The sequence below is a fragment of the Euleptes europaea genome, chromosome 11, assembly GCF_029931775.1.
Source record: "Euleptes europaea isolate rEulEur1 chromosome 11, rEulEur1.hap1, whole genome shotgun sequence".
Lineage (NCBI taxonomy): Eukaryota > Metazoa > Chordata > Lepidosauria > Squamata > Sphaerodactylidae > Euleptes > Euleptes europaea.
Window position 1 is genome coordinate 74,184,902 of NC_079322.1, and position 71,213 is coordinate 74,256,114.

Consider the following 71,213-nt stretch of genomic DNA (forward strand, 5'->3'; position numbering starts at 1 on the left):
CATTAACCTCATGTTTGCATATTGCCTAACTAACAAAGTAAACTTACTAGCAACCAATAAATCACAACACAATCATTAACAAACTTATTAACACCCAATAAGTCACAACCTGTAAGTGTTAACAATACAAGTAGTGAAAGTGTGTACTGTTACTTGTATTGTTCACTATTTGTATTGTTACCACTTACAGGTTGTGACTTATTGGGTGTTAATAAGTTTACTTTGTTAATGATTGTATGGATGTGATTCATTGGTTGCTAGTAAGGTTACTTTGTTAGTTAGGCAATATGCAAACATGAGGTTAATGTCTTGCTATGATTAAGACGTGAGGTTAACGTCTTTCCATTAAAAGGATTTTCTTGCTAATTTCGCATTATATATTGTGAGTCTACATGCTGCCAATTTCTTTAGAATACTCCTATATCTGGCACAGGTTATTACATTTGTTGTTTAACCTCCAGGTACTAGCTGGAGATCTCCTGCTATTACAACTGATCTCCAGCCAATAGAGACCAGTTCACCTGGAGAAAATGGCCGCTTTGGCCATTGGGCTCTATGGAATCGAAGTCCCTTCTTTCCCTAAACCCTGCCCTTCTCAGGCTCCACCCCAAAAATTGCCTTTCTGGTAGCGAAGAGGGACCTGGCAACCCTATGTCTGTGTAAGGCCAGGGTCCCTAACCTTTTTGAGCCTGTGGTAGGATGGCCAACCTCCAGGTAGTAGCTGGAGATCTCCTGCTATTACAACTTATGTCCAGCTGACAGAGATCAGTTCTCCTGGAGAAAATGGCTGCTTTGACAATTGGACTCTATGGCACTGAAGTCCATCCCCAAACCCCACCCTCCTCAGGCCCCGCCCCCAAAATTTCCCACCAGTGGCGAAGAGGGACCTGGCAACCCTACGCAGGAGGCAGAGCCAGCCACCAAAAGATTGCTACAGCTTAGCTTCAGTCACACCGTGCAGATCCTTGTGCTGTGGTGGCAAATCTGCAGAGCCAATCAAATCTCCAATAGTCAATCAGAAGCCTTGCTGGGCAAAAGCCCTACTTGACCCCACCCTCTTCCTAAAAACACTTGGCAGGTGCCGGAGAAGGTGTCAGTGGGTGCCATGGCTCCCGTGGGCACCACACTGGGGACCCCTGGTGTAAGGGAACATGCAGCTAGGGCGCTACCTGCTATTTACTTACTGCTACTCTTACAAGGAATTATTAATGTTGTGGAATTCTGCAACATTCTGTAAGCTGAAGCGTTCTGGCCCATTCAACCACTTCAGCTAGGGTTGCCAACCTCCAGGTTCTAGCTGGAGATCTCCTGCTATTACAACTGATCTCCAGGTGACAGAGATCAGTTCACCTGGAGAAAATAGCCGCTTTGGCAAAAACCTCCCACTGGTGGCAAAGAGGGACCTGGCAACCTTAACCTCAGCCATTCACCTGCTCATTACTACCTCATACTGGTAGATGTCTATACCAGGCATTCGTTGCAGCAAATGTAACTGAGGCGCAAATTGTCTCTTGCAGTCCAAACCTACACGTTTTCTCCAAAGTAAGCACTGCTATGTACCGCGGGCCTTAGTTTCTGGTCCGCATGCAGAGAACAATTGCCTTAGGATACCATCATGTGTGGTTGGTAGGGTTGCCAGGTCCCTCTTCGCAATTGGCGGGAGGTTTTTGGGGCGGAGCCTGAGGAGGGCGGGGTTTGGGGAAGGACTTCAATGCCATAGAGACCAATTGCCAAAGCGGCTGTTTTCTCCGGGCGAACTGATCTCTATCGGCTGGAGATCAGTTGTAATAGTGAAATGCCTGTAATATTGTATCAATACCCAATGACAATAAAACAGCAGGAGGTTGAAGGTTCAAAGCAGTTTGTTTATTGGCCCAATACACAAAACGCCTGGTGAAAATTGCCCAAAGCGCCGGACAATTCACACACACATAAAAGGATTGCAAGCACGAATATAGTCTTTGGTAATGGGTGGTACAAAGACGTAATGCATAATGTAGAGACCCAAATACCCAATACTAGGGACCCCCGGATTAGCATACCCGATTAGAGAATCGGAGGCGTTGTATAGAAAGTGGTGATCTAATGCTCACTAATGAGCAGAGAAGACCCACCATTGTCAGGTGCTTTTTCGTTTGATCCTAAGTTACTGCCATCCTTATCTTGGACCTTGGTTCCTGCCAAGGCTAACTAAGGAGGTTCCTAGCTGGTCCTTTATCTCTGGAAAACCAGCTTATGAAAGCATACTAAGACCATCTATGGATTCTTTAATTAGCTTCTAACTAAGGAGCAAAACTGGGCCTCATACTTGAGGCATGTAACATACACAAGTGCTTGGTGTGACTATAGTAATAGATGCCAACTCTTATATACTGAGTGTGGCACGTTTATAAGTGCAGATATACTTTATTGAGTACAAAGAATATAATTCAAATCAAAGAATACATTTCCCATAGCATATAATGATTTCAGGCATTACAATAGCAGATCTCCAACGAGTACCTGGAGGTTGGCAACCCTCGTGGTTGGTGTATACGCCACGTAGCCCTGATAAAAGATTCCTTTGCAGCAGGTCCCTTGAACCAAACCTATAAACGCAAGAGAAAAAATAATATTATATTGTGCTTTGCCAAAGAGCCTATTTTTAAAGTGGCGACTGTCATATCAAAAAGGTTGTCATGCAAATCAGCTCAAGAGTAACGCTGGGTGAAGTGGAACAGAATGCTTGACAGGTACGTGGATATATACTAAAGCCTCTATGCTCCCCCATTTCCCTCCTCTTTCAGTCCCCTGTTTCTCAGAGCTACGCTTCCCCCTCCTCTTTTGAAAAGCCTTCTGTATTCTCAGCCCTGCCCTTAGCAAGAAAAATATATATATTTCAATCTCACCCGAAAGAAAGGCAGGTGTAGAACTTATGGATGATTACACTTGGGTGGAAATAACTGGAGGAAGAGAAAAAACGCAGACAGAAAGCAAGAGGGATGTTAATTTATAGGCACAGAGAAGATACTCGGTTGAGGCACTGAAACGGCTTCTGACACCTCTGGTTAGGATTGCCAACCTCCAGGTAGTACCTGGAGAGCTCCCTCTATTACAACGGATCTCCAGATGATCAAGATCAATTCCCCTGGAAAAAATGGCTGCTTTGGAGAGTTGATTCTATGGCACTGTACCCTACTGAGGTCCCTTTCTTCCTCAAACCCCACCATCTCCAGGCTCCACCCCCCAAAATCTCCAGGTATTTCCCAACCCAGAGCTGGCAACCCTATCTCTGATTCTTACATTGCTTGAAAGTTCCCACAGAAAAAAGTTATTCAAAGGTTAAAACTGGCACCCACATTCTGTAAGTATACCTCTATCCATGGGAGAAAAAACTCCTCCCCAATAGGGATGCTTTTGACAAAGTCCCCCACCAAAGACTGCTAAGCAAACTTCATAGTCATGGGATAAGAGGACAAGTCCTCTTATGGATTGAGAGCTGGCTGAAAAATAGGAAGCAGGGAGTAGGAATCAATGGTCAGTTCTCCCAATGGCGGGATGTGAGCAGTGGGGTCCCTCAGGGATCTGTGTTGGGACTGGTGCTTTTCAACCTGTTCATCAATGACCTGGAGTTGGGGTTAAACAGTGAAGTAGCCAAGTTTGCAGATGACACCAAATTATTTAGGGTGGTTAAAACAAAATCGGACTGTGAAGAGCTCCAGAAGGATCTCTACAAACTGGAAGAATGGGCATTAAAATGGCAAATGAGATTCAATGTGAGCAAGTGTAAAGTGATGCATATTGGGACAAAAAATCCCAACTTCACATATACACTGATGGGATCTGAGCTGGCAGCGACAGACCAAGTAAGGGATCTCGGGGTGGTAGTGGATAGCTCGATGAAGATGTCAACCCAGTGTACGGCTGCTGTAAAAAAGGCAAATTCCATCCTGGCCATAATTAGACGAGGAATAGAGAATAAAACTGCTGATATCATACTGCCCTTGTAAAAATCTATGGTGAGACCACACTTGGAATACTGCATACAGTTCTGGTCACTGTACCTAAAAAAGGATATTGCAGAGCTTGAGAAGGTGCAGAAAAGAGCAACCAAAATGATCAGGGGACTAGAGCAACTGCCCTATGGGAAGCGGTTAAGACACTTAGGGCTGTTTAGCTTGGAAAGAAGGTGGTTGAGGGGAGACATGAAAGAGGTCTATAAAATTATGCATGGTTTGGAGAGAACTCGGGGTCATCTGCTGAAGCTGGAGGGTGAGAGATTCAAAACAGATAAAAGGAAGTATTTTTTCACACAACGCATAGTTAAATTATGGAACTCCCTGCCCCAGGATGTGGTGATGGCTGCCAACTTGGAAGGCTTTAAGAGGGGAGTGGACATATTCATGGAGGAAAGGGGTATTCATGGCTATTAGTTAGAATGGATACTAGTCATGCTGCATACTTATTCTCTCTAGTATCAGAGGAGCATGCCTATTATTTTGGGTGCGGTGGAGCACAGGCAGGATGGTGCTGCTGCAGCCGTCTTGTTTGGGGGCTTCCTAGAGGCACCTGGTTGGCCACTGTGTGAACAGACTGCTGGACTTGATGGACCTTGGTCTGATCCAGCAGGGCTTTTCTTATGTTCTTATGATGGCAACCTCCAGGTACTAGCTGGATATATCCTCCTATTACAACTGATCTCCAGCCAATAGAGATCAGTTCGCCTGGAGAAAATGGCTGCTTTGGCGATTGGACTCTGTCGCATTGAAGTTCCTTTCCCCACCCTCTTCTTTCTTTCTGTACCCTAAAACTTTATAATAAAAAAAAATTGGAGGGAGAGTAAAAGGAAGAAAGGCTGAGATCTGGTTGTAATTTTGAGAAAAATTAGTGTTTCCAAGGGGACGAATTAATCATTCTATCCTACTTGATTTAAAAAAACCTGATGGTCAGGGAGAGAAGAATGAGTGAACTGATAAAATCAATACAATTACAGTACAATCGTAAATAGAGTCACACCCTCCTAAACCCATTGACGTGAGTGGTCCTAGAAGGGTGTAACTGTTTAGGATTGCACGGATAATTTTGTTCATAGAGAGAAATCCTGGCAGTTGACAAGAAAAGGGATGCTGGGTAAGAAAGCTTCTGCCCATGAAACACCAGTGTGAAATTTTTGGCTTTGGACAAGGGCTCCCCGCAGATTTCCCCTAACTCTCAAATCCCCATCTTTTCACAATATTGTACTGCTGACACCAGAATGTGCAGTAATGAATTCTGCGTGGGGAGGGTGTTAATTTGCAGAGGGTGGGAAACATTAATTCAGGCACAGTCACTCAAGGTTCAAGCCGCAAGCTGTCCTTCCATTAGTGCGATAAATTTCCTCCGTCCTGATTACCCATGGGGTCGGCCTCAAAAATGGCCATAAGCTTACTTTTTAGAAAATTGACTCAAACCCATATGTTACAGCTGACTGTCAAACCTGAACCCTTTCAAAGATGGCTGGAGCCAAAAGTCATCCATGCTGGAATTTGCAAAGTTTGAAATCAGTTTTAGTATGTATTATAAGACCACCATTAAAGAAAAGAAAAGAATCCAAATCAATTAGCGTTGCTATTTCTCGCAGCTGAGCGTTTAGAGAGGTTACATTCGTTATACTGTGAATGGCTTGGAGATCTGCCAGGGATCCCGTTAGACAGCTTCTGCATCTAAAAAATGCCATGGGGTGGGGGTAGGAATGTGGATTCTGCACACAGGCAAAAAAGAGAAAGAATCAAATGCATATACCTAGCTTAGCAGTTGTAAATGTGAAAAGGATCTCCACCTTGACTTTATTGTTAAGGGTAGGGTTGCCAACTCTGGATTGGGAAATACCTGGAGATTTTAGGGGTGGAGCCTGAGGAGGGGAGGGGAGGGACTTCAATGGGGGTATAATGCCATAGAGTCCACCTTCCAAAGCAGCCATTTTCTCCAGGTGAACTGATCTGTCGCCTGTAAATCAATTGTAATAGCGGGAGATCTCCAGCCACTACCTGGAGGTTGGCAACCCTAGTTAAGGGGAGCGCTGTTGCCTTTTGCACAGGGGCTCGAACCAGACAGCTTTTGGTATGGCTATCAACATCCTGGTTGGTCCTGGAGTTCTCCCAGAATTAAAGCGCATCTCCAGACTACAAAAACCAGTTCCCCCCGGAGGAAACGGGAGCTTCTGGAGGGCAAGGTCTGTAGCTTCATAACTCCGTAGGACTGGCGACTTCCAGGGGGTACCTGCAGAGCTCCCGCTATTACAATTGATCTCCAGACGATCAAGAACAGTTCCCCCTGGAGAAAATGGCTGCTTTATTGGGTGGACTGCATGGCATTATACCCTGCTGAGGTCTGGGGTTGCCAACCTCCAGATGGTGGCTGGATATCTCCTGCTATTACATCTGATCTCCAAGCAACCAAGATCAGTTCCCTTGCAGAAAATGGCCGCTTTGGCAACTGGACGCTGTGGCATTGACGTGCTTCCCCCTCCAAACTCCGCCCTCCTCAGGCCCCTCCCCCCAAAATCTCCAGATGTTTCCCAACCCTGAGCTGGCAACCCTACAACTTGGAAGGCTTTAAGAGGGGAGTGGACATGTTCATGGAGGACAGGGCTATTCATGGCTACTAGTAAAAATGGCTACTACCATTACGTATTCTCTGCAGGATCAGAGGAGCATGGCTATTATATTAGGTGCACTGGAACCCAGGCAGGATGGTGCTGCTGCAGTCGTCTTGTTTGGGGGCTTCCTAGAGGCCCCTGGTTGGCCACTGTGTGAGCAGACTGCTGGACTTGATGGACCTTGGTCTGATCCAGCAGGGCTCTTCTTACGTTCTTATGGATATTGGTCATGATGCACACCTATTCTCTCCGGGATCAGAGGAGCATGCCTATTATCTTAGGTTCTGTGAAACACAGGCAGGACAATGCTGCTGCAGTCATCTTGTTTGTGGGCTTCCTAGAGGCACCTGGTTGGCCACTGTGTGAGCAGACTGCTGGACTTGATGGACCTTGGTCTGATCCAGCAGGGCCTTTCCTTACGTTCTTATGTTCTCTGCAAAGTTCCCTCCCATTCCTCAAACTCCACCCTTCCCAGGAACGTCTCCCAAATCTCCAAGCATTTCCCAAGCCAGAGTTGGCAACCCTATGTGGTGCTGCTTTCCAGTTCTGGCGCGTCGATTCCATCTCCCTAAGCTCCAAGTGGTGGGAGGCTGGGTGTGTTTGGAAGACCCGCCTTGAAATTCAATGTCGCTTAAAGTGTGCCAGTTGCCCATTCTACAAAGGGGAGGCGGGGGAATAGCTGTGCTTCTGGGGAAGGCCCCAGAAGGGGAAACAAACCTCTCCATGGCGTGTTGAACATGCTTCGACTGTAAAAGCACTTTTTTTTCTTTTTGGTTTTGCAAGCGCCGCTCCTCCTGTGAGGTACCCCAGCATGGAAAGTTTGGCACATGGTGTCCATTCGGGGAGGGCCGGGGAACCCAGCCGAGTGGAATGTTAAAATCTGAAGAGGCCTCTTTGCAGGGCGGTGGGCTATGAGTGCGTGTGGGTGGGAAAAAAAGGGGGGAAACTATAACATGCAAAGGAATGAAAGCATCCTGCCATCTAGCGGGATCTGCGGGCTGCTTCATGCTGGCGGTTGCATAAGCTCCTCAGGAAGGGGCTGTTTAAATGCAAATGGAGGCTTTTCATGCAAATTGAGCCAGGCTGAAAAACACAGAGGAATTTTCCTACATTGTGCAGAACATCTGGGGTGGTGGGGGGTGGCGAGCTTTATAACATGTAGGAAGCAACATGTGCTCCAAATCAGGTATCACTCCCGTCCTTCAAACCGTTGTAGCGCAGTGCTGTGGTTAGAGCCTTAGGTTAGGACAGGGTCCCCAATGTGATTTCCGTGGGCAGCGTGGTTAGGGTTGCCAACCTCCAGGTAGTTATGGCATTGAAGTCCCTCCCCTCTCCAAACTTAGGGTTGCCAAGTCCCTCTTCGCCACCGGTGGGAGGTTTCGGGGGCGGAGTCTGAGGAGGGCGGGGTTTGGGGAGGGACTTCAATGCAATAGAGTCCAATTACCAAAGCAGTCATTTGCTCCAGGTGAACTGATCATTATCGGCTGGAGATCAGTTGTAATAGCAGGAGATCTCCAGCTATTACCTGGAGGAAACAATAGTACAAGGCTCAATCAATCATTTGCAAAAACATATATTGGACAATTACAATAGTGAAAGTGCAGAAGGTGCTAAAAAGGAAACTTATCTATAAATCTAACAACGATGATCTTAAAAGTTAATAAATATCATTCATTGAAAGGTCAGTTAGACTCTACAAAAGTTCATAATAAATATATTCTTTGCTTGTTTAGGAAGAACAGAAGTCGGGAGGAGACGGAACGCGGTCCGGATGCCTTGCGTTTTCGCCGCCCCCACGGGCGGCTTCTTCAGCTCTCCGTTCAAAACTGAAACAGTTCTCCTTCAATATATATTCAGAAATTTTTTACAAGCATGCTACTCAAGCAGACTCTCCTTGCTCCCAGCAGGGTTGCTCAGTGAAAGTGCATATTTCCCTCAGCATTACCTGGAGGTTGGCAACCCTACACAGGTAGGGTTGTGCCTCCTCAGGCTCCTTGAAAACCCTGTGGGTAGGGTTGCCAACCTCCAGGTAGTAGTAGGAGATCTCCTTTTACAACTGATCTCCAGCCGATAGAGATCAGTTCACCTGGAGACAATGGCAACTGGACTCTATGGCATTGAAGTCCCTCCCCTCTCCACACCCCACCCTCCTCAGGCTCCACCGCCAAAATCTCCAGGTATTTCTCGACCTAAGGGCTGCTTTCACTGTTACCTGGAGAGGTGTGTCTAAATAACCGTGGCGGTAGGGTTGCCAACCTCCAGGTAGGGCCTGCAACTCTCCTGAAACCACAATTGATCTCCAGATGACAGGGATTAGTTCCCCTGTAGCTCCACAATGTTCTGTTAACATGTCAAGATTCTACCCATGCGCTTCAGGCACATTGGTATATACATACGCAATCTCCACACCTTCCAGAGGTGCATTGTTACCACGTTATGCAAGCAGGCAATGAAGTTTTTCACACGGAGATTTTCCTGTGGTTCATGGTGCCAAACGGCAACATTTTTTTCTCTGAGCTGCCTCACAGCATCATTGACTGTTTTGTTATCTTGCTGCGGTTTCCTCGTCAGTTCTCTGTGCTTTCTCAAAATCGGATGAAAGGTGGTTTGGCGGAACGAGGAAACAGGGGAACCAGGAAACCCCTGAGAGACAAGAAACACACAACAGTATCGTGAGGGGATTCGGAGAAAAAAAAACACCCCTGCAGTTCGGCACCAAAACCTCCACAGGAAAGACCGCAACAAGCCCATGCAACATGGACAGAAAACGTACAAGTCACTGATCAGATCAAGTTTCTTGTATAAGGGCAATAGGCCGTTACAATCTAAAACAATATAACAACAAGTTAAAATATACAAAACCAGAATCATTAAAAGAATACGGAAATTAAGAAATTAAAATATGCCCATTCGGCTCTATCCAGCTTTACCACCTTTTGTCGTTTGCTTCGCCCTGGGCCATTTTTGCATGGTAATAAGCAGCACGTTCCAGGCTGAATTGCCCCACATATTTTTTTTTTTGAATTTTGCACGCAGAACCGTCATTCCGGAAGTGACTGCGAAGCCGGCACATTCCTGCTTTGCATTACTAAAGAGCCCATTTAATGCGATCTTTGGTGTTTGCCGGAAGAATCCCTCTCAAGGAACAATGCCAAAACAATAGAGGCACGTTAGCTATGCATATGCTATGCAATCAGGAACAAAGGAGAAGGCGAGTGGGGGTGTGTGGAACTTCTCCTTTTGCGGCGGGACCGTGAAAAGGCATTTTTAAAGTCGCATTTTAAAAAAGGGCTTTGAGCAAGCATTAAAATTGACCATGCAAAAATGGCCCCTGATTTTCTTGGCCACCTGGCCAAACAGTGCCATTTTCCAGGAAAGATAAGGGTCCATTATCGGATAACAAATAGATTAATCTGTCAACATCAGATGATAATTGTGACGCTGAAAGAATGTTTGCCAAAAACTTGTTCCGGGGCTCAGTATTTAAAGGACAGGCTACAAATCACTGAGATCACCTCTTCAGGTAGTTTTTTTTCATCCCTAGTGTGGCTTAAAGTAGTCAGAGAGCCATTTCCAAGTGGGAAACAGATGTGCATGTTGTGTGTGGTTGTGGGGGGAAGAGAGATTTAACTGTCCCTTCCCAGCCCTGTGGCCTGGATCTGTATCAAGGGTCCCAAACAGGGATGTCAGGCTGTGGCCTGGAACTCCCAGGAGGATTTAGGAGCAGGGACAGGTGTGCCAGCATCATGCCGATGCACAACATCACTTCCTGCAAAAACCAGAAGTGACATCATGGTACTGGAGGGGGCGCCCCAGGATTGGCCAAAACTCTACGGTTTAAACCGAAGAGTATTTGGCAAATTCTAGAGTGATGCTGCTGTCATCATGACATCATTGCTGGCTTTCACCAGAAGTGATGTCATGTACTGGCACAATGCCAGCATGCCTGCCCCATTTCCCCCAATTTTTCTCCCACGAAACTTGGCATCCACAGACCGACAGATGGCTTTTAGCACGAAACCACACACCTGGAGTTCCACGAATGTAGTTTATTCTATACATTTTCATTCAGTCCTTCTTCCAACCCCCTCATTTTGTCCTGACAACAGCCTTGTGAGGTAGGTTAGTCTGCGAGAGGGAGACTGGCCAAACGTCACCTAGGGAGCATCATGGCTGAAAGGGGATTCAAACCTTGGACTTCCAGGGCCTAGCCCGATGCTCTGACCACTGTAACACACTGCCTTTCAGCCACTTTGGCCCTCATGCCCAAGGAGCACATGAAAAAATTGTAGCCATAACTTCTAGACACCCACGGGAGGGAAATAACACCTGAAAAATGACAAATCTATCAATTCACGCTAAAGTGTCTCCAAAATAGGGACAATAATTTGCCTGGGAGTAGAAACAGGAAGATGTCTCGAAAACAGGAACTGTTGGGCGTATATAAAACAGTAGCAGAGCCGGGAATTTCTGCAGCACAAACAAGCGAGTAGAACTAGAAGGAAGGTTAGGGAGAAATTCAGTCCTTTTTAAAAAATCACCATTCCCTAGAAAGATAATTAAAGCTGGCAGGAACCTCTTCCTTTTTCAGTATGATCATAATATGAATTCCTCCCCTGCCACTTAAGGTTTACGGGGTTAGGCGGGGAATGATTTATCGGCGTAACAGAAAGAGGTGACTGGTTTTGCTATGATAGATAGGACAGCTAGAATCTGCTCTCTGTGATGGCACTAAAGACCAGGGAGGGAGAAAGAAATCCGTCGGTAGCACCTGGACGGAGTGGAGAGGTTAGTTTAATGTCACCCTCTCTCCTGAGCGTCTCCCAAAAGGCAGGAGGAGCGGACAGAGAGGATGACGCACCATCCGTTTTCTTACAAGACCCAACCCTGTCGCTCAGAGATTGAAGCATGACAAATTCTCCCCATGGACAGCAACAACGACATTAGGATGTCAGCCTAATGTCTCCGGGACCGCCTCTCCCCGAAGATTGTTACGGTCATCTGATAACTTACTGGCGGTCCCTGGCCCTAAGAGTGTGCAGCTGTCCTCGACGAGAGCCAGCCTGCAAGACAGAGCTATTCCGCCAAGCCTATGGTTGAGGACAGCCGCGATTATCATCATCTGCTGGCCTCTCTATCCCCCTCCCTTTGGGTATACTGAAGGATAACCTGATGTCAACGGAGGGGTAACCTACTGCATATATTAACCTTAGGGTGGCTTTCACCTCCCTAAGATTTCAGACCATGCCTTCAGCCTTTCTGACAGGGCGGTATAATAAAATCCCAAAGGAACATCGCACACGTATCTGTGGATCTTTATTACCGGAGGACATTTTTCATTATGTGCTATCATGTCCGTTGTAGTATAGTGAGCCTAGAGCCAAATTCTTGGATGGAATTTTGAAGGGAGTAAATTTTTGTTCTGAAATTGACAAATTGTTGTTGTTTTTTACTCTCTGACTCTGATTCACATGTCACCTTCATAATGTCTCAATTTGCTATTGCGGCCAGGAAGATTAGAGCGCTTGAAGCTATTAAGAAAATTTTTGTACAGGAAAGCAAATGAGTGTGATCTTTGTTTTAATAGAGATTTTGTATGAAATAGTTTTTATCCAGGCAATGTATATTGATGCAATTTTATCCCTTTTTTTTGACTTTTTGTACATATGTAAGGATATTTTGTTACGGCCTATGGCTAAACAAATAAATGAATTCTTCTTCTTCTACTACTGCATATATTTGGCAACATGAGCAGTGGTTAGATGCCATCTGTGCTTTGCATGTTGTAGGTTTAAGTTTTTTATTTGGATTTCATTTTTTTAAAGTCAGTTTTTGGCTAATTTTATTGTTGATTATATTATTGTATTGTATGATGTTACCTGCCCTGAGCCGGCTTCAGCTGGGGAGAGTGGGCGATAAATCACAAAACAAACAAACAAATAAAGCCCTATAGGAAAATTCACTTGCATGTTCTGTTGTGCTGACCTAACCACATTCAGACACGCAAGCTACATGCATACCCACAGAAGCCGCTTGTCAGTGGCCCCACCCCCCCTTTCCATCAGCAAGTAGGCACACACACACATGCCAAAGGCTGGAATCTAGCCTCTTACATAAGGGAACAGCCTTCCTCCCACCTATTCCTCCTTTAAGTTTCGCTTCACCATGCAAGAATAGAATGAATAGAACAATAGAGTTCTATTTATTAATATAGCAATGCTCACGCAGGCGCTGATGTTGCATTGACAACTAATGACGTTGCATTGACAAGCTAACATCGAATGTTATTGGAATGTCAAATGTCTATGAAAACTCTTGCATTGCCCCTCCCTCTGTATGACAGGATCGCAAAGCTCTTTGTCTGGATCCTGGATCACCCGGTTATGACTTCTTGGCCAATAAAGCAAGCCATAAGCTCACACCAGCCTCCTTGCCCTCATTACTCCATTGGACTCTATGTTAATGGGGGGGGCACTTCAGTTCCATTATGGACAAGTTTTATACAAAAGATTTTGCACTTTGAGAGTGGAGTTCCAGTGTAAATTTTACACCCCACTTCCCCTAAATAAAGCTTGCACCAAACACTGCCTTGGCCCCAAGGTCTGCAAACACTAAACTGGAAGGACTCCGTGTTAGCTTGAGCAGGCCGGACGGGAGGCCGCCTTTAGACAAAGTCTATATGAGACCTGTCCCTTTAAGAAAAGAAAGGATATTCTTTATTGGTAAGAAATCCATACAGTGATAGGAAAGAGGAGACAGGCATTCTAACCAGCTGTCTAGCCAGGAGAGACAAAGAAGGCATGTTACCCTCATGGAGCTCGGGGGGGTGGGGGGGGAGAGAGAGAAGGATAGGATTGCCAGCCTCCAGCTGGAACCTGGAGATCTTCTGGAATTACAATTGATCTCCCGACCACAGAGATCAGTTCCCAGTAATATAATAGGCATGCTCCTCTGATATTGGAGAGAATAGGGATGCATCATGACTAGTATCCATTTTGACTGGTAGCCATGGATAGCCCACTCCTTCATGAACATGTCCACTCCCGTCTTCAAGCCTTCCAAGTTGGCAGCCATCACCACATCCTGGGGCAGGGAGTTCCACAATTTCATTATGCCTTGTGTGAAGGAATACCTCCTTTTATCTGTTTCGAATCTGTCACCCTCCGGCTTCAGCAGATGACCCCACTTTCTGGTATTATGAGGGAGAAAAGCTTCTCCCTGTCCACCCTCTCCATACCATTTTATAGACCTCAATCATGTCTCCCCTTCTTTCGCGCTATACCCCCCTGAAGGTCTTCCCTTCGTTGCACCCCCAAATATCCTGGAATTTTCCAGTTCAGAGTTAGCAACTCTGTCTAAGACTCCTAAGTTTCTAAAAGTAAGGTAAAGGTCCCCTGTGCAAGCACCAGGTCATTCCAGACCCATGGGGTGACGTCACATTCCGACGTTTTCTAGGCAGACTTTCTTTTGCAGGGTGGTTTGCCAGTGCCTTCCCCAGTCATCTTCCCTTTACTCCCAGCAAACTGGGTACTCATTTTACCGACCTCGGAAGGATGGAAGGCTGAGTCAACCTTGAGCCGGCTACCTGAAACCGACTTCTGTCGGGATCGAACTCAGGTCGTGAACAGAGTTTGGACTGCAGTACTGCAGCTTTCCACTCTGCGCCACGGGGCTCTTAAGTTTCTAAAAAGAGGGGACAAAAACGGATTCCAGGGAGACAATGGATCTGGAAGCATTAAGGGATCATGCATTCCCTATGGGCAATCGCTGTCCTTAGTTTTCGGATTCTTTGTTGATGTGCTCCCCCATTATCGTACAGTCCAATGAACAATGAGGGCAAGGAGGCTGGTGTGAGCTTACGGCTTGCTTTATTGACCATGTAGTCATAAACTGCGTGATCCAGGATCCAGACAAACAGCTCTGCAATCCCGAGGGAGGGGCAATGCAAGAGGTTTTATAGACATTTGACATTCCAATAACATCCGATGTTAGCTTGTCAATGCAACGTCATTAGTTTCTACAGCGCCTGCGTGAGCAATGCTACATTAATGAATGGTCAGAGTGTTCCTTTGCAGGCTGAAGCGAAAGTATCAGAAAGGAGGAATAGGTGGGAGGGAGGCTGTTCCCTTATGTGAGAGGAAAGATTCCAGCCTTTGGCATGTGTGTGTGTGTGTGTGTGCCTACTTGCTTGATGCTAAAGGAAAGGGGGGGGCACTGGGTAGTGGCCTCTGTGAGTTCTGTTTGTAAGCAGTTTATGCGTGTAGCTTGCGTGTCTGAATGTGATTACTCAGGCACAACACTACTGGCAAGCGCACTTTCCCTGTTTCTCTATGGGCAAGCGCGATCTCCTGTATTCTCAACTGGCAAACATGGTTTCCCTAATTCTGTATTGGCAAGAGTGTTTTTAGGGTTGCCAGCCTCCAGGTACTGTGAGAAAAAATAGTATTCGGCTCACACTAATAATGCAAAAGTGTGATATTATTATATACAAATACAAGAAGCCAACAATAATGGAGATACATGCAACGAACTATATACAAGGATAAAGTGTAGCTAACAAGCTACTCATACAGATGGTTAGTTTCAATTTAGAAAGTCCTTTGAAGGTAAGTACAATGACTTTTTCTATTTATTTCTTCTAGAAGGATAACGAAACTGAAGCATAGACGAGCTGGACAACGCCAAACCTGGGGAGCGCCCTCCGGATGACCTCCATGCCCCCCCCACTGCCTAGAAGACAGCTTCTTCAGCCAACAGCCTCAACAAAGTAGTTTTTCCTTCAATGAACAATAAATATTCCTAGCTTGTATGTCTCTCTCTTCTCTGCGCCCAGTTGGCTGCTTGAATGATGCTGCTTGATATGAGTAGCTTGTTAGCTAGACTTTATCCTTGTATATAGTTCGTTGCATGTATCTCCATTATTGTTGGCTTCTTGTATTTGTATATAATAATATCACACTTTTGCATTATTAGTGTGAGCCGACTACTATTTTTTTCTCACAGCTAGTCTATGTAGTATTAGGTGCTTCTTTTTGCAAAGCCTCCAGGTACTAGCTGGAGACCTCCTGCTGTTACAACCGATCTCCAGCTGATAGAGAGCAGTTCCCCTGGAGAAAAATGGCCGCTCTGGCCATTGGAATCTATGGCATTGAAGCCCCTCCCCAAACCCCGCCCTCCTCTGGCTCCATCCCCAAAACCTCCAGGTATTTCCCAACCTGGAGCTGGCAACCGTTAGTGTTTTGCCTGATTCTCTATTGGCCATCGTGCATTCCCTATGGGCCAATCGCTGTCCTTAGTTTTAGGGACGTCCCGCATTAAGGCAGGAGAGGGGGAGAGAGCCACAGTCAACGGTCACAGTCTGCCACAGGCCTGCAGCGCCACTCGGTGGGCGCTGGGGAAGCGAGTAGGCCGCGTTGCCGTGGCAACCGGCGCGGCCTAGCAGGCCGGGCGGGCAAGGCGAGGCCCGCGTCGCGGTCCAAGGTTTGGCCTTGGATTGGCCGCTCTTGAGATGCGCGTTTTCCCCGTCCGCATTCTCAAAACTCAACAATAAGCCCCCCCTGCAGAGTTGTGAGAATTCGGATGGGGGAAACCCGCGGCCAACCCCAGGCCGAACCTCCCGCGCGTCAACGGCCACAGTCTGCCACGGGCCTGCAGCGCCTCTCAGTGGGCGCCGGGGCGGTGCGAGGCGGGGGAAGCGAGTAGGCCGCGTTGCCGTGGCAACCGGCGCGGCCTAGCAGGCCGGGCGGGCAAGGCGAGGCCCGCGTCGCGGTCCCCTTCGCCCCGCCTCGCGGGGGACGGCTTCTCCTCGGGCGGGGCGGGGCGAGGAGGCCGCGCCGGCCGAGGATTTCATCATGCTGGGGGCCGGGCCTCGTCCGCTCCATGCCGCGGCCCTTTAGCCTCCTCCGCGCCGCCTCGCTCGGCCGCCTCAGCCTCCCGAGCCGCAGCCGGCCTCTCGCCCGCCGCCTCCCGCCGCGGCCCGGCCTCGCCGCCTCGCTCCACACCCGCCGCCCGCCCGCAGCAGCAGCGCCGGCCCCGCCGAAGCCCCGCGCCGCCGCCGCCGCCGCTTCGCCGTCGCCGCAGCCCGGCATCGCCGCCACCATGGACGGGCCCGCCGCCGAGGCGCTGCTGGCTCCGCTCAGGCAGGCGGTCCGGCAGCAGGTGAGGACGGGGACGGGGTCGCGGGGGAGAGGGTCTCGCTCATTAACTCGCTGCATTTGGGCCCGCGGAGTGGTTCCCCCCCCCCCCCAGGCGGCTTCTGGGTGCGACGGGGATTCGAACCCAGGACCTGGCCGGCCCGGTGTTCTGACCGCCCCGCTCTTCGTGGGCGCCCCGGAGGCGCCCTGGTCACCCGCTGAAGCTGGAGGGCGAGAGATCAAAAACAGATCAATGGAAGTCTTTTTTTTTTTTCCTTCACTCACCGCGCAGTTTAGTTGTGGAACTCCCTGCCTCAGGATGTGGTGATGGCGGCCAACTTGGAAGGCTTGAAGAGGGGAGTGGACATGTTCATGGAGGAGAGGGCTATCCATGGCTACTAGTCATGATGCATCCCTATTCTCTCTAGTATCAGAGGAGCATGCCTATAATTTTGGGTGTGGTGGAACACAGGCAGGACAATGCTGCTGCTGTGGTCTTGTTTGTGGGCTTCCTGGAGGCACCTGGTTGGCCACTGTGTGGACAGATTGCTGGACTTGATGGGCCTTGGTAGGATCTAGCAGGCTTTTCTTATGTTCACAGAGGGATACCAAGAGCAAAGAGACTCAGGGGAAACAACCAAATCATGGTTTGGTTCATGGAGGAGAGGGGTATTCATGGCTATTAGTTAGAATGGATACTAGTCATACTGCATACCTATTCTCTCCAGGATCAGAGGAGCATGCCTATTATATTAGGTGCTGTGGAACACAGGCAGGATGGTGCTGCTGCACTCGTCTTGTTTGTGGCTTCCTAAAGGCACCTGGTTGGCCACTGTGTGAACAGACTGCTGGACTTGATGGGCCTGGGTCTGATCCAGCAGGGCCTTTCTTATGTTCTTACGGGCTCTTCTTTCCCTCCCCTGCCCCAGTTTGTGTACCAGTGTAAGGGCGGAGATGCTTTAGGGTGCTCGGATGCCTTTGGGGAGTCCTTAGGGGGAAGGGTTTAGCAGTATCTTTTGCCTCGGATGATCAAAATTGCCCCCTGAAAAGATGCAGATGATTTTGGATGTCCCATTTGAGAGATTTGATCTGTTTGTGATCTTTCGCTTTTGCATTCTGGATCCTGTCAGGGCCCCTCTCATAGCTGCCTGATCCCCATCTCAACTCTTTTTTGATTTCACTTCCTCTTTGTCTGTGTCTCTTTTGTAAGGCTGCTGTTTTTGTTTTTTGGCAGTTTGGGGCAGAGTGAAATACTGCTCTTTTATATGGCCTTTTAAAGATAGACGCAGAGAACCTAGTTTTAGAATGGCAGGAAATAGAAGATCCAAAGGTGATCCCAAAATGATTGCTTTGAGGACATTCATGTGGAGTTTCTGAAGGACTTCCGGGTGTTTGCAAGGCAAAGGTCATTACGTTTAATTCATGATTAGTGTGTATGCCACTTTATCAGAACGCCAGATTCCTGTTGCAATATATAGGTCCTGTCTCACTAACCTATTATATTAGGTGCTGTGGAACGCAGGCAGGACAGTGCTGCTGCAGTCGTCTTGCTTGTGGGCTGTTGTGTGAACAGACTGCAGGACTTGATGGACCTGGGTCTGATCCAGCAGGGCTTTTCTTATATTCTTATATTTCTCAATCCTATAAATCCGTTCCTACGTGAGTATTTTGCCTTTAAGCTTTAGTTATCCTAAAAGACTAAATAAGCACACAAGGATCCATTTCCCCTAGAATGAGGTCCCTGATTGATTACTCACTTTCATCCTTATGGGAGAACTCTTGTAGTTTTGTTCTGCCGTAGTTTTGTTCTGCCGTGCTCTCTTCTATCAGGGTTTGTATTCTCTATCATGAAAATCTGCTGTGAATTCTCCTGCTTTAGTTCTGGAAGCCCCGCTTTTCTCTGTTGAACTCTTTTCATATAGCTTTGTGAAGCCCTTCCGCCTCCCAATAAGCTGTTTAATACATAGAATCATAGAGTTGGAAGGGACCACCAAGGTCATCTAGTCCAACCCCCTGCACAATGCAGGAAATTCACAACTACCTCCCCATAACACCCCCAGTGACCCCTACTCCATGCCCAGAAGATGGCCAAGATACAGTTTTCTCTCTAGTGTTCATACCATGTGATACCTCCCCCAAATACTGCGGGTGGGCTTCCCTCTTTTTTAGCAATGTCTCTCCTCCACTTAATAGCAGGGTGTATATATGATTCCTCCCCCCCCACCCGTACAATGAAATGAAGCAGAGCCCAAATGGATCATCATGTTTCACTGGGCACACCTTTTTAGAACCCAGTTCTGTGCATGCTAACCCAGAAATACATTCGTAGGATTGCATCCTCGGCAGCCTCTAGAGCAACTTTACTTTGGGTATCCTGTTCCCCTAACTTTAATTTCTCTTTTTATAAAGGCCCCAGAGAAAGATTGATAAGAGGTTTTCTAGCACAGAGTTTGGGTCATTGCACTTTCTCATTCATTGACTTGCATCTTTTATGGCCATTCCTCTTCCTATAGGTTTGGGCCTTTGTGAGATATATTTAGACTCCACAGGGCTCTGTATCACTTGAAGAAGAGGAGGTTGAAGGGGGGGACATGATTTCTCTCTTTAAATATTTGAAGGGCTGTCACTTAGAGGAGGGCAGGGAGCTATTCCTGTTGGCAGCAGAGGGTAGGACTCACAATAATGGGTTTAAATTGTGGGTGGAGAGGTACCGGCTGGATATGAGGAAAATTTTTTTTACAGTAAAAGTTGTTTGACAGTGGAATCAGCTACCTAGGGAGGTGGAGGTGGTGAGCTCCCCCTCACTGGCAGTCTTTAAGCAGAGGCTGGATAGACACTTGTCAGGGATGCTCTAACCTGATCCTACATTAAGCAGGGGGTTGGACTAGATGGCCTGTATGGCCCCTTCCACCTCTATGATTCTATGTCCTACTTCCAAAAGCACTTAGCATGCAAGCTTCTCAAAAGTAAATTTTGGGCGGGAGGCGGGGGTAGCGACTTCCCTCTGTATAGACGAGTGTTTCTCCCCACACCTGACGTTTGCATCTGTTTGATTCCCGGTTCTCTGGGGAAGGGTGGGATATTATTCCAATTTATTATTATTGTGACTCTTTTAATTTTGCCTCTTGTATATGTACCTTTTCCCTTTGGGTCTGTTTGTCTGGATTCCACTTGATAGCTGAGCAAACACCTTGCATGCAGGGATTGATTGATTTACTGGATACTGAAACAGGTTATTCCTGGGAAATCCCTGGGATATCTAAGTGTTCACATGGCATTCTTGTTTGGCTGCATGTATGGAGAATGCAATGTCTTACCTAACAGGATGGGTAGCGTCAAAGCCTTTTGTAATTTAACTGTGAATCATTGTACTGCTTCTTGAATTATTTTGTTGTGGGGAGCTCTTAATAAAATTAGAGCAGCTTGCCATGGTGTCAGGGGGTTACTGGTGCTTTCAAAGGCAAAAAATGAAAAATGTAGTATCTTTAGATGCGCCTAGGTGAAGCACCTTAATTGCAGTATTCCTGCTGTCCCATTTATGGGGGTGAAATGCAGAAAAGTGGGGTTTGGCATCAGAAGCAGCGTGGGCAAGTGAAAGGACCCGGAGAGATGCCAGAATCTGGGAGACCCAAGTCGAGCTTCTTTGGTTGGGTGGCAATGAGTCCTCTTTCATTAAGCAAGGCCTTTAATTCCATCTCTTGGGTGATCTCCTTGACACAGAGGGAGGGAGAGATCCGTCAGGCTGGGCGGGTTAATGTTTTCCTCCTGCAACATTGCCTGATGCAATAAGCCATGCAGGGATCGAGGGGTGGCTCTCTTCTCCACTTAAGCTGCAGAGAAATCTGCCACATCAGGGCTGCTCTGTAGTATTTTCCTTCAGCAGCGGTCAAGGGGAATTTTTTTAACCTCTCCCTGGTAGGGAATTTCTCTTTCTTGTCATTGGAACAAGCGCAGGCTGCTGGTGTCTTGTGATTATTATTTATGATTGCATTGCCGCCTTCTGACATCAGGCAGTTTGCTGGGTTTCCTTCCCTCAGTTATTTTTCTCCCGACGGATTCCTTGCTTTCCTTACGTTTCTCTGTGTGTTTAAAGACCGCTAGTTCCCTCCCCTCTGCCACGTTAGCCTGCAACTGTAGTGACTTAAAGTAAAACTTTTCACATTGAAACTAGAGTCATAGTGGCCCAGCCTTGCAGGTTTTTCTTTGTCTGTCGAGCAGGTGCTTGGTTTCGGTTCTGATTTTAATCTCGTAAAGTGAGCAGTTCCTTATGGAGCGCATGCCCCTTCCCTTTTCTTTCTCACCCGTTTTGGACAGGTTGGGGTCTCTCCCTGTGCCTTGTTCTCTGAAGCAAGTAGATAGCGATGAACGAATTGTGTAGAAATAACTTTTTAAAAGTGCATCGGGGTTCAAATCCAGCAGATTGCTGGGTAGAAACAAGGCGTGAGGTGTAAAAACAGGAAGGCATGAGCACCGGCTATCCCTTCAGATTGGTGTAATCCTTTGGATATATTAAGAGCTTGCTGTACATTAGGTCAGACCTTTGGTTCTTTCTGTCCAGCAGCATGTCTCGTGAGCGGCAGTGACTCTCCCCTGGTCTGAGGCAGAGGACTTTCTCAACTCTGCAACCTCGCAATGTTCCTCAGTCTTTACACACAGATCTTTAATTGGAGTACCATTGTGGTGTAGTGGTTAGAGTGTCTGACTAAGTTCTGGGAGACCCAGGTTCATATCCTCAACTCTGCCGTGGATGCTTGCTAGGTGATCTTGGGCCAGTCACACACTCTTAGAGAGCCAGCATGGTGTAGTGGTTAAGAGCGGTGGTTTGGAGCGGTGGCCTCTGATCTGGAGAACCGGGTTTAATTCCCCACTCCTCCACATGAGCTGCGGAGGCTAATCTGGTGAGCTGATTTGTTTCTCCACACCTACACACGAAGCCAGCTGGGTGATTTTGGGCTAGTCACACTCTCTCAGCTCCACCTACCTCACAGGGTGTCTGTTGTGGGGAGCGGAAGGTGATTGTAAGTCGGTTTGAGTCTCCCTTAATTGGTAGAGAAAGTCAGCATATAAAAACCAACTCTTCTTCTCCAGCCTAACCTGCCCTCACAGGGTTCTTTGGGAGAATAAAATGTTGGAGAGGAGCGTGACATAAGCTGCTTTGGGTCCCCATTGGGGAGAAAAGTGGGGTATAAATAGGGTTGCCAGCCTCCAGGTTGGTTTTTATATGCTGACTTTCTCTACCACTTAAGGAAGAATCAAACCGGCTTACAATCACCTTCCCTTCCCCTCCCCACAACAGACACCCTGTGAGGTAGGTGGGGCTGAGAGAGTGTGTCTAGCCCAAGGTCACTTCATGCATAGGAGTGGGGAAACATATCCAGTTCACCAGATTAGCCTCCGCCGCTCATGTGGAGGAGTGGGGAATTAAACCCGGTTCTCCAGATCAGACTCCACCACACCAAGCCACCGCTCTTAACCACTACACCACGCTGGCTCTTACAACTGATCTTCAGGCGACAGAGATCAGTTCCCCTGGAGAAAATGGCCGCTTTGGACTATTTGGACTCTGGCATTGAAGTCCCTCCTGAGGCTCCACCCCCAAAATCTCCAGGTATTTCCCAACCCATAGCTGGCAACCCTAGGTATAAACAAAATAAATCAATTGTTTAGGTCCCCTGGGAAACTGGCTGTTACCGCACTTGTATTCCCAGTGATGTATTAAGAGTTTGAAAACGTTATAAAAAATACTGTTCTCACTTTGTTTGGCCCCTTTAGCTGTAAAGACATCTTCCAACCATTTATAAGCCGTGGTATCCAAAAACCCTTTTAAAGCGATGTTTTTTGGAACATTTTCAAACTCTTAATACATCACTGGGAATACAAAGTGCGGTAACCCCCCTGATTCATACGGCTTCCGGGCGTCTATATTCACTCCATGTATATACACTGGACCATACAGCTGTGCAGGTGCGGTTACCTGTGCATGAGTTGGAGCAATTTTGTTTCGGCATTCCTGAGACCCTTTAACTGGAGAGGTGATGGATTGAACTTCAGGATCTTAGAAGCACAAAGCATGCATATTATCACTGAATCACAGGTCCTGCGGTTTGAGCAAAGGCAGGAAGTATCTCTTTGTTTCAGTTTTGTTTCCTCCAGGAGAACTACTTTGTTTATAGCTTCTGAGAGATGTCTTATATGAATGGGGGTTTATAATTCAACAGCCCTGTTTACTGCCATTCAGGAAAGTTGATGCATTTGTAACTTCAATCATGTGTAACAACAATCATACTTGCCCACTCATCTAAAACCCTTCAGCATCCTAGGACCCCCGTATCTAAAAGGCCTTCTCCTCCCATATGTCTCTGAGTGCTCTTCTCCCACTTAAAGTAGTCCCCCTGTCATTAACCAGAGCCCATTATAGCTTCCACTTTGTGGAACAGGCTCTCTGAGGAAGTAATGGGGCATTCCAAGGCCATTTTATTTGCCGAGGCTTTTAAATGGGGTATAGACTGCAGGCATGGGTGTGGGCTTAATTTTGTATGGTTTAAATAGTGACTTGTAAACCACCTTGACCCACAAGGAAAGACTGGCTATACACTTTTAAATAAAACCCTGGTAGGTCAGCCCTAGCTTCAAACTGTGGCTCTCTCATGAATTTTCAAATGGCTGGGAAATGATGTGCCTTCTTGTAGGTCTCTTTTCCACCTGTTTTTCTGTAACTAACGCTTTATTTGAACTATGTTGCTATTCTTCTAGGGAGAACTTGTCCGGAAGCTGAAGGAAGAGAAAGCTCCCCAGGTGGATGTAGACAAAGCCGTTGCTGAATTGAAGACTCGGAAGAGAATCCTAGAAGCAAAGGTGAATCTCAGAATTAACTCTTTGGTGGCTTCTTGGCTTTTGCTTTCATTCCACAGTAATTGGGTAATGCTTTCTTCCGTAGCTGTGCCTTCACACTATTTCCTTGGTCATCTGTCCACTACTTAAAAAAAATCTTGCTAGAGAAACATGATGTGGCTGGTTATCAGCCAGTCTCTCATTTGCCCTTCCTTGGCAAGATAAGAGAGTGCCGTGGTAGAATAAAGACAGATCTTCTTGGATGACTTATTTTCTCTCATCCCCTTTTGGTCTAGCTCCAGGCACTGGTGGCTTAGTCGATGAGCTCCATTTGAACGTGGACAAGGGCCGTTCTTCTATGCTACTCTTAGTCTGTCAGCAGCATTCAGCACGGAGGACCGTGCCATTTTATGGAGTTACGTTTGTCTCTGCAGTGTTTTATGTCCTGTAATCCTCTTTGAGTCTTGGTGAGAAAGGCGGACTATAAATAAATGAAGTCAATAAATAAGTGCTGTGGCTTTTGACGTGGGAGCTACTTTATTTGCAATGCTAAATTTCATTTTCAAGTAGCCTCGCACACAGGACGAGTCATTCCTTCATATTGGACATTGGAAAGGAGAGCTTTTCAGGATGGACTGTCACAAGGCCCGTGCTTAAAGTCAGGGGGGTATCTCTTTATCCATACCTGACTCATAGCCTGTGTGAAGGCTGTGAGTCAGATGCACAATACTCAGTTGGCTGTATTCTGAGCCACCTATATTTATAAGCACTGTTTCTCTGGCATGCCTATTATTTTGGGTGCGGTGGAACACAGGCAGGATGGTGCTGCTGCAGTCGTCTTGTTTGTGGCTTCCTAGAGGCACCTGGTTGGCCACTGTGTGAACAGACTGCTGGACTTGATGGGCCTTGGTCTGATCCAGCAGGGCCTTTCTTGTGTTCTTTCTTATGTTCTTATGGCATTTGCCTCACCAGCTCTTTGGGCCCTTGTCCTGAGTATTTGGGAGTCTCAGCCTTGATGTAGGTGACTGCTAGGTGTCCTGTAACTGCGCTTGTTACAAATATTGGCAGCTTCAAGCACAAGCCGGAAGTCATCCTGAACTTTTGTGTAGGTCAACGAATCTTGGAGCAGGCTAGTGAATCAAGGTGGGTCCATTTTTTTTTTTTTTTAGCCCAGACTGATAATTATGCCCTCCTTCCTTTCTCAGGAACTGGCTTTGCAGCCGAAGGATGATATCGTGGACAGAGCTAAAATGGAAGATACCCTGAAACGAAGATTTTTCTATGATCAGGCTTTTTCTATATATGGAGGTATGCAATTGATAAGTCAGATATGATTGTAAGCTCTTCAGAATATGAGTTACCATAAAGTGGATTTTCATCTTTCTGGCCAGAGGCCTTAGCAAAAAATGTGAGATGTAGAATGCCGTTATCAACTGAAATACAAGCCAAGGCATAAAGTAAATTATGAGGATACAGCAATAAAAATAAAACACGAGAGTCTTTTCAGTGGAGAATCAGTGTGGTGGAGAGGTTAGAGTGCTGGGCTAGAACCAGGAAGACCCAGGTTTGAGTTCCTACTCAGCCATGGCGATGGCTGGATGATGTCACACCAGTCTCTCCTCCTCATCTACCTGTCAGGGATTTTGTGAGGATGAACCCGAACATCGCCTGACCACTCTGAGCTCTTTGGAGGGCAGGCAGGATAAAAGAAGAGGGTAACCAAGATAATTGGGATTGGAGGACTTTTGCTATGAGGAAAGGTTGAAGAGTCTAGGACTGTTCAGTCTAGAAAAGAGACAACTAAGAGGAGACATGGTAGAAGTTTATAAAATTATGCATGGGGTAGGGAGAGTGGATAAAGAGGCCTTTCTCCCTCTCCCAAAATACTAGAATTCGGTGGGATCCAATGAAGTTGATGGGCAGCAGATTCAGGACGAACAAAAGGAAAAGCTTTACACAGCGAGTGATTAAAATGTGGAATTCTCTACCAGAGGATGTAGTGATGGCCGCAGGCAGAGACGGCTTAGGGGATTAGACAGATTCATGGAAGACGGGTCTATCAGTGCCTACTAGCCACGGTGACTGAAAGGAACCTCCACATCCAGAGGCAATAAACCTCTGAATCCTAGTGCAGGCAGCAACATTGGGGGAAGGCCTCGGCCTCTGTGCCCTGTTGTTGGCCCACCATAATGTTTTACTGCTGCCCCAGTAAAGCTAGATATATTTTTGTGTTACCTTCTTTGTACTGGCAAGTAAATTGTATGATTTCTGCAAACTAGACCAGTTAGCTAGTTTCCCCCAGTAATGGTGATCGAAACCTTTGCCAGTCACTTACCAGAAAGGGGTTACAGGAATGCGCAACAAGAGATTTGCAATCACGGTAATGGAAGTCAAAAGGGCTATTACAACAGTGTCTGGCTAAACAGCTGGCAAGAACAGCTGTATCCTAAAGGAAAGGAACGCCAAAAGGAATATGCCGAGTTCTAGTAGAATTGGTTCATGGCGTGCTCAAAGTTAGACATAAGTGAAAAATTGCTTTGAGTGAAATCATTCCACCCCCGGATCTTTACTTTTTGTGTGGCGATATCCAAGTATCTTCTGTGTAAGTATCAAAGAATCATAGCTGTGTATCAGTTGGCTGAATGTTTGCTGCTGTAGACTGATTGGAGGGGTTTATCACTAGAAATTAAAAAAGACCCCCCATTGTGGAATTCAAGGCTACTTGACACAGGACTTTCAGGTGGTCCTCCACACCTGCTTAGCTTCATGAAGGTTGGTGTACCCTGTTGCCTCTGCCCTATGGCCATTTATGCAAGGCCATTTCTCCGCAATCACCCCTGTCAACTGCTCCAGTGTGCCGTTTTGATTATGCATGCCTTTTTGAGTGTCAACGTTCCTGCGCATTTTGGCCACGTTTTCTGGATTCTCAATAAAACAGCATCTGGAAAACATGGGCAATGCACGCAGAAACATGCAGGGAGAGCGAGGTGACCTCTGACATTTGGAAAAGGCACGCATAATCAAAATGACGCACTGGAGCTGTCGACGGGGGTGACCCTTCATAAGTGGCCAAGGGTACTTGGGTAGCCTATCTTGCATTAGAATCTGACATGCAATCCAATAACTAAGTATACCCAAATGACTCTTCGAAAGGCCAAATACTTTTTTCAGTTCCTCATATAGTCACAAAGATACCTTGTCAGGCTCTCGCTATGAGTCCGAGGGCTTGGTTATGGAGTGGAGGTCCCGTAAGGCCAGGCTGTGAAGGTGGCTCTGTGTATTCACAGCTCCCGTCTTTTGCAGGTGTGAGCGGACTCTACGATTTTGGTCCTGTGGGTTGCGCTTTGAAGAACAACATAATTCAAGCATGGAGGCAGCATTTCATCCAGGAAGAACAGATCCTCGAGATAGACTGCACCATGCTCACGCCGGAGCCAGTGCTGAAGTAAGCGGGCCCGCCTGCTTGTGACAGCAGTAACTGAATTTTTTTCTGGATTTGGGAGACCTCGTTCTGTTCAGAATTTGATCCTGATTTGTTCTTACGTTTTGCATGTGAGAGTGTATTTTCATTCACCAGATTAGAGTCCACCGCTCTTAACCACTATACCACGCTGGCATTTAAACTGTTGTTGGGCATGAACACACTGTCACTGTGCTCACATGGTCCCCTCTCTCCTCCTGCCTCCCTCCCTCCCTGTGGAGGTTTCTGCATCTGAAACATCATAGCAAATTAAAGCTTGATCACAACAGTGTGCAGACGAGCTCTGCTCACTACAGGAGGCCAGAGAGGCGTGGACAAGCAGAAAGGCCAGCTGTGTGCGTGCCCAGTTGGAATTGTAACTCGTCATGTCCAAATGCGCCCTAAGTTCCGGTGAAGTGATTTGAATGTGTGAGCGCACAATAGCACAGAATGTTCTTTCTTCGTTGCTCAAGGCGCTTTTATCGCAGTCCTTTCCTCATTTTAGATTAGTCTGAACAGTTCCCACAGCAACAGAGTTTGGGCAAAAGATATGCTTATGGAGCTGCCTTATAGTGAATCAGACCTTCGGCCCATCAAGGTCAGTATGGTCTACTCAGACTGGCAGCTGCTCTCCAGGGTCTCAGGGAGATAACCTTCTACCCAAAGATGCTAGGGATTGAACTGGGGACTTTCTGCATGCCAAGCAGCTGCTCTACCACTGAGCCACAGCCCTTCACATGGAGCTGCCTTGTACTGAATCAGGCCACTGGTCCATCAGGGTCAGTATTGTCTACTCATACTGGCAGCGGCTCTCCAGAGTCTCAGAGAGAAAATCTTTCACATCACCCGTTACCTGATCCTTTCCGCTGGAGATACCAGGGATTGAACGAGGGACCGTCTACGTGCCACGCAGATGCTCTACTGCTGTGCCCCAGCGCCTGTCTGAACAGATTGAAAGTGGGATACTAAAAGGGCAAGAGCCCCAACTTGGTGCTTTTGAGTGACCCCAGATGTGGGCACATCTTGAACATCTCAGCAGTGTTCCTGCACTCGTGGCGTTCCCACCCACACACCTCACCGTGGGTTTAGAGAACATGCGCTTCCACCTTTCAGGGCCTTCCTGCAGTGGCTTAGTTCTCACCTGGAGGAGAGTTGCTTGTTTTTGATAACTGTGACCTTTTTTTCCAGTCTGCAGATTGATAAGGTCTCGGCACCATTTTGAGTTGATGCGCCATTGTGTTTCTCTTCTAGGACTTCTGGCCACGTAGACAAATTTGCAGACTTCATGGTGAAGGATGTGGTCAACGGGGAATGTTTTCGAGCTGATCACCTCTTGAAAGGTAGGCTTCTGAGGCCCACGATGGGTAGCCGTGTTAGTCTGTAGCAGCAGAAAAGAGCAAGAGTCCAATAGCACCTAAATGACGAACACATTTCTGGCAGGGTATGAGCTTTCGTGAGTCACAGCTGTGTCTCTGACAAAGTGAGCTGTGACTCACAAAAGCACATACCCTTCCAGAAATTTTGTTAGTCTTTAAGCTGCTGCTGGACTCTTGCGGGCGGAAAGAGAGCCAGCATGGTGTAGTGGTTAAGAGCAGTGGTTTGGAGTGGTGGATTCTGATCTGGAGAACCAGGTTTGATTCCCCACTCCTCCACATGAGCAGTGGAGGCTAATCTGGTGAAGTGGATTTGTTTCCCCACTCCTCCACATGAAGCCAGCTGGGTGACCTTGGGCTAGTCACAGCTCTTAGAGCTCTCTCAGCCCCACCTACCTCACAGGGTGTCTGTTGTGGGGAGGGGAAGGTGATTGTAAGCCGGTTTGATTCTTAAGTGGTAGAGAAAGTCGGCATATAAAACCCAACTCCTCCTCCTCTTCCTCTTCTTCTTCCATTTAGTGTGTGGTGAGAAAGGCACCACTGAGTCTCTTCTATTTCAGCGGCTTTCAAACCACCTTTAAGGAACTCTTTCTCTTTTTTAAGGAACTCTTTCTCTCTGGTGGACTCTTCTGCCAGCGAATCTCCGTACAGAGGATTTGAATGAATTTTCTAGCTCTTCCTGTCTCTTGAGCTTTGATTTTGCCCCACTGGAACCCACTGTGGCTTAGAACACATCTGACTTTCCCAAGGCGCTCTTCCCGGATGGCTGTCTGCCATTATTGATCTCCTTTAGAATCCCGGGACTGTTTTCTCAGGATTCTCAGGAATCCCCAGAACACAGTTTGAAACCTGCAACTCCTGTTGTTAGGATTTGTGTTTTGGTGAGCTTGGTTGCCATGAACATGTCTTCCCCTTCCCCTCTCTTGCAGCTCATTTGCAGAAGCTGATGTCTGACAAGAAATGCGCAGCTGAGAAAAAGACCGAGATGGAGAATGTGATAACTCAGGTCAGTACGCAGTTTGGCAAACGGAGGAGGCAGCCCCTAGGTTTCTAAAACCTCCCTTGTGTTCTGAGGGAGGTGAGAAGGAACAGCAAACCGGTGAGCTGTCTTCCACGTGAATAACATTGCGAACTTCCTGCTAATCCCGCTGCAGCACTGAATATAGTTTGTGGGACGCTTATTTACTTTACGCCCTAGAGAGTGGACTGAAAAGATTTCCAAGCCTGGAAGGAAGTAGGTTGTCACAGAGTCCAGCCTAGTTTCTTTCCGGGAAAAACTCCAAGTGCTGGTTTTAATTTGCCAAGTTCAAGAATGGTATGTACTACAGAATCATAGACTTGGAAGGGACCTCAATATGCATCTAGTCGAACCCCCTGCACAATGCAGGAAATTCACAACTACCTCCCCCCCACACACACACCCAGTGACCCCTACTCCATGCCCAGAAGATGGCCAAGATGCTCTCCCTTTCATGATCTGCCTAAGGTCATAGAATCAGCATTGCTGACAGATGGCCATCTAGCCTCTGCTTAAAAACCTGCAGGGAAGGAGCTCTTACCACCTCCCGAGGAAGCCTGTTCCACTGAGGAACCGCTCTGACTGTTAGAAAATTCTTCCTAATGTCGATATGGAAACTCTTTTGATTTAATTTCAACCCGTTGGTTCTGGTCCGACCTTCTGAGGCAACAGAAAACAACTCGGCACCATCCTCTATATGACAGCCCTTCAAGTACTTGAAAACGGTTATCATATCCCCTCTCAGTCTTCTCCTCTTAAGGCTAACCCTACCCACACCAGATTGCCCCCTTCCCCTCTCTCTGGTCTCAGTTTTTTAATAAGCATGGTCAAAAACTACCACTCTTATCTATCTGCTGTCTGGTAAAGATAAGGCTGTTAACTCTATCCGTAGTTTATTATTTAACGGTCGCTTTGAAGATACACTGAAAGTTATAATTAGGTTACGCCTAAATGCTCATTTGCATGCAGGCGCTGTTTTTGTGCTGGAGCTGGAGTATGGGCATCACTGCCCCTTCTCGAACACTCAATGGGGCTGTGGCTCAGTGGTAGAGCCTCTGCTTGGCATGCAGAAGGTCCCAGGTTCAATCCCTGGCAGCTCCTGTTAAAAGGACCAGGCATTGTGTGTGTGTAAAGTGCCTTTAAGTCGCAGTCGACTTATGGCGACCCCTTTTGGGGTTTTCATGGCAAGAGACTAACAGAGGTGGTTTGCCAGTGCCTTCCTCTGCACAGCAACCCTGGTATTCCTTGGTGGTCTCCCATCCAAATACTAACCAGGGCTGACCCTGCTTAGCTTCTGAGATCTGATGAGATCAGGCTAGGCTGGGCCATCCAGATCAATCCCTGACAGCTCCTGTTAAAAGGACCAGGCATTAGGTGATGTGAAAGACCTCTAGCTGAGGTTCTAGCGAGCCACTGCCAGCTTGAGCAGGCGTACTGACTGATGGAGCGACGAGGATGATCCAGGGGCCTGGAGAGCAAGCCCTACGAGGAAAGGCTGAGGGAGCTGGGAATGTTGAGTCTGGAGAAGAGGAGGTTGAGGGGGGAACATGGTTGCTCTCTTTCAGTATTTGAAGGGCTGTCACTTAGAGGAGGGCAGGGAGCTGTTCCTGTTGGCAGCAGCAGATAGGACTCGCAATAATGGGTTTAAATTGTGGGCGGAAAGGTATTAGGGAAAAATTTTTTTTACAGTAAGAGTTGTTCGACAGTGGAATGAACTACATAGGGAGGTGGTGAGCTCCCCCTCACTAGCAGTCTTTAAGCAGAGGCTGGACAAGCACTTGTCAGGGATGCTCTAGACCAGGGGTCAGCAAACTGCGGCTCTTTGGCCCCTTGAGTGCCGCTCTCCGAACTTGGTTCGAGCCCCTGCTTTCGCGCCTGCTCTCGCCGGCAGCCAGGCTGCGGAGCCGGCGCGCCTGAGAGAGAGAAAGAGTGCGAGAGAGCAGGCGAGCGGGCGCGCTGTCTCTCTCCCTCCCCCCCCCGCCGTGGAGAATGGCCAGGTCCCCCTTTCCCTTGCCCTCAGTGGTTGGGAGGCTAAAGCCTCCCTTCCCCTCTAGCCACGTGATTGCTGGGCGGGTGGCTGGGCGGTTCCTGTCCCGGGCCCGCCCGCCTATCAGCTGTTGGGCGGGGCAGGCTTCCTTTGGCGGCACATCCTTGGCAGCGGCGCTGGGCCGCAGCGCCCCGTCTTCTGCAGCGCCGACTCCGTTCCCCTGTCGTCTTCTGGGCCTGCGGGTCCCTGTAAGCCGGGAAGGGGCACACTTTGGAGCCAGCTCAGGGGCTTGTCTGGCAAGTGGAGGGTGGCGGGAAAGCCCCAGGGCGTGGAGTGGGGGCCCCGACCCGGGACACACATAATGCTACAACTCGGGGTTGTCTGCTGAAGCTGGAGGGTGGGAGATTCAAAACTGATAAAAGGAAGTATTTCTTCATACAACACATGGTTAAATGGTGGGACTCCCTGCCCCAGGAGGTGGTGATGGCTGCCAACTTGGAGGGCTTTAAGAGGGGAGTGGACCTGTTCATGGAGGAGAGGGCTATCCATGGCTACTAATCAAAGTGGATACTAGTCATGATGCATGCCTATTATCTCCAGGATCAGAGGAGCAGGCCTATTATATCAGGTGCTATGGAACGCAGGCAGGACAATGATGCTGCACTGGTCTTGCTGGTGGGCTTCCTGGAGGCACCTGGTTGGCCACTGTGGGAACAGACTGCTGGACTTGAAGGGCCTTGGTCTGAGCCAGCACGGTCTTTCTTACGTTCTCATGTGTTTACTGCGTCTGTGAATCTAGAAGTTTGCTCACATTGTTCACATTAAGTGTTTGTCAGTCATTGTCATGATTTAATTTTATGGATACCTTACTTACTTTTTTCCCTCCTCAGAGGCCATGTCTACCCACTGGCTTTCTTGTCGGTAGACCTGGACTCCGAGGAGGGGAAAAAGTCCCCCTTCAGAGGCCAGGTCCACCAATTGGCTTCTTTGGGCCTCCGGAGGCCAGGTCTACTGCCAAGAAAGCCAGTGGGTAGACCTGGCCTCCCAATGGGACTCAGCCGGAGGCCAGGTCTACCAATAGGCTTTTATGGCGGTAGACCAGACCTCCAGACGAGGACTCCGGACGAGGAGGGGGAAATGGCAGGGATTTAGAATTTAATTGTTATCAATAAATAAGATCATTATTAAGTATGATATCAAGTTTTATTCAGTGTACCTATAGTTTAATTAAGAATTAAAACTTTAATTAAAGTTTATTAAGTTAATAAACAGTGTACCTACCTATATAGTTTAAGTTTAAGAAATTTGGCTCTCAAAAGAAATCTCAATCGTTGTACTGTTGATATTTGGCTCTTTTGACTAATAAGTTTGCCAACCCCTGCTCTAGGCTGATCCTGCATTGAGCAGGGGGTTGGACTAGTTGGCCTGTCTGTCCACTTTCAACTCTGATTCTGTGATTCTAAGAATCTTGATTCCGTAAAAGGCAGCTTCGTACGTGTTTCATGTGTGTAATATTGCAGCGTGTCTGCATAATCTTTTCTCTTCTTTCCCTCATTGCAATTCCATGATTTAGAGCCTAACTATACTGTGGCATCTGGAAGAGTTCTTTGGACAACTTTGTGGAGTGTTGTTTCGGAATCTCTTCCATGTTGTTTCCACAAATAAAATGCGGGCGTATCCTCATTGCTTCTGACAATTGCAGGGGCTTGGGGGACTCCTGTCTTGTTACAGCAGAATTGGGATGAGTGGAGTCTCTTGTTGCTAACCCTCTCTTAATGCCTCCGTTCCTCCTAGTTGGACAACTACAGCCAGCAAGAGCTTGCAGATCTGTTTGTGAATTACAATGTGAAGTCCCCCATTACAGGAAACGACCTCAGCCCTCCTGTCTCTTTCAACCTGATGTTCAAGACTTCCATCGGCCCCGGAGGAAATATGCCTGGGTATGTTTCGCCTGCAGGTTGATCACTCTCGTTTTCCGGTGAGGGTGACACGTTCTGGGGCCATTGGCCAGATGCATCATTAAGCAGTTCGTTTCTCTTTGGTCTGGTCCCCTTTCCTTCTAGAGCCGGAGTCCCCGACCTTTTTGAGCCTGTGGGGACATTTGGAATTCTGACATAATGTGGTGGGTGTAACCGAAATCACAAAGAATGGCCACAATACAACTCTAATCAATATCAAAAATTATATTCAACCTACAAACTTCATCAAATAACAATTCACTAACATTCTATATGTGCACATCTACTAGTCCTATACATATATGTACAAATCACAAAACAAGCAAACCGTAACAAACCATGTACGATGATTTCAAGAATGGCATGTAGCCTAAACCACAATATATAGGCAATGACAGAAGTAGGCACAAATAGCCCCTCAAATTACAGCAAAAAATGTCCCAATTATGGGTTGCAGCCTAAGATGGAGACAATTCCAATATGCTCCTAAAGTACAGCACAATATTCAGTAAGAATTTAGCCTACAGCACCTGGTATTCCCAGGCGGTCTCTCATTCAAGTACTAACCAGGCCCGACCCTGCTTAGCTTCCGAGATCAGACGGCCATACCACCCTGAACGTGCCCAATCTCGTCTGATCTCAGAAGCTAAGCAGGGTCGGGCTATAATTTAATTTAATAATTTAATGTAATAATATAATTTTTGATATTGATTAGAGTTGTATTGTGGCCATTCTGTGTGACTTCTGTTACAGGTCCTTATTGCATAGAGTAGTGGGTTAATTTAGTATAATGTGGTGGGTGCAGCTACAAACAGGCTGCTGTCGAAGGCAGAGCCCAGGACCAGCCTAGGAGGAAGGGCTGGCCAACCACCAGTGAATTAGCTATTGCCTCACTTGTCCCAGCTGCTGAGCATGTTGCTTTGCAGAGAAAACCGGAATACTAGGCTTCTTTGTGACCCGCTGTGCCATTTTCCTTCCTTCCCAGCAAGTCTCTTATTGGTATCTGTTTCTGTTTTTGTTCGAAGCTATCTGAGGCCGGAGACAGCTCAAGGGATCTTCTTGAACTTCAAGCGCCTGTTGGAGTTCAATCAAGGCAAACTGCCTTTCGCCGCTGCTCAGATCGGGAACTCCTTCAGGAACGAGATCTCGCCCCGCTCAGGGCTTATCCGAGTCAGGTATGGTGGAAGCCTTCTCTTCCCCCAAAGGGCCGGGTGGGCGTCTTCCATCTCGTGGTGTTCCAGGAAATCAAAGCTGGTTTCTGCCAGAACAATAATTGAGGCTGCGTGATGAGCCTTCCTAAAATGTTCCCTTCTACATGGGTCTCCCAGCATTCCTTTGCCAACGCTGTGTAATTTTTCTTCCCCTGCCCCCAGATCTACATGGGGTTTTTGTTAAATATGTGTGTAGCTCAGATTGTCTGCTTCCAGCTTTGGCTGGGCTGGATCCCCAGATTATCGGGGGGTGGGGAGGGGTTGGTTAGCTTGTCCATCTGAGGCTGTGCTGTGCAATTTGTGTGTGTGTGGGTTTCCACTTGGGGAACGCCCTGGTGGCTAATAAATTTTAATTCTCTGGTGCAATCTTTTTTTTTTTTTTTTTTAAAGAGAATTCACGATGGCGGAAATTGAGCACTTTGTGGATCCCAGCGAAAAGCACCACCCCAAGTTCCAGAACGTAGCTGACCTCCAAATCGTCCTGTACTCCTCCAAAGCCCAGACCAGCGGGCAGTCGGCTCATGCCATGCGCCTGGGGGATGCCGTTGAGCAGGTAATGGCAGTTGTGCTTTGGCACAATGGAAACGGGGCATAAACCTGGCATGGCTGCACTTGTTAGTTGCCACATAGTTGATTAGCTGGATGGGACATTAGAGGCTAATATTTTGTCTTGGCTCAAAAAGCAGTGGTTCTTCTTTCCATACGTGGTGGAGCCAACGTGGAGTAGTGGTTAAGAGCGGTGGTTTGGAGCGGTGGAGTCTGATCTGGAGAACTGGGTTTGATTCCCCACTCCTCCACATGAGTGGCAGAGGCTAATCTGGTGAACCGGGTTGGTTTCCCCGCTCCTCCACACAAAGCCAGCTGGGTGACCTTGGGCAAGTTACAGCTCTGTTAGAGCTCTCTCAGCCTCACCTACCTCTCAGGGTGTCTGTTGTTGGGAGGGGAAGGGAAGGCGATTGTAAGCTGGTTTGAGTGGCGGAGACTAATCTGGTGAACTGGATTTGTTTCCCCACTCCTACACGTGAAGCCAGCTGGGTAAGCTTTGGCAAGTCACATTCTCTCACCCCCACCCACCTCACAGAGTGTCTGTTGTGGGGAGGGGAAGGGAAGGCGATTGTAAGCTGGTTTGAGTCTCCCTTAAGTGGTAGAGAAAGTCAGCATATAAAAACCAACTCTTCTTCTTTCATCCCCAACTGCCACTATGTATGCAACATAATCATTGAATGCCCCTAAAACAAACAAAATTAGAACATTGAAAACAGCATTCCTAACAAGGCAACTTTATTTCTGTATTTGTATTTATGGAGACCAAGCCCTGTGATGAAAAGAATGGTCTTGGGAATGTTTAGTCTGGAAAAGAGGAGGTTGAGGGGGGACATGATCGCTCTATTTTAGTATTTGAAAGGCTGTCACTTAGAGGAGGGCAGGGAGCTGTTCCTGTTGGCAGCAGAGGAGTGAACTCGCAGTAATGGGTTTAAATTGCAAGAGGAAAGGTACCGGCTGGATATTAGGAAAATGTTTTTTACAATAAGAGTTGTTCAACAGTGGAATCAGCTACCTAGGGAGGTGGTGAGCTCCCTCTTACTGGCAGTCCTCAAGCAGAGGCTGGACTAACACTTGTCAGGGATGCTCTAGGCTGATCTTGCATTGAGCAGGGGGTTGGACTAGATGGCCTCTATGGCCTCTTCCAACTCTGTGATTCTATGCCTGCATATGAGACACAGATCTGGGGCATATACTCCGGCCCCGATGCCTGATGGCCGTCTACCAAGTCCTTAAAGTCTGGCTTGCTACTCCTTGCCACTGTTTTCATCTGGGGGAGAAATCAAGGATTTTGTGCTTGGCGCAGGGCAATCTGTATAAAATGGCCATCTTTCTCTGGCTGTTGCAGGTGGGGAAAACCAACTGTCTCAAATCCTACATGCCTCTATGATTGGTATATCCAATGAGGACCCCTCCCTTTGAGAATCACAGCATGCTCATGGAAGCTGCATAGACTCCACTGAATTAAACTGGTTAATCTGTGATTCATATAATAATATTATTATCATAAACTTAGTATTTATATGATGCTATAAGGTAGCAAAAAAGGAAGCACCAACAGTGGTGTTGAAATCAAGAATCTGTGGAGCTTTAAAAAAATATTTTGCTACAAGGAATGGTAACTTCTGTAAGACAGGTTTCGTCGAGATGCTATGCATTCCTGTCAAGAGTGATGCCGGACCATCAGCGTGTGATCGGATGTGGTCTCTGAGCCGGAGTGTGCCTCTTCTTTCTAGGGCGTAATCAATAATTCGGTGCTGGGTTACTTCATTGGCAGAATCTACCTCTTCCTCGTCAAAGTTGGCATCTCCCCAAACAAGCTTCGCTTCCGGCAGCACATGGAGAACGAGATGGCTCACTATGCCTGTGACTGCTGGGATGCAGAGTCCAAAACGTCCTACGTAAGTGACTGGCCTGATAGAGGGGGAGCAACTTTTTTGAGTTAAGACAACGCAATGTCATTTTCACCAAGAGCCTTATAGTCAGATTCCTTCCGTTTTAGTGGCAGACACATGCTTGTGTACATAGTAAGGAATTTTGGGGTTGAAATCTGAAGTTACGATTAAGGACCGGGTGCTGTTGATGGTGACTCTACTCGCTCAGTTGGGAGTGTTGTCAGGAGAGGCCCTTCAGGCCAATGAATTGCTCCGTGAACAAAGGTCAATGCTCTTTTTCAGGGGTGGATTGAGATCGTTGGCTGTGCTGACCGCTCCTGCTATGACCTGTCCTGCCATGCCAGAGCCACCAAAGTTCCACTTGCCGCCGAAAAGCCTCTGAAGGAGCCCATATCCTTTAGAAATCAGCCAGTTCTTTGGCAAAGTAGATTTCCTTCTGGTAGCAAATAACTGTAAGGGAAAACATAAGGAGAATGTGCTTTAGTTTTTTGGAGCAAATTTCTCATGAGTAATGACAGTAGCATAACTTTCCAAATCGTATTCTAAGACAGTAGGATCCCGCTCATAGCTCTGTGGGCCTGACATTTGTTAGTTAGTGTAGCGGGGGTGGGTTGGCTGACTTACTTCGTTTATACCTGCTCCTTTCCTGCTTGGATTCCTTAACGCCACCCGCACAAAACAGCAAACGTAGTCCAGTTTGAAGCCAATAAGGGAGCTGTTGGCAGGGCTTATAAGAAGGACGCCAAACTGGTGCTGGAGTACCTTGCCATCTGTGACGAGTGTTACATCAATGAGATGGAGAAACTCTTGAACGAAAAAGGGTAAGTGATACCTGCGTCCCTCAGGCCAAGTAAACCAGGCACTTCTGCCCATTTGCTTATGCCCCAGGCAGAAATTAATGTCTCGGTTCTAAGAGTCTGGTTTTTTCATCTTGGAATATATAGGTTTTGTTGACAACCTGGCAGATGAGCAGCATTCTAGCTCTGTACTGTGCAGGAATATTTCTTAACATTGGGTGGAAATCCCCACCTGACCTACAAGGAATAGGACCCTGCCGGCTTTGCCATTGTATGTATCCATCTATGTTCCAGCACTTAGTCTTCAGAGGCTTAGAAATCAGTTATATTCAAGTCCAGTAGCACCTTAGAGACCCACTGGATTTTAGGGAATCTTTTGAGAGTCAAGGCTCCATCAGATATGAAATCAACGTGTGTGTGACTAGGCCACCTTCAACCAGACGAGCTAACAGTTGCCTGCAAGTCTTGAGAAATCCAGGCCCTTAAACAGCTGCAGCTGATGGCAGGGATCTCCCTCTCACACACACCCCTTCCAGCTCTGCCCGCCACCGTGACCCTTTGCAGTTCTGCTGTCTGTTACTGCTACATTAATTCTCTCTGAGTGCTTAAAAAAAATTCCATATTCTTACAGCACCCTGCCCCACCCCCAAATATGTTAGTGAAATTTTTGATGAAGTACCTGAATACATATTCCAGTAAATGGGTACTTTGGCTTTTTTCAGGTTTCCTGAAAATTGTAGCTCAATTAAAGTATAGGGGATTTTTTTTAGGTTCTGGGGCGCTGTTTTTCAAAGCAGAGGCACCAAATTTGCAGCATAGCTGCAAGTGACTCTCCTTAGAAGAACCCCCAAGTATGATGACGTTTGGTTCAGGGGGTCCAATTTTATGGGCCCCAAATGGGGTGTCCCCTTCTTCCATTGGCATTTTCAGTTGTTTCAATGAGAGCAAGTAGTCCTGGTCATCGCTGCTAGGTCTACCTATTGCCATTGCTTTCAGCAGGATGGGTAGACCTGCCCCCTAGAAGCCATATATCTGTTGCTTTCAACAGGCCATGGGAAAAGCTGAAAGTCGACGAAAGCTGAGTAGTTTTTGGCTTTTCGGCCTTCGGCTTTTCCGGCTTAGTCTGGATTCGCAGTTGTTTTATATGGCCGAAAATAGCAGAAACGGCTTTTTCGGGTTTATTTTCGGCTTGGCATATCCAAATACCGTGGACTGCTAAAAAAACAAATCAGTGGGTTTTAGATCAAGTCAAGCCTGAACTGTTCCTAGAAGTTAAAATGACTAAACCATCGTACTCTGGTCACATTATGAGAAGACAATAGTCACTGGAAAAGACCATCATGCTAGGAAAAGTGGAAGGCAGCAGGAAAAGAGGAAGACCCAACGAGAGATGGATTGACTCAATAAAGGAAGCCACGGCCCTCAATTTGCAAGATCTGAGCAAGGCTGTCAAAGATAGGACCTTTTGGAGACACTGATTCATAGGGTCGCCATGAGTCAGAAGCGACTTAACGGCACTTAACACAACACACACATATCCGAATGCCCAGCCCTATGCACACTTCCCTGACTTAAGTAATTGCAAGATTCAGGGCTTCTGGATAAAGTGTTCTAGAGTTCCTGACGCTAAGATCGCTTGTGCCCAAGTGGTTTGCCCCGGCTTGCCTGTTGGGAAGTGTGTGGTTTTTTTCTTGTTTCCCCACAGCGTCATGCTGCTTCCATGCATCTCCTGAGTGTTTCCTGTTCGATGATCTTTCCCAAACTTACTTTTACTGCAGTGTTTTGGGAAAGTTTGCAGCCCAGCTAGGGTGGCACCCAGGTGGACAGGAAAGTTTGGATCTCCCAAGACCCACCTGTATCAGTGGCCCTTCTCCCCACACACCACCAGGGGGAACTCTTTTAAAATCAGTTGTCGACATAGTGGTATAACATTCTGTCTATTTCCAGTTCCTTTCTTCCTTCCTCCCCCCCCCCCCAAACCTGCCTCTGACTTTGACACCCTTTTCCTCCTTGGCAGGGAAATAACCATTGAAACCGAAGGGAAAACTTTTCAGTTAACGAAGGAGATGGTCAGCGTGAAGAGATTCCAGAAAACTTTGCATGGTATTAATTCTTTTTCCTCCTCCAAATGTCTGTACTGTTTCCCTCTGTGCTTGAAGTGGCTTTCAGTAATCAGTACAAGGCCGTGTAGCAGAATTGCAGGAGAGCAACGTCATGGCGCTATGTGCGAGTCTGTCCGTTCTTCGCACAAGCTCATATTCCAGCATAAGAGTAGACAGGGAGAAGCTTTTCTCCCTCTCTCATAATACCAGAACACGGGGTCATCTGCTGAAGCTGGAGGGTGAGAGATTAAAAACAGATAAAAGGAAGGATTTTTTCACACAAGGCATAGTTCAGTTGTGGAATTCCCTGCCCCAGGATGTGGTGATGGCTACCAACTTGGAAGGCTTTAAGAGAGGAGTGGACATATTCATGGAGGAGAGGGCTATCCGTGGCTACTAGTCAAAATGGATAGTAGTCATGGTGCATCCCTATTCCCTCTAGTATCAGAGGAGCATGGCTATTATATTAGGTGCTGTGGAACAGAGGCAGGACAATGCTGCTGCAGTCGTCTTGCTTGTGGGCTTCCTAGAGGCACCTGGTTGGCCACTGTGTGAACAGACTGCTGGACTTGATGGGCCTTGGTCTGATCTAGCAGGGCTTTTCTTATGTTCTAACCCTCTTAAAAACCATAGGTGGCCGATGCTCCATCTGTCCAGATTGCAATACAGAGGGTCGTAAGTCATTTGAAGGAAGTGCCAGCCCTCCTCCCATCATCCCAATCACATTCACCCCTTACAGATGCCTTTTAAAAGAAAATGGAGAAGATGGGAGATCTAAGCCGACCTGCATATAAGCCGAGGTGCCTTTCTCCCCAAAAATGGGGGAAAATTAGGCACCCGCGTATAAGCCGAGGGTCGGCTTATAACCCCTCCCCCCAAGCAGGCTTACCTTAGATCCAGGTGCGCAGGCAGGCGGCGGCGCCCCCCCCCCCCCCCGCGGCCCAGGAGGCCCCCCCAGGGCGCTGCTGGCCGGGGGGAGCCGTGCGCGCCCGGCGGGGGCAGTGGCGTGGCCTTCCAGCGGTCGCAGGAGATCCTCCCAGGCCGGTGCCAGCCGGGAGGAACCGGGCACGCCCGGCAGCGATGGAGGCGCGGGCCTCCAGCGGCCGCAGGAGTCCCTCCCAAGCCGGTCCTGGCCGGGTGGAGCCGCGTGCGCCCGGCGGGGGCGGCCCGGCCTTCTAGCGGCCCCAGGAGGCCCTCCCAGGCAGGTCCTTGCCGGGTGGAGCTGTGCGCGCCCGGCGGGGGCGGCGGTGTGGCCTCCTAGCGGCTGCAGGAGGCCCCCCCCCAGGCTGGTCCTGGCCGGGTGGAGCCGCGCGCGCCCTTCCAGCAGCCGCAGGAGGCCCTCCCAGGTCGGTGCCGGCTGGGAGGAGCTGGGCGCTCCCGGTGGCGATGGCAGCATGGGCCTCCAGCGGCCGCAGAAGGCCCTCCCAAGCCGGTCCTGGCCGGGTGGAGCCGTGCGCGCCCGGCGGGGGCGGCGGTGTGGCCTTCCAGCGGCCGCAGGAGGCCCCCCCCAGGGTGCTCCTGGCCGGGGGAAGCTGCGCGGGCCCGGCGGCGATGGCGGCAAGTTCCCTCCTCCCTACTCTACCGTATTGACCCGCGTATAAGCTGAGGCCGGCTTTTTCAGCCCTTTTTGGGAGCTGAAAAACTCGGCTTATACGCGAGTATATACAGTAACCTTTTCTCCCGCAATACTAGAACTCCTGGGCATCTAATGAAGTTCCTGGTATTAGACTCAGGATGGACAAAAGGAAATACTTCTTTACACAATGGGCAATTTAAAATGTGGAATTCGCGGCCAGAGGGTGCAGTGATGGCCACTGTCATAGACAGCTTTAAAAGGGAATTAGATAGATTTGTGGAGGGGAGGTCTACGAGTGGCTACCAGCCATGGTGACTAAAGGGAACCTCCACATTTAGAAGCAGCAAACCTCTAAATCCCAGTACTTGGAGACAACACCTAGGGAAGGCCTCGGCCTCTGTGCCCTGTTGTTGGCCCTCCAGAGGAACAGGTTGGTGATGGTTTGAGATGGGAGGCTGGACGAGGTGGACCCCCACTGGTCTGATCTAGCAGGACTCTTCTGCTGTTCTTATTGGGGAAGTTCTGGCCTCTATGCCCTGTTCGTTGGACCTCCAGAGGAACTGGTTGGCCACTGTGTGAGGCAGGATGCTGGACTATGTGGACCTTCACTGGTCTGATCCAGTATGACTGTCTTATGTTAGCTGAACCCTGGCTTCTGTGGGACTCCTACCCAGAGGTTTGACCCTCGCACCGCCCTGACATATCCTCTTGGTTTTCTAGTGGAAGAGGTTGTTCCGAATGTGATCGAGCCCTCGTTTGGTATTGGAAGAATCATGTATACAGTGTTTGAGCACACATTCCGCATTCGAGAGGGAGACGAGCAGCGAACGGTAAGCTTTCTCGCAACGTCCATAACAGTCCTCTATGCAGCTCTTCTCTTGGAATTCATTTATTTTACTTAATTTATTCCCTGCCTTTCTATCGGGGACCCCAAGTGGCTTATGGCGTTCTTGGTTAGTCTTTACCGCCATTCACAAAGTGTATGCTACTAATACCCAGGTAAGGTGCAGCATGTTACCATGTTACGGCCAAAATACTCTTTCCTGATCAGAGTGTCACTGAACACATGAAGCTGCCTTCTACTGAATTAGACCCTTGGTCCATCAAAGTCGGTATTGTCTACTCAGACTGGCAGTGGCTCTCCAGGGTCTCGAGGCAGGGGTCTTTCACAGCACCTACCTGCCTAGTCCCTTTAACTGGAGGTGCTGGGGATTGAACCTAGGACCTTCTGCATGCCAAGCAGATCCTCTACCACTGAGCCACAGCCCCTCCCCTGCCCAGGAAAGCTGTAATGCTGGAAGCAGCCCTAAGAATTCTGTGCCTCTGTGTGTGTTAGAAAAAATTCTAGCCCTTTTGATTTCCAAAATTAAAGCTGGAAAGGTATGAATGAATTGTTAAAAACCAGAAGTATATCTAGATGGGCAGAAACTCATGAGTCAATGTGGAAGAATGTGCACAGATATTCTAGCTTTCCTCTTCGTCCTGTGACTCCTGCCCCCCATTCACTGGGGGGGGGTTATAATCTTGCTGGCCCTATGTGCCTAACACTTTCCTGATGATGAGTTTCAGCTCTCCCATCCCATTAACTGAACAAGTATTTCAAGCGGGCAGTCGAATTTAAATTCGGCAAGACGCCCCTCAAACCAAATTGTCAGACCAAATGCAGCGTAGCATGCTCTTGATCACAGGGCTGGAATTTTCTGTGCTCAGAATTGATGCTTCGGCTTATGCTTCCCATTCCCACACAGCTCAAACGAAGGTGAAAAGGAATGAAACAGACAGGTTCGCCCCCTGCGCATATGATCAAGGTTTACAGGGCTCTGTTCAGTCCGTGCCACCTGTCAGAGCATCTGGTGTAGCCACAGGTGTCTCATGGGCTGTGTTACTTTTTCTCTTTGCAACAGTACTTCAGCTTCCCTGCCGTCGTGTCTCCGTTCAAGTGCTCCGTCCTTCCCCTGAGCCAGAACCAGGAGTTCGTGCCCTTTGTGAAGGAACTATGTGAGTAGCCCGTATAATAATGTTTGGAGCAATGGACTGTGATCTGGAGAACCAGGTTTGATTCTCCACTCCTCCACATGAGCAGCGGAGGCTAATCTGGGTGAAGCCAGCTGGGTGACCTTGGGCTAGTCATACTTGGCCTTGCCTACCTCATAGGGTTTCTGCTGTGGAGAGGGGAAGGGAAGGTGATTGTAAGCCGGTTTGATTCTCCCTTAAGTGGTAGAGAAAATTGGCATATAAAAACCAACTCTTCTTCTTCTTCTATAATAAGAACATAAGAAAAGCCCTGCTGGATCAGACCAAGGCCCACCAAATCCAGCAGTCTGTTCACATAGTGGCCAAGCAGGTGCCTCTAGGAAGCCCACAAACAAGACAACAGCAGCAGCAACCTGCCTGTGTTCCAATAGGCATGCTCCTCTGATACCATAGAGGACAGGTATGCATCATGACTAGTATCCATAAGAAAAGCCCCGCTGGATCAGACCAAGGCCCATCAAGTCCAGCAGTCTTATTTACACAGTAGCCAACCAGGTGCCTCTATGAAGCTCGCATACAAGACGACCGCAGCAGCGTTATCCTGCCTGGGTTACCCAGCACCTAATGTAATAGGCATGCTCCTCTGAGACTGGAGACAATAGGTGTGCATCATGACCAGTATTTATTTTGACTAATAGCCATGGATAGCCCTCTCCTCCATGAACACGTCCACTCCCCTCTTAAAGCCTTCTTCAAGGTTGATTGTGTTGATGGGTTGTGGGGAAAGGCTCGGCCTTCCAGCACCACTTGTCTGAAAAGACATTTGTGGTCTTGGACCAAGGAAGTCTCGTGAACAAGGAGGTGTTGCAAGACCCTAGAATCCCGGTTCATGGGAGTTTCAGCCACGTTGGTCTGCAGTAGAAGAGCTAGATTCGAGACTGGTAAGACCTTAGAGACCAGCAAGGTTTTCCTGGTATAAGATACTGACGAGGGAGCTTTGACTCTCGAAAGTGTAGACCCTGGAAATCTTGTCGGTCTCTAAGGTGCTACCAGACTTGGAGCTAGCTCTGGTTCACTGTGTGATAAAAACCATTGTGCTCAAGTGCTCCCATAATGGAAAAAGTTACTTAGGGACCAATTGAACACATGAAGCTGAATCAGACCCTTGGTCCATCGAAGTCAGTATTGTCTACTCAGACTGGCTGTGGCTCTCCAGGCTGTCAAGTCTTTCACATCACCTACTTGCCTAGTCTCTTTAACTGGAGATGCCGGGGATTGAACTTGGGACCTTCTGCATATCAAGCAGATGCTCTACCACTGAGTCATAGCCCGTCCCATTCACATTTAAGGTGTGTGTTCTCCTTTTGCCATTGGGTAAAAGGGTGGCCCTGACCAGGACAGCCTAGCTAGCCTGATCTCATCAGGCCTCAGAAGTTAAGCAGGGTTGGCCCTGGTTAGTAGTTGGATGGGAGATTCCCAAGAAAGTCCGGCATCACTACGCAGAGGCAGGCAACGGCAAACCACCTCTGAATGTCTCTTGCCTTGAAAACCCTACGAGGTCTGCGTAAGCTGTCTGTGACTTTACAGCAAAAAAAAAAAGTCTCTTTCGATACTGAGATGAAGAGAGATCTTGGAGAGCTGCTTTGCCTCTGCTGTTTGCTTTTGCTGTTTCTCTACAATATGAAAGCTAAACCCCTTTTTGAAAAGTGAAGGCTTCTAATTCTAAGCATATTAGTAGCGTCTAAGGCTGTGTATAGTTTTCTCCTTCTGGGACTCGTACCTTCTCTCCTCAAGCCAAGCGAACCGATCCGAACCGCGAACCCCCGCTGTCTTTTCTTCCTCCAGCTGAAGCCCTCACCAGAAACGGGGTCTCTCATAAGGTGGACGATTCCTCTGGCTCCATCGGCAGGCGCTATGCCCGGACCGACGAGATCGGCGTGGCTTTCGGGATCACCATCGACTTTGACACGGTCAACCGGGATCCCCACACGGCAACCTTAAGAGACCGCGATTCGATGCGCCAGATACGAGCGGAGGTACAGGCACGTTTTTCGGGGGGGGGGGGACTCTGAAAGTTCAGCTTTCTTTGGCCTGACTGTCTGGCCAGAGCATGCTCATCTGGATGGGGGGTGGGTTGGTGGAGACTAAAAATAATGCCACACTGAATGGGGGCATTGAAAATGGGTGGTAGAACAAGGGTGGTAGAACGAGAACCCCTGTCCAAGGTTGGAGGAGGGAGGTCTAGCTAGGGCCCCATACCAGGGTGCTGTATGAACAGCTCTTGAATGATACATCCTCAAGATAAATCAAGGAATTGCTGGGGGTCATTGCCTTAATCCAAAGAAACTCTCAGGTAAGGACAAAAGACCTCAAGTATCGCCGGAGATAAAAATAAGGCCAAAGGTAAAGGGAGAAAAGTATATTTTGTTGTGTATGTGTAAAGTGCTGTTAAGTCGCAGCTGACTTATAGTGGCCCCTTTTGGGGTTTTCATGGCAAGAGACTAACAGAGGTGGTTTGCCAGTGCCTTCCTCTGCACAGCAACCCTGGTATTCCTTGGTGGTCTCCCATCCAAATACTAACCAGGGCTGACCCTGCTTAGCTTCTGAGATCTGACGAGATCAGGCTAGCCTGGGCCATCCAGGTCATACGCAGCTAAAAATTCCCTAATTATGAGGCAGCTCAAGAACACATCCTATTACATCCCACAGGAAAACAATTCAGCTCCATCAATTCAGTGTGCCATTAGAATTATATTGGTCTTATTGTGGGCTATATTTTACCCAAGGAAAGAGATTTCCTTAGTAATGCCCGCCCCAGAAGTCCAGAATTCTACATGCTACCAAAACCACATAAACATATTTTTCCTCTTCTGGGTAGCCCTTCTAGCTGAATAATAAAATATATTTTTCCTTTATTTGCCCTATCAGCCTTGGCCTTATTTTTCTCTTTTAGCGACTGGTACACCTTTTTTATTTTCTTTAAGTATTGACAGGGACTGGGGACAACAGCAGCCAGTCAAGTAACTCTGGTGGCAAGTGCTAAGGCCAGAGGAACTCACCCACACCCCCATCACATGTTTATCCTGTCTCGCATCCTTTCAAGGCCAAGCCCTGCTAGCGGGTCCTTCAGTCACGTAGCTGCCCACCTGCCTTTCTGCAGTGGTACAGGCCGGAGTGGACAGAGCACATGGTATAGCCTTGAATGGGTTATGGTATGTGGAGGATCACCCAACCATCTGACCTCAATGCCTATCCTTCTCTTTAGATCTCTGAGCTTCCAACCATTGTTCGGGACCTTGCAAACGGCCACACGACTTGGGCCGATGTGGAGGCGAAGTATCCGCTCTTCGAGGGGCAGGAGACAGGCAAGAAGGAGACCATAGAGGAGTGAAGCTCATGGCTGGCAAAGAAACCTTACCAAGAAGCCCACTTTTTACTGTTCATGCCAATATGAAATTTCTCATGTGTTTTCTTCAAAAACCGCATTGTATGCGCGCCCAGGGACATGTTTTGGTTATTTTTTTTCTCCCCTCCCTCCACAACGGCTGCCTAATTTTAACTCCCGTCTCCAGTAACTGCGATTAAAATGAATGAGAACGCCCCTGTGTTTGGCTTGCCTCTCTCTGCCCAACCTAAGGCTGGCACTCTTTCGGAGAACCTCGGCTCCCTCACTGGGTCGGATATTCACTCTGATTCTTTCCACTGGCGGACTGTGGGGAAGGCCGTAAGAGCTCCCTCAAGCGATAAACCTGGCCGTGCATCCCTCTTCTGTAACAGCCTTGTGAAAATGGCAACTTTCACTGCCTGCTTGGCAAATAGGAAACTGAAAGGGAAGTACTTGAAGATGGTTATCATATCCCCTCTCAGTCTTCTGAAGAGGAGAAGACTGAGAGGGGATACGATAACCATCTTCAAGCTCTTGAAGGGCTGTCATATAGAAGATAGTGCTGAGTTGTTTTCTCTTGCCCCAGAAGGTCGGACCAGAACCAACGGGTTGAAATTAAATCAAAAGAGTTTCTGTCTAGCTAACAGCAGCGATTTCCTCCCCTCCCCTCCCCCAGAGACCCCCGCTCTGCCCAGAGGAAGGCAAAAACCCTCCAGGATCCCTGGCCAATCTGGCATGGAGGAAAATCCCTTCCTGACCCCAAAGTGGCCTTCCTGCTGACCTGGTTATCCTGGGTTTTACCCATGATTTCTCATCAGAACTCTTTATCCTTCTCATCACTAGGTCATTTTTCTGGGGTGTAGGAGTAGCTCTACTTCATTTAGGCTCTGTCTTTCTCTCTGATGGAGACCCAAATTGGCTTACATAATTCTCTTTTTTTCTCACAACCACCACCCTGTGATGCAGGTTAGCCTGAGAGTGTGCGACAGACCCAAGGTCACCCAGCCAGCTTCCAGGGTGAGGTGGGGATTCATGGAATTATAAAATCATAAAAGACTGAGAAATCCTGATCTCTGGGGATTTTATAGCGCCCTTCCCTGTATTTCCACATGAGGGTGCTGCAGGGTTGAAAATGTTAAAACAGACGGCCAGTTGTGCCCCCACCCCCCAAGTCTGGGGTGAGCTTTTTGGATCTCTAGGGTAGCTGTCACAAAATCCACTCTAGACGGCAGAGATCAGTTCCCCTGGAGTAAATGGCTGCTTTGGAGGGTGGCATTGTACCCTGTTGAAGTCCATCCTCTCCTCAAATCCTGCCCTCCCCTGGCTCCACACCCAGATTTCCAGGAATTGCTCAATCTGGAGTTGCCAACCCTAGTTGAATGCCAGGTGAGAAGTGTACACTTGATGTTATCCAGCCCCAGGAGGTGTTGATCTTTGGGAAATTTTTGGGACAATATCTTCCATTCCACTTACCCGCTTCTGTATCATTCCCTGTATGTGCAGTTACCAAATGAGGTTTCATTAAAATATTCCAGAAATTATCAAAACCAAAGTGTAAGTACAGGGAGGGGCCATGGCTCAGTTTGTAGAGCCTCTGCGTGGCATGCAGAAGGCCCCAGGTTCAATCCCCGGCATCTCCAGTTAAAGGGACTAGGCAAGTAGGTGATGTGAAAGAACCCTTCCTGAGACCCTGGGGAGCTGCAGCCGGTCTGAATAGACAAGACTGACTTTGATGGACCAAAGGTCTGATTCAGTAGAAGGCAGCTTCATGTGTGTTCATATGTGTACAGTGATAACTCCAGTTACCAGCAAACTCCAGAAAAACCAGATTGAGGTACTGGTCAGATCTTGGGGGTGGGGTTAGTTGAAATTTTCATTGGTCCAGTTCAAAAACCTATGGATCCTTGGAACAAACCCATCTATGTCCCCCTCAAATCCAGACCTTTCCACAAATTTCCATTGGCCTAGGGTCGCCATGAGTCGGAAGCGACTTGACGGCACTTAACACACACACACACATCGGGGTTGTACCTAGAAGCTTGGAAGTGAAGCCTTAATTAATTGGTGAGGTCCAGATTCATTTCTGGTTATCTAGCTGCTGTTCAGTTCATCCCTTGCTCCATCAGTAATTAGAATTTGAGCCAGATTACTTCACCTAGCATTAGTTTTAATTGAATTCTGTTAAGATTTCCCCACCACCAAACCGAGCTTTCTAGTAATATACATCGCCTTTAGGAATTAAAGCAACCTAATAAATGTCAGGGTATTAAATCAGCAATGTCGACTTTATGACCTTAGGTGGATGATGAGAAGGAGGACATCTTGGCCATCTTCTAGGTATGGAGTAGGGGTCACTGGGGTGTGTGGGGGGAGGTAGTTCTGTAGTTCCTGCATTGGGCAGGAGGTTGGACTAGATGACCCTGGTGGTATCTTCCAACTCTATGATTCTGTGATTTCTTACAGCCAAGATTCTAAGCATGGTGCGCAGAGGTCCATTATGTGCACAAGGTTTCTTCAGCCCCCGTCTTCCTACCACCCACCTCTCCCCACTGCTTGAAAAGCTATTCTCCATAGTCAGGGATTCCTACTACTGTAGCCATTAATGCAGCTACAGGCACTGTAGTTAAGAGACTGAGCTGCCATGGTGTATTCTTAGATGTGCATGCTTTTTCTTCCCAGTTGGGACTCAAAGCAGTTTAGAGCCAGTGTGGTGGTTAGGAGTGGTGGACTCTAATCTGGAGAAGCTGGTTTGATTCCCCACTCCTCCGCATGAGCAGTGGACTCTAATCTGGTGAACCGGGTTGGTTTCCCTCACTCCTTAACATGAAGCCAGCTGGGTGATCTTGGGCTAGTCACAGTTCTCTCTGAACACACTCAGCCCCATCTACCTCACAGGGTGTCTGTTGTGGGGAGAAGAAGGGCAGGTGATTGTAAGCCGGTTTGATTCTTCCTTAAGTGGTAGAGAAAGTCGGCATATAAAAACCAACTCCTCTTCTTCACTTGTAGGTTGGCAGCCCTATCTGTTAGCTCCACCTTCATCCCCCACCCAGGCAATGGACCAACTAGAGTTCCTCTCCTCCAGCGTGGTGTAGAGAGCGGTGGACTCTAATCTGGAGAACCAGGTTTCATTCCCTACTCCTCTATATGAGCAGTGGACTCTAATCTGGTGAACCGGGTTGGGTTTCCCACTCTTCCACATGAAGCCAGCTGGGTGACCTTGGGCTAGTCACAGTTCTCTTAGAGCTCTCTGAGCTCCACCTAGCTCACAGGGTGTTTGTTGTGGGAAGAGGAAGAGGATTCTTTTCCTCCTCTTCCTCCTCCACCTCCATTTTCTCACAAGAACCCTGTGAAGAAGGCCAGGCTGAGAGTTAGTGTCAGGCCCAAGTTCACCCAGTGAGTTTCCATGGTTAGGGTTGCTAGCTCCGGGTTGGGAAATACTTAGAGAGCCTGAGGAGGGCATTGTTTGGGGAAGGGAGGGACACCAGCACAGTATAATCCCATAGAGACCACAAACTAAAGTGGCCATTTTCTCCGGGGAACTGATCTCTTGTCGCCTAGAGATCAGTGGTAATCCCAGGAGAAGTCCAGCCACCACCGGGAGTCTGACAACCCTATTCCATGGTAGAGATGGGGATTTGAACCTGGGTCTCCCAGGATTAGGGTTGCCAACCTCCAGGTACTAGCTGGAGATCTCCTGCTATTACAACTGATCTCCAGCCAATAGAGATCAGATTCCCTGGAGAAAATGGCTGCTTTGACAATTGGACTGTATGGCCTTGAAGTCCCTCCCCTCCCCAAACCCCTCCCTCCTCAGGCTCCACCCCAAAAACCCTGCCGGGGGCAAAGAGGGACCTGGCAACCCTACCCAGGATCCTAGTCTGACCCCTTATCCACTACATCATGTTGGGTCTCATGAACACATGAAGCTGCCTTCTACTGAATCAGACCCTTGGTCCATCAAAGTCAGTATTATCTACTCTGACCGGCAGCAGCTCTCCAGGGTCTCAGGCTGAGGTCTTTCACATCACCTACTTGCCTGGTCCCTTTAACTGGATATTGAACCTGGGACCTTCTGCATGACAAGCAGAGGCTCTACCACTGAGCCACAGCCCCTCCCCATGAAGAGAGGTGGATGTACGTGTGAAGCTTTTTGATGCTTGCCATAGTGGAAATCAAGTGTTACTGGTAGGGTTGCCAGCTTTGAGTTGGGAAATACCTAGAGATTTTGGGGGTGGAGCCCGAGGAGGGCAGGCTTTGGAGAGGACAGGGACAATGCCATAAAGTCCACCCTCCAAAGCAGCCATTTCCTCCGGGAGACTGATCTCTCTGGAGATCAACTGTAGTAGTGGGAGATCTCCAGGTACCACCAGGAGGTTGGCAGCCCTAGTTACTGGGGGAGGTAACTCATACAACCATTTCTTCCTTGGGTCAGTGATCAGCGCCACAAAGCAGGAAAGCTATGTCTGCTCTCTAGACGGAACGTGAGGTTTTTTTTGTTTTTAAACTTCGCAAACGAGACAGATGTGCTTTGGCGGTTCATATCTGCTCGAGCGTAATCCCCTTCGAACAGCATCTTGACTGCAACCGGCAACTTTTGCCTGCCACGGGCCAAAAAGCCTCATTCATATTTATGAGAGGCTCAAGCAGAATTACACGGCTTATCGTTCCCAACTCGGCCCTGCTCGCTTTCGTATTCATGCGCTCGGCGATCATGTAACAAGCCACCACCTGCTTCAAGTCTGCAGGCCGATTCTCTTTAGGGTGGATGTGGTTGCAGTTGCTCAGTGGTTACCCTGTCGCTCCACTCCCCTTTACTTTGAGAAAGTCACAGAATGAAATTAAACCAGTTAACAGTCAAAGGGCTGGTTTGCATCTTTAAGCAGTCACTCATCATTGTTGGCCAAGAACTGATTCACACTGGAGTCCACAAACAAACCTCTTGAAGAAGAGTTGATTTTTATATGGTGACTTTCTCTACCACTTAAGAATCAAACTGATTTACAATCGCCTTCCTTTCCCCTCCCCACAAGAGACATCCTGTGAGGGGCTAAGGCTCAGTGGTAGAGCATCTGCTTGGCATGCAGAAGGTCCCAGGTTCAATCCCCGGCATCTCCAGTTAAAGGGACTAGGCAAGTAGGCGATGTGAAAGACCTTTGCCTGAGGCCCTAGAGAGCTGCTGCCAGTCTGAGTAGACAATACTGACTTGGATGGACCAAGGGTCCAAGGGATGAAGCTGCCTTATACTTAATCAAGCCCTTGGTCCATCAAAGTCAGCATTGTCTGCTCAGACTGGCAGCTGCTCTCCAGGGTCTCAGGTCTTTCACATTACCTACTTGCCTAGTCCCTTTAACCGGAGATGCCGGGGATTGAACCTGGGACCTCCTGCATGCCAAGCAGAGGTTCTACCACTGAGCCACGGCCCCTCCCCAACTTTAAAACAACCAGTTTAACTTTTCCTCAGCTGTTACGGCTGTGCAAACAAGAATAATAATTTAGAGGCCTGTTGAGGCTAATCTGTTGGGGGAAAGCCCTCTCGGAACCTGAAACTTTGCAGGCCATGTGCGAGAGGTGTTTTCACCCGAGTGAAATTGGAGTGTGTTCTAGATGGACAGCCTAGTCAAATGAGTATGTTTCTCCCCCTCTCCACATGAGCGACATTAGTCATTCAGGACAGATTATGCTGTTCCCGCGTTAATCTGAATTTCGGCTCAGCCGACATGCAAAGTCAACAATTGCCCCGAAGACAAAATGTTTCTGGGTGGTTGAGCCCTTTGTTTTATCAACACGACATGATGGAAGTTACATAAAGACCTTTCTTTCCAAACAAGAAGCTTCGCTTTCATAAGCGAGCCACCTCAAACGGGGCAGACCGAAGTGTTCACCCAGCGTTCCCTATTAGGGAGGCTGAGTACATCTGATCGGCTGGCATAAGAAACCTGGGTTTTTCACCTCCTGGCTCTGATACATATTTATTTATTTGATACGGGACTGCTTAATGCCACTCAGAACAACTGGTGGCGTAATTGAGTTACTTTGCAAATTGTTAAGGGAATTGGCAAATGAGATTCTCCGGCTTGCTTTTATTGAGCAGGTCATCAGTTCCTCCTCTTTGGATGCTAATTAGCTCTCTGTGGGGCCTTGATGAAATCCTCTTAGCCAATCATGCAGACCTCACTAGGGCTGCACAGGTTTCGGGATTTTTTTGCAGAGGGGAATAGAGCTGAGCTGAATTTTCGCTTATGAAAACGTTCACATTTCACAGAGAGAGAGAGAGAGAGATGTGTGTGTGTGTTTGTGTGAAGTGCTTGATGGGAGCCAGTGTGGTGTAGTGGTTAAGAGCAGTGGTTTGGAGCGGTGGACTCTGATCTGGAGAACCGGGTTTGATTCCCCACTCCTCCACATGTGTGGCGACGCTTAATCTGGTGGATTTGTTTCCCCGCTCCTACACGTGAAGCCAGCTGGGTGACCTTGGGCTAGTCACATCTCTCTGAGCCCCACCTACCTCACAGGGTGACTGTTGTGGGGAGGGGAAGGGAAGGTCATTGTAAGCCGGTTTGATTCTTCCTTAAATGGTAGAGTATGAGCTTTCGTGAGCCACAGCTCACTTCTTCAGATACAGCTAGAATGTGAATCCATCTGTCTTTAAGTAGAGGAGAGTGAATTCAGACAAGCATTAGTATGTAAATATTAACAGTATGTACATGTGAATAGCAGGCGTGATGGGATTAGGTGTGGTTTGCAGAAGAGTCTGTGATGTCCAGGGGAGAGATGGGTGTGAAGAAATCAGCATTGGTAATGAGCCATGAATGCAAGGTCTTTATTCAGCCCAGGTAAATGCATTGTCTTTAGTTTAGTAAATGCATTTGTCCCATCACGCCTGCTATTCACATTTACATGTACATACTGTTAATATTTACATACTAATGCTTGTCTGAATTCACTCTCCTCTACTTAAAGACAGATGGATTCACATTCTAGCTGTATCTGAAGAAGTGAGCTGTGGCTCAGGAAAGCTCATACCCTGCCAGAAAATATTTTTGTTAGTCTTTAAGGTGCTACTGGACTCTTGCTCTTTTCTACTACTGCAGACAGACTAACACGGCTACCCACTGTGAATTAAATGGTAGAGAAAGCATGTAAAAACCAACTCTTCTTCTTCTACTTCTTCTTCTTCTACTTCTTCTTCTTCTACCTCTTCTTCTTCTTCTTCTTCTTCTTCAGTGACCCTGTAGGGATTTCAGGTCAAGAGATGAGCAAAGGTGGTTTGCCATTGCCTGAATCTGCATAGCAACCCTGGACTTCTTTGGTAGTCTCCCATACAAGTACTAACAGGGCTGATCCTGCTTAGCTTCCGAGATCTGATGACGTAGGGCTAGCCATCTGCGTAACAACCCTGGACTTCCTTAGTGGCCTCCCATCATAGTAATAACTAGGGCCGACCCTGCTTAGCTTCCCAGACCAGGTGAGCCTGGGCCAACCAGGTCAGGGTACACACAGAGATACCCTGTTAAATTGTTCACACACTGTTCATGGGTACTTTTTCCAATCTGTATATTTGGCACCATTTTTTTTTAAACCAGGGGCTTCTTCTGGAGGCAGTTCCAGCCAGTCAAGAAACACACAGAAAACATGATTGTTGCATCACTCAGCCAATCGGGGTTGGTTACATGATGATATCATGAAGTCCAATCAGAGTAACATCAGGAAGGAATGTCCTCGGTCAGAATAGACTTTGTGATGCTACTGCATCTCCAATCAAGTTTGAATAAATGATGTCCCTGATCCAAATCAATGATGGCAACACTGCTTGCCCTCTCTCTGAATGGGGAAACTACTTCCACCCCTTTTCACCCGACAGAAGAAAACCAACAGAAACATTGTGCACGACTCAAAAAACACCAGGGTAAAAGTGGTCTTTAAAAAACCCTGGAAAAATATCAAGAAACAACAGCAACAATAAAAGAGAAGTGAAAATTAAAGGCATAACAATGTATGTGGAAATCGGGATAAACCGAAGCACCATGGGGCCAGAACGGACAAAAAAGCCCATGCAGAAAAGCCCTTCGATTCCTGTGTTCTCTCGTTAACAGGGAAGTCATATTTCTTTGGGCAACACGATGATTTCATCTGCTGCCTGGATTACCAAGTACTTATGGGTTCAAAGCAGCTTTTCATCTCCCATAAAATAGAGCAGCAGAGAACTTTAATCATTGTTCGAGACATCCTCAAAGGACTTGAAAATGGTACCCAGATCTGTCTCATTTAAGGACATGAAAAGGGTTGTTTCTTCTCTTTCCCCACCTGCTGGCTAAAACACATCCTTTCTAAGCACCACCATCTCTAACTTTGCTGTGTATATCCAGACAGCCTGCAAATGAGGCTAGCAGAATCAAGCCCCCCCCAAATAAAAAGATACCAACTTTGTCAAGCTGCCTTCAGAAAAACAACAACATAAAGGGGCTCTTCTGTGAATCTGAGAAAGCTTATAACATTAAGATAAAATCAATAGCCCTTAGCTAAATGGAACCTCCATATTCAAAGAGAGTCTATCCTGCATTGTGGACTAGATGACCCTGGTGGTCCCTTCCAACTCTATGATTCTATGATTCCATGATTCTATATTGGTGGCACCCAACTCCAAATCTCCTGACAAGCGCCCCAAGACGGTGAAGATAGATATTAAATAGCAATCAATATTTATTTCGATACAGAATCAGCTGCACATGTAAATAAAAAGCAATGAAATTAAAGTTAGATTAACAGTATTACTAACAGCATAACAATATCAATTATAATAATTTTAAGTTTTTTAAAAAGCTATAAAATGGGGAGGTAATGCAATTTATGGAATACGGTTATTGGTCTCAGTCAGCTGTTTATGTATTCCCACTCGCCCGAAGACAGAATTTGGCTACTTGGATGGTTATCTCCCGGGAAGAGTCTGCGAGGAGGAGGGAAACATAAAATTCTTCAGATCTTCCGGGAAAGGTTGACAGAATGGGGACGATACACCGAGATCTAATATCGTTGTGAAAAGGGCAATGTGGCAAGACATGTTTTATCATTTACACTTTCCCTGTGGAAAGATAGGATCAGTCCCTGAGGAAACTCACCTCAGTTTCACCAGGGGTTAGCTGACCGACCGCTCGTCCCCAAAAGCTACCCTCTGACTGCATCCCCGGAGAAATGAGGCAAACCATGCAAAGGCAGTGCCACAAACCTCCAGGGGAGCCAGGCAGCTGACCAAAATAGAAGGATCATAAGAACATAAGAAAGGCCCTGCTGGATCAGACCAAGGCCCATCAAGTCCAGCAGTCTGTTCACGCGGTGGCCAACTAGGTGCCTCTAGGAAGCCCACAAGCAAGGAAGCTGCAGCAGCACCATCCTGCCTGTGTTCCATCGCACCCAAAATAATAAGCATGCTCCTCTGATGCTGGAGAGAACAAGGATGCATCATGACCAGTATCCATGAGAACATAAGAAAAGCCCTGTTGGATCAGACCAAGGCCCATCAAGCCCAGCAGTCTGTTCACACAGTGGCCAACCAGGTGCCTCTAGGAAGCCCACAAGACCACTGCAGCAGCACCATCCTGCCTGTGCTCCACCGCACCCAAAATCATAGGCATGCTCCTCTGATACTAGAGAGAATAGGTATGCAGCACGACCAGTTATCCATTCTAACTAACAGCCATGAATGCCCCTCTCCTCCATGAATCAGATTCCTTGTGTGTGTTTTTTGCGCCAATTGACTTTCAAATCAATTAGAAAAGCTACCTTCAACGAGGAATGTCTTCGCCCTCCTGAGAAAGGCGGGACAGTGTCAAACCCTGCTGACAGGCCCAATAAAAGTGGCAGCGCCGACCGGCCCTTATCAAGATGGATCCAGAGGTCATCCACCAGTGCCAGAAGAAGAAGAAGAAGAGGAAGAGGAAGAAGAAGAAGAATTTGTTTTTATATGTCGACTTTCTCTACCACTTAAGGGAGAATCAAACCGGCTTACAATCCCCTTCCCTTCCCCTCCCCACAGCAGACACCCTGTGAAGTAGGTGGGGCTGAGAGCGTTCGGACAGAACTGTGACTAGCACAGGGTCACCCAGCTGGCTTCACGTGGAGGAGTGGGGAAACCAACTGGGTTCACCAGATCGGAGTCCGCCGCTCATGTGGAGGAGTGGGGAATCAAACCCGGATTCTCCAGATTAGAGTCCACCGCTCTTAAAAACTACACCATGCTGGCTCTTTGCCTTTTTACTTTGTTGGAATATTCTTCAGCTCTTTTTGTTTCAGGGTCCTCCCCTACCCTTTCCTGAGCCAGTGCCAATGGGACATGGGCCCTAGACAATCTGACATCTGGTTACCGGGTCTCCCGCCTTGCTCAGGAGGGCGAAGACATTCTTCGTTGAAAGTAGCTTTTCTAATTGATTTGAAAGTCAATTGGCGCAAAAAAACCACACACAAGGAATCTGATTAGATTGAGCTGGGACACTGCAGAGCTCTTGTGGGGGATGCTCGCTGGCAGGTTGTGAAACGGAAGAGAGCAAATGAGGGGCTTTTGCCTCGCGGGAAAGGCTTCATGAAAAGCGCCGACCCTTGAGCGCTCCTCCCGGTATCTCTGGCTTTCTTTTCTCCCGGAGGGGGTCTCCTCTGGGCCTGTGAAGGCGAAATGCCTCGATGAAGAAAAACACAACCCGCACCCCCCGAGAACAAAAACCACCCCAAAGGTCCTTGGATGATTCAGCGACTGCATGGGGTGAAAGCTGGTTTTTAATGGCCCATAATAACCAGAGGGCCTCTGAACTCTGAAGTACCAATTATATTTCCATTATCGCCAATGGCGTTTTTAACGAGTACAGCTGTGGCATCTACTCTCTGTCGCCCGCTCTTCCATTACTTGCCTTGTTTGTTCTTTCATCAGGGATCATAAAATCTTCTTTGGCACGTTTCGGTTCTGTGTCGAAATGCCAAAAGCCTCTGTTATGACTCAAGGGGTTTCAAGGCAAGAAACGTTCAGAGGTGGTTTGCCATTGCCTGCCTCTGGGTAGCGACCCTAGACTTCCTTGGTGGTTGGTCACCCATCTAAATACTAACCGAAGCCGACTCTGCTTAGCTGCTGAGATCTGAAGAGATCGAGCTAGCCTGGGCCATCCATGTCAAGGTAAAAAAACAACATGTCAGCTTATGCATTTGGTTGAGATGGTACTGCATCATGGGATTTGTAGTATTTAGGAATTAGGACATGCTTGTTTATTGTCCCAAAATGGAAAAGGGGAATGAGTAGGTATCCCAAAAGGCCGAAAAAAAAGCAAAAAGCAAAACAAAAACATTTCTATAAAACCAGACATATTTCTTGAATAAATTAAAGTTACTTCCCTACAGTAAAAAAAAGTCTGACATGCTCTACAAGCACAGCATATAGGTGTCAAATGCCAAAATAATACAAAATCCTACAACGACCTGACACAATGCATAATATATAAATGGAACACCTACAAATTTGCAAAAAAAGTATATACTAAAAGCCAAAATTGTATCAACTATGTATCCTAAAAATTTTATGTTGGACATGCTGCAACATGGGATTTGTAGTCTTTATGGCGTGAGGATGAGCGTTGAAATGGAGCTTATCCAGACCAAATTTTCAAAGTCTGCTTCCAGCACATTTTACTTTGTTGGAATAGTTCTATGGTTCTTTCTGTTTCAGGGTCCTTCCAGAAATCCCTGTTTTCATACCATATGAGTGCATATAATTCAGGTTCTTTGGAATTCTGACACGGCTTGGTGGCCGCAGGCACAAAACAGCTGCCACAGGAGGCAGAGCCAGCCACAAAATAGCTGCCCAGATTACTGACAGTCACACAACGAAGATCCTTGTGCTGTGGTAGCAGCAGAAGCTGCTGCCAAAATAACCTTTAAAAAAATCTGCACAGCCAATCAAAACTCTTGCTGGGCAAAAGCCCCACCTGGACACACCCACTTTCTAAAAACACTTGGCAGGCACCAGAAAAGGTGTGGGTGGGTGCCATGGCGCCCACGGCTCGGGCACTGCATTGGGGACCCCTGATGTAAATAACTGTTTTGCTGTTAAGAGGTGTCAATTTAATCAACGTTGGTGGAGAAACTAAAATGGGTTTTCTGTCTTTCTCTCTCCAGCCTTTTTCAAATGCAGGGGATATGGGAGCTGCGAAGATTCTCTGTCTTATGCGTGGCGTAGTGGTTAAGAGCAGTGGCTTGGAGCGGTGGACTCTGGTATGGAGAACCGGGCTTGATTCCCCACTCCTCCACATGAGCGGCGGACTCTAATCTGGATAATTGGATTTGTTTCCCCACTCCTCCACACGAAGCCAGCTGGGTGGCCTTGGGCTAGTCACACTCTCTCAGCCTCACCTACCTCACAGGGTGTCTGTTGTGGGGAGAGAAAGGGAAGGTGATTGTAAGCCGGTTTGATTCTGTCTTAAGTGGTAGAGAAAGTCAGCATATAAAAACCTCTTCTTCTCCTCCTCCTCCACCACCACCACCACCCCCCTCCTGCTATGTGGATAAACTATATAATGGAGTTCAATCAATATCAACCTTTAATGGCATAGAAATTACAGTTACAATCATTAAAATAGTTGTATCCAGATAAAATGCAGTTTACATGTAAATCAATCAATCATGACAACAATCAAATAGGTTTCCATTTGGTTCCTCAAATCCTCATAGCAGCTAAAAGAAACTTTGCAGCCTATGGAGTTTTGATTGATTTAAAAATACATATTCTGATGCTCCACTTTTGGCCCAAGGTAGGTAGAATTGCCTGTATGACAATGACTCAAGTTAGGGTTCCTAGTCATGCGCAGAGAGCACATAAGTGCGTAGTTTGTGCATGTGTAGGTAGAATCTGTCAAAAAATATACTACATCCATGAATCTCTGATTGAAGTACGTACTCTCTGGTGAATTCTGTTCCCTGCTGGTTTCAAAGTGTGGCTTCTTACTTTGAAACTCTAAATGATGTGAAACTTAAGTATTCTCAAGGCCCACTTCTTGTGTGAACATGCCTGCTTGTTAAAACTTGCTTTTCGTTCCTTCCATTTTTATATACTCTAGAATGTGTGTGTGTGTGTGGGGGGGGGGGTTAGAAACAAGCTTGGGGATCAGTTGGGTTGCCAGGTCCCTCTTCACCACTGGTGGGAGGTTTCTGGGGTGGAGCCTGAGGAAGGGAGGGACTTCAGTGCCATAGAGTCCAATTGCCAAAGCGGCCATTTTCTCCAGGGGATCTGATCTCTATCGGCTGGAGATCAGTTTTAATAGCAGGAGATCTCCAGCTAGTACCTGGAGGTTGGCAACCCTAGTCTTGGTTGTTCCTTGGAGTTATGCGTGAGTTTTCTATCCATTAGAGATGACCTCACAGCCAGCCCTCACAAATCCTGTTCCCCTGTTAACCTGACTCTTCCCTCTCCCCGGAGCTCAGCCCGGGTGAAATGCATAAGGCAAAGCGCGGGACACGCAAGCTTGGTTTCTCTCACAGCGAATTACAAAGCAGCGTGTCAAGAGCCGGGGATTCAAATGCTTCCTGCTTCCTGGGAGCTCTTTCTGAGCAGAAGAAAGGCTTTTAAAAATTGAGGCTTGGATTCCCCCCCTTCAGATTTTTCCATTTTGTTTTTTCTTCTTAAAATGCTTTTTTATGCAGCAATTGGTTTTTTTGGAGGGTTTCTCTCACAGTAAGCTCTACAAAGTAAGCCAATTACAAAGCAGCATTTAACAGGGCAGGGACTTGATTTGAGCTTGGAGAATGCTGGTGCAGAGATTCCCTACAGGAAGGTGTCGGTCCAGCGTAGGGTTGCCAGGTCCCTCTTCGCCACCAGCGGGGGATTTTTGGAGTGGAGCCTGAGGAGGGCAGGGTTTGGGGAGGGGAGGGACTTCAAAGCCATAGAGTCCAATTGCCAAAGCGGCCGTTTTTCTCCAGGTGATCTGATCTCTATCGGCTGGAGATCAGTTGTATTAGCAGGAGATCTCCTGCTACTACCTGGCAGTTGACAAAAATGAACAGCAAGAGCTCGATACTATTCAAAGGTAATATATATAATTTACAGCATAGGTGTTACCTTTTCGCCAGACTACCTGGCAGTTGGCAACTCTAGTCCAGCGAGGAACGCATAAAAAACTCCCATGCATAAACAACCTAAGAATTGACAGTTTCTAGTGCGAACTGAAGTTCACAGATGTTTAATCCTTTTGACCTTCAAAATTAGCAAAAAAGATGAAAGAATAAAGAAAAAAAGTAGAAGAAAGCCACCTGCTCTTTGATATTCAACTTCCAATAATTAAAGCCAACCAAACAGAATAAATTGCTCCTAACAAAAGAACGATCTTTTACTGCAACCCACTCGTTGGCATACTGAATAGGAAATTAAGGCAATTATGTATTAGAATCAGTTTTTGAAAACATTCTTTGGAAGGTTAAGTGCAATTATGGAAATTCTTTTGCCGGTCAGAGAGGCCTGTCGTTAAAAATTGCTCCTCACATTATTTCGTGATATAAATTAGCTCCATTTAAAATATTTGAATGAATCCAAATGACGGTTTGCAGACATACCGAGAAAGAACAACAGTCACAGAATAAAGTTTAATTGTTTTTTTTTTAAAGCACAAACTATTAGCGCACTAAAGGAAAAGGGACGAGTGATTTGGCTTCAAAAGAAGAAGAAGAAGAAGAAGAGTTGGTTTTTATATGCCGACTTTCTCTACTACTTAAGGATGACTCAAACCAGCTTACAATCATCTTTCCTTCCCCTCCCCACAACAGACACTCTGTGAGTTAGGTGGGGCTGAGAGAATGTGACTTGCCCAAGGTCTTAATGTGTAGGAGTGGGGAAACAAATCCAGGTCACCAGATTAGCCTCCACCACTCTTGTGGAGGGGTGGAGGAGTGGGGAATCAAATCCGGTTCTCCAGATCAGACTGGAGATCACATCATCTTAGGGTTGTCAGGTCCCTCTTTGCCACTGGTGGGAGATTTTGGGGGCGGAGCCTGAGGAGGGCAGGGTTTGGGGAGGGACTTCAATGTCATAGAGTCCAATTGCCAAAGCGGCCATTTTCTCCAGGTGAACTGATCTCTATCGGCTGGAGATCAGTTGTAATAGCAGGAAATCTCCAGCTAATACCTGTAGGTTGGCGACCCTACATCATCTTTCTGTCATTCTTCCCAGAAGACAGGTAGCAAATGGTGTGCAAGGGTGGGTGGGTGGGGAGAGTGCCCAGACAACCTTTCCCGTTTGGCGCGAAGATTTCAATCCAGCCTAATAAACAATTCAGGCAAAAACCCCGACCAAAAGATCCCACTTGTCTGCAATCTAAATAAGTGATCCCTTGCGATCTTGGGCTGTATCAACAGAAGTATAGTGTCCAGATCACGCAAAGTGATGGTATCGCTTTACTCTGCTCTGGTTAGACCTCACCTAGAGTACTGTGTTCAGTTTTGGGCACCACAATTTCAGAAAGATGTAGACAATCTGGAATGGGTCCAGAGGAGGACAACAAAGGTGGTGAAGGGTCTGGAGACCAAGTCCTATGAGGAAAGGCTGAAGGAGCTGGATATGTTTAGCCTGAAGAGGAGAAGACGGAGAGGGGATATGATAACCATCTTCAAGTACTTGAAGGGCTGTCATATAGAGGAGGGTGCCAAGTTGTTTTCTGTTGCCCCAGAAGGTCGGACCAGAACCAATGGGTTGAAATTAAATCAGAAGAGTTTCCGTCTAGACATTAGGAAGAATTTTCTAATAATTAGAGTGGTTCCTCAGTGGAACAGGCTTCCTCGGGAGGTGGTCAGCTCTCCTTCCCTGAAGGTTTTTATGCAGAGGTAAGACGGCCATCTGTCAGCAATGCTGATTCTGTAACCTTAAGCAGATGATGACAGGGAGGGCATCTTGGCCATCTTCTGGGCATGGAGCAGGGATCACTGGGGGTGTGGGGGGTTAGTTGATTCCATAAACATTTAATAACTCATATCAAGCTAGTGTGATGTACGATAATTGATTCTACGGCATTGAAATCCCTCCCCTACCCAAACCCCACCTTCCTCAGGCTCCACCCCAAAAACCTCTGGCCGGTGGCAAAGAGGGACCTGGCAACCCTACCTTGCTCCAACAATCTTACCACTACACAACAACCGGCTCTTTATAATTATTGTGCATAGAGGAAGAGGTAAATTAGCGTAAAAGATTTTGCACTCCGAACCCGGCTTCCATACTGCAGAATCTGGTGGACGCAATCTCGCTTTCAGCGCAGGTAAAGCAAAAGTTTTAATGATGTTAACCGATAGTTTCCTCCGCTGAAAATGCTGCCAAACAAATGAACTCCCTGCCAGAGGAACTGACTTGCTTAAGCGTGTTGCGGCGGCGGGATTGCAGTTTTGAATGCCAATAATCCTCATTACCATCCAGAAATGAGCTCTCGTAGCTGGAGTTCACCTCTTCCGATTTCCACTACCTGATTAAAATAGACAATGAACACCGGGAGGATCAGGTAAAGGCGGACCACATCTGGCCCTCTTGGCCCCAATAATTGCTGCTGCTTAATTCTGAAAGAGGTTGTGATTAACCACAGAGACAGATACACCCCCAGGAACTAACATCTAAATTCTGTCTCATATTTGCCTGTTCTGTCTCCCAAGGCTTTGTAGCAAGTGGTTTGTGCAATTCAATGGACTCGAAAGGTCACAGCAGACAAGATGTTGTCAGATCTGTGATTGTACCTCCCCAGGGTCTTTCAGATTAGGGATGCCAACCTCCAGGTGGGGCCTGGAGATCTCCTGGAATGACCAATGACCTACGGATTAGTTGCCTTCCTCTACGGATCAGTTGGCGTGGAGAAAATGGCTGCATTGAAGGGTGGACTCTAGGGCATTATATCTCACCGAGGCCCCTCCCCAAAGCCTGCCCTCCTCAGGCTGCACCCTCGAATCTCCAGGAATTTCCCAACCTGGAGTTGGCAATCCTATTTCAAATCTAAATTTCAGGGCCCCAATCTGGATGGGGAAAGGAGAGGAGGTCGAATATTTTTGCCCCTTCCTGGTTTTGCCACAGCAATACCTTGGTAAGGGACTCAGGTTCAAATCCTGCCTTTTGCCATGTAGTTCAGTGGATAACTTTTGGTCAGTCACTGTCTCCCAGCTTAACATACCTCACAGGGTTGTTGCGAGGATAAAATAGAAGAGGGGGAGAATCATGTCACACCTCTGTTAGCCTTGGCATGAAAAAAATGGGGAAGAATCGGGAGTGAGTCTGTTTTCATTTTCACTGCAAATTGGAGGTGGCTCAATAGGTAAAACCAAGTATGGGTGGAAGGATCGAACCCTCTCTCCTCCTGGAGTTGCCAGATCTCCCACTGTGGCTGTGTCATGTGCGCTGTGACATCACTTCTGGGTAGGGTTGCCAACCTCCAGGTAGTGGAGAACCAAAACAGCACAGAAACAATATAAGAAATGCTTAATTTTATAAGTGAGTAAAGTGCAAAAGTGACAATAAATATATACAATATAATACAACAAGATACAGGTAAGTAATATATCTCAATCCAGCATGTCAAGGACTTGGAAACCTCTCAAGCCCATTCGGATGTAAGTCCAATAAATCCAGTAGTTATATAGGAAGAATATTTCCTTTATGGGGATCAGTTGTATGTCTTTTCAGACTATATTTCAGTACGCTGGAAATTAAGCAACATTTGCAAAGCCACAATACAGGATGACAGGACGTGTTGTCTAGATCATAATCAATCACGTTTCGCAAATGGCTTCGTCAGCTACATGTATCCAAAAAGTATAATTTCGAAACACCTTAGTAGGTAACATCTCCTTAGGGACCACCAACAGTGTCTATTCAGGTCTCCATTAGGAGATCAGTTCACCTGGAGAAAATGGCCGCTTTGGCAATTGGACTCTATGGCATTATACCCTGCTGAGGTCCCTCCCCTCCCCAGTCCCCGCCCTCCCCAGGCTCCACCCCCAGAATCTCCAGGTATTTTTCAACCCAGAGCTGGCAACCCTAGTGTTAGGGGGAAGCAAGGGGCAATGGTAACAAATCTCATGCCTTTGGATGCAAAGTGCAACTGAATAAATATTGACGTTTGTGTGTTCGTGTGACTATATGAAAAAGAAACAGTATTAAATTGGTTTTTATCGGAGGACATTTTCTTCCCCCCCGAGAATCAGCTTCCAACAGAAATCAAATTAGGAATGCCAAGCTAGGAAACTGCCTTTCGTCTGTTTATTTTTCACCGTTTTCAGATATGAAGTTTGGAAATGAAAAGGGAGCCAGAGAACCACCCCAAAGCTGAAACTTTTGTGCACAATGCATGGCCCTTGCTGTCCAAATCGAAAAAAGGGTTGCAGTTACAGCTGAACGTTATTATCTGATTCCTTTAGCGTACACTAGAATAATATAGTGGGAAAGCAACCCAGTTATCAGCAGCAGCATATCCTTGCAGAGCCGAAACTGTTTAAGCAAGGTGCATAAAATAGCACTTTTTTATACTGGATCCAGGGCAGAAAGGGACATTATTAATTCTTGTAGGTTATCCGGGCTGTGTGACCGTGGTCTTGGTATTTTCTTTCCTGACGTTTCTCCCGCAGCTGTGGCCGGCATCTTCAGAGGAGTAACACTGAAGGACAATGTCCTTCAGTGTTACTCCTCTGAAGAAGCCGGCCACAGCTGCGGGCGAAACGTCAGGAAAGAAAATACCAAGACCACGGTCACACAGCCCGGATAACCTACAAGAACAAATGAACTCTGACCATGAAAGCCTTCGACAATATTTTGGACATTATTAAGTTTCCAGCAGTCGGATGTTCAATATGCGTTCAAATTCCACAAGCACAGTATCAAGACCTAGAGCAGACGTTTGTGGTAGAGATATCTTTTGTTGAGAAATGTTTCTAGTCCTCATGACTTCCGAAGTCAAAGCCCTAGTTGCCAAGTTGGACAGCTGAGCCATCGGGGCCTAGAGACTCAACCGCATGGGGAATATCTGTGGCCTATCCTCACAACACTCTTTTAAAAATTGTACTGAAGAAGAAGAGTTGGTTTTTATATGCTGATTTTCTCTACCACTTAAGGAAGAATCAAACCAGCTTACATCCCCTCCCCACAACAGACACCCCGTGAGGTAGGTGGGGCTGAGAGAGTGTGACTAGCCCATGGTCACCCAGCTGGCTTCATGCGTAGGAGTGGGGAAACAAATCCAGTTCACCAGATTAGCATCTGCTGCTCATGTGGAGGAGTGGGGAATCCAACCCGGTTCTCCAGATCAGAGATAAGTAATTAAATGATACAAAAAGTCACACTATTTATATTCATCCCTGTGTGTAGATGGTTTCTCAGGTAATTTGAGTAAATAATTATAGTATTACTTATTAATTATTGAATTATATTTCTACTATGAGTTCAAAAATCTATTATTACTTTGCAATGATTCAGCTTGGCTTAACGCAATCTTATTTGAGATGCCGGAACAATAAGCACACTAGATACTATCAATGATTCATGACTTACATATCAGAGCAATGTGCTTCTCACTGTTCCCACTCCTCCCCCCATACTTCCTTGGTGGTCTGCCGTCCAAACACTAACCAGGGCCAGCCCTGCTTAGCTTCCAAGATCTGATGAGATCAGGCTAGCCTGGGCCATCCAGGTCAGCACCCCCATGTTGTCTGAGGCCTTCAGACCACAAGAGGCCAGAAGAAGAAGAAGAAGAGTTGGTTTTTATATGCCAACTTTCTCTACCACTTAAGGAAAGCTGGCTTACAATCCACCTTCCCTTCCCCTCCCCACAACAGGCCACCCTGTGAGGTAGGTGGGGCTAAGAGAGTGTGACTAGCCCAAGGTCGCCCAGCTGGCTTCATGCGTAGGAGTGTGGAAACAAACCCAGTTCACCAGATTAGCCTCCACCACTCATGTGGAGGAGTGGGGAATCAAACCCAGTTCTCCAGATCAGAGTCCACAGCTCCAAACCACTGCTCTTAACCACTACAGCATGCTGGAGGCACATGACTGGTGTCTGGGGGCCACCACACGCGAGACCTGCCGCCACGCATTCAGATCTCATGAACACGTCCTCCGTTTCCTCCAAATGAAATATTAAACCCCCTCATCTGAGATGCTACTGCTAGACTCAGGAAGGGAACCAGCCTAACAAGCTACACTCAAATAGGCCCACGATGTGAGCATGGCGCGAACGCAGGGTTTCACGCTCTGCATTGTTCACGCTTCCTCAAGCACGATGTCAGCGCTTGTCTTTTCCTGTGGACAAACGCCAAAACCCATCGGCTTCTGGAGGCTGTCAAGTTCTCGTCAGCACCAAATTCCCAATCCACTTCCTTTCAAAGGAGAACGAATCCCAAGAGGAAGCCCGTCTGCAGTGGCTTTCTTCATTACTGTCTTCTCCCTAGCAAGCATTTCATCCAAACATCTCTGACAGAACCTTTCCGAACCACGCAGCCGACCGTCTTGGGTCATTATTTTCTTTGGGTTCCTGCTTCTTGTCAAGAAATCCCGTCGTGCGCATCGGGAGTTGGACGTTCGCCCCATCACACACCGGTGAGCCCATTATTTTTATGAAGCGCCTCTTTAAAAGCATATCCTCCCATTAACTAATTAAAGGTCTTCCTATGGCAATGCAAAAAGTGGATGTTGAGGGGCTGCAGCTCAGTGGTAGAGCATCTGCTTGGCATGCAGAAGGTCCCAGTTTCAATCCCCGGCATCTCCAGTTAAAGGGACTAGGCAAGTAGGTGATGGGAAAGACCTCAGCCTGAGACCCTGGAGAGCCATGGAGATGTGCTGTGGCTCAGTGGTTGAGCATCTGCTTGGCATGCAGAAGGTCCCAGGTTCAATCCCCGGCATCTCCAGTTAAAGGAACTAGGCAAGTAGGTGATGTGAAAAACCTCTGCCTGAGACCCTGGAGAGCCATGGAGAGGTGCTGTGGCTCAGTGGTAGAGCATCTGCTTGGGATGCAGAAGGTCTCAGATTCAATCCCTGGCATCTACAGTTAAAAGGACTAGGCAAGTAGGTGATGTGAAAGACCTCAGCCTGAGACCCTGGAGAGCCGCTGTCGGTCAGAGTAGACAATACTGACTCTGATGGACCAAGGGTCTGATTCAGTATAAAGCTGCTTCATGTGTTCAATGGACCGCTTCGACAACAGTGGTTCTTCACTTGAATTGATGGGGTGTTCACCATGTACATCACATTTGAAGTACTTAAATGTTTTTTTAAAAATGTATTTTTCTTTGTTACCCTGTATGTTTTGCACACTGGGTATTGTGTATACCAATATTCCACAATTGCAGCACACAAATACAGAAGGTTCTAGTAATATCTGCAGAATTCAGCACCTAGAAAATCTCTGGGTTTTGTTTTTTTAAATCACCAAGGTTCTAGTCCTTAAGATGCGTTTGAAAGTGTGTCTAATCTGCATACTTTACACAAGTTGCAGCATCCAAATAGGTGTCAGGCTTTCTGCCTTCACGGAGCCTCTACTGAAAAAACCCTGCACATTCTAGGAAATGTTCGATGATGGTCACTTGCCAAGCCCCCTTGGTCCTCACCCTAGATCTCGTTCTCCCCACAATCAGAGGAGGACGAGCTGTTTCCGAGGTAATGTCAAGTATAAATAAATAATAATTAATGAATTAATAATAAATAATTAACACTTCTCATTTAAGAAGCCCTGGAAGACTTCCATTGATACCCCATGCCCCGCAGAAATCAGTTTGAAACTGTCAACCAAGAAAGAAAAGAAAGGAAAAAAAAACATAGAGCTTCCCCACAGAGGAAGGCAAAGAACCTCCAGGATCCCTGGCCAATCTGGCCTGGAGGAAAATTCCTTCCTGACCCCAAAGTGGCAATTGATCGACATTACCCTGGGCATGTAAGAAAGGGCCATGAGAGCTGAGCTGGGCACATCCCATCCTGCCTTCCCTCATGATCATCCACAGAATCAGCATTGCTGTCATACGGCCATCGAGCCTGGGCTTAAAAACCTCCAAAGAAGGAGAGCCCACCACCTCCCGAAGAAGCCTGGTCCACTGAGGAACCCAACTAACTGTCAGGAAGTTCTGTCTAATGTCTAGATGGAAACTCTTTTGATTTAATTTCAACCCGTTGGTTCTGGTCCGACCTTCTTGAGCAACAGAGAACAACTCAGCACCCTCCTCTACATGACAGCCCTTCAAGTACTTCAACGTGGTTATCATATCCCCTCTCAGTCTTCTCCTCTCCAGGCTAAACATGCCCAGCTCCTTCAGCCTTTCCTCATAGGACTTGGTCTCCGGACCCCTCCCCACAAAAGGAAAGAGAAAAGAAGAAAAGAAGCCTACCGATACTGTAAGACCTTGGTCCAAATGAACCAGAAACCACATCAGAGACAATCAGGTCCAAAGAAGCTGGTCTTTACTGGTCAAATAGATTTACAGAGCATAATAGAGCATAATAGCAAAGGGTGACAGCTAAAGAGATGCCATGTAGAGGATGGGGCCAATATGCTTTTGGTTGTCTTGGATGACAGGACTCAGACTAAGAGATATAAACTATAGTAGAGGACGCTTCATCTAAATTTGAGGAAGAACGTCCTCCCAGTGAGGCGTGTTCGACACTGGAACAGTCTCTATTGTGAGGCGGTGGATTCTTTATCGTTGGAGGCTTTTAAGTATCAACTGGATACCTATTTGTTGGGGATATTCTCGTTGTAGTGTCTGTGTTGGCAGGGGGTTGGACTAGATGACCCTGATGGTCCCTTCCAACTCGAAGATTAAATAAAAAGTTCTAAGACATGTGTGACCGAAGGCCCCGCCCCCAAGTCCTGATTGGCTCCTTGGTTCGCTTCCAAACTGTCAGCAATGAGCTGTCAATCCAATGGATTGCATTCCTCCAGGAAGATGGTCCCCTGCTAATGGTCAAGCTAAATCCCCTGGGATTCGAAGAAGATGATTTCTCCCACGCTTTGCTTGATATCGGCCATTAGCAAAGAGACTGTGGCCTGGAACACACTTGACAGTTTGGTCGGAGCAGTATATGTTTGTTTACATTTGTAATGAGCGCCCATTTCTCAAATCTGAGGGCAAGGACCGGCATTCGAAATACGAAGGTAGCAATTAGAATAAACCATTAAGGCATATTTTTTTTGCCCATCCAGAACAGTTGTGCATTCAAAACAGCATTTGCAGGTTGAATTTCCTTTGGAGGAGAGAGAGCAGTAGAGTCCTTGAATGTCTTCCTCATAACCTATTTCACATAGGTGCAAGATGAACTGATAATAGAGAGAAGGATGCAGAAGCACGCATACTGCAGGCAGTGCCGGTCCTTTTGCAACGTCAGCCCTCTTTAAGGTTGCCAATTCCAGGCTGGGAAATTCCTGGAGATTTTGAATCATAGAATCAAAGAGTGGGAAGGGACCACCAGGGTCATCTAGTCCAACCCCCTGCACTGCAGGAAATTCCAAACTACCTCCCTCCCACACCCCAGTGACCCCTACTCCATGCCCAGAAGATGGCCAAGATGCCCTCCCTCTCATCATCTGCCTAAGGTCATAGAATCGGCATCGCTGACAGATGGCCATCTAGCCTCTGCTTAAAAACCTCCAGGGAAGGAGAGCTTACCACCTCCCGAGGAAGCCTGTTCCACTGAGGAACCACTCTAACTGTTAGAAAATTCTTCCTAATGTCTAGATGGGAACTCTTTTGATTTAATTTCAACCCGTTGGTTCTCGTCCGACCTTGAGGGTGGAGCCTGAGGAGAACAGAGTTTGGGGAGGGGAGAGACCTCAGCAGGGTACAGTGCCATAAAATCTACCCTTCGAAGAAGCCATTTTTTCCAGGTAAACTGATCCGTTGTAATTCCAGGAGATCGCTAGGCCCCGCCTGGAGCTTGGCAATCCTAACCTTGTTTCCTGCACCCCGCTTAAATTAGTAGGGTTGCCAACTCCGGGTTGGGAAATACTTGGAGATTTGGGGGGCGGAGAGGGACTACAATGCCATAGAGTCCAATTGCCAAAGCAATTTTCCCTAGGTGAAATGATCTCTATCAACTGGAGATCAGTTGTAATAGCAGATCTCCAGCCAGTACCTGGAGGTTGGCAACCCTAGTGCGGACCCAAAGAGGCCGACATTATTATCCTCTCCTCCATTTTATCCTTGCAACAACACTATGAGGTAGATTAGGCTGAGAACATGTGACTGGTGGTCTACGGTCACCCAGCATGCTTCCATGGCAGAGTGAGGATTCGAACCTGGCTCTCCCAGATCCTAGTTTGTTGTTCTAAACCTGTACATCACATCAGTCACTTACAGACTTGAGTTTCCACATCAGCACATTTTTTTCTCCAA

The 71,213-nt window shown here is 47.5% G+C and overlaps 1 protein-coding gene and 1 non-coding gene across 2 annotated transcripts; both read left to right on the plus strand.

Annotated features, from left to right (window-relative positions):
* The first annotated feature begins 16,673 nt into the window (after positions 1–16,673).
* GARS1 (glycyl-tRNA synthetase 1) lies at positions 16,674–46,865 on the plus strand. Its single transcript, XM_056857702.1, has 17 exons — positions 16,674–16,774; positions 23,503–23,604; positions 24,786–24,888; positions 26,884–27,025; positions 28,292–28,380; positions 29,343–29,419; positions 33,213–33,358; positions 34,402–34,551; positions 34,978–35,140; positions 36,867–37,031; positions 37,308–37,420; positions 37,706–37,846; positions 39,840–39,925; positions 42,221–42,330; positions 43,405–43,498; positions 45,320–45,510; positions 46,740–46,865. Exons 1-17 carry the CDS (start codon positions 16,715–16,717, stop codon positions 46,863–46,865), a joined length of 2,058 nt encoding a protein of 685 aa, XP_056713680.1. The 5' UTR covers positions 16,674–16,714.
* Positions 30,461–30,532, plus strand: TRNAA-GGC (transfer RNA alanine (anticodon GGC)). The gene has a single exon. It is a non-coding gene; the product is annotated as a tRNA-Ala (tRNA).
* Positions 46,866–71,213: the final 24,348 nt, after the last annotated feature.

What these genes read in the sequence shown, in the direction of transcription:
- GARS1 (XM_056857702.1), top strand. Translation starts at nt 16,715, where the DNA reads ATGGACGGGCCCGCCGCCGAGGCGCTGCTGGCTCCGCTCAGGCAGGCG. An exon ending in CCCGGAGGAAATATGCCTGG is followed by an intron (nt 33,359 to 34,401) that starts GTATGTTTCGCC and finishes TTTTGTTCGAAG; the next exon opens with CTATCTGAGGCCGGAGACAG. An exon ending in GCCCTTTGTGAAGGAACTAT is followed by an intron (nt 43,499 to 45,319) that starts GTGAGTAGCCCG and finishes TTCTTCCTCCAG; the next exon opens with CTGAAGCCCTCACCAGAAAC.